The 72,089-nt window shown below is 35.6% G+C and overlaps 4 protein-coding genes and 1 non-coding gene across 6 annotated transcripts in view; 2 read left to right on the top strand and 3 right to left on the bottom strand.

Annotated features, from left to right (window-relative positions):
• LOC142634160 (uncharacterized) overlaps positions 1 to 3,845 on the bottom strand; it is a 6,500-nt gene extending 2,655 nt beyond the window's left edge. The window contains exons 1-3 of the mRNA XM_075808446.1: positions 3,553 to 3,845; positions 1,650 to 1,738; positions 1,369 to 1,466 (exon numbers count right to left, since the gene is read on the bottom strand). Coding sequence (XP_075664561.1) covers positions 1,369 to 1,466; positions 1,650 to 1,738; positions 3,553 to 3,562 — 197 coding nt within the window. The 5' untranslated portion in view covers positions 3,563 to 3,845. The remainder of the gene's footprint in view (positions 1 to 1,368; positions 1,467 to 1,649; positions 1,739 to 3,552) is intronic.
• A 13,818-nt stretch (positions 3,846 to 17,663) lies between these two features.
• LOC142633972 (uncharacterized) lies at positions 17,664 to 21,944 on the bottom strand. 2 transcript variants are annotated; one of them, XM_075808239.1, is made up of 9 exons: positions 21,626 to 21,944; positions 20,819 to 20,895; positions 19,874 to 20,102; positions 19,590 to 19,744; positions 19,404 to 19,449; positions 19,228 to 19,319; positions 18,990 to 19,086; positions 18,390 to 18,446; positions 17,664 to 18,176 (listed from the first exon to the last, which is right to left on the bottom strand). In XM_075808239.1, the coding sequence occupies exons 1-9, from the start codon at positions 21,773 to 21,775 to the stop codon at positions 18,111 to 18,113; spliced, it is 969 nt and encodes a 322-aa protein (XP_075664354.1). In that variant the 5' UTR covers positions 21,776 to 21,944; the 3' UTR covers positions 17,664 to 18,110. The 2 variants fall into 2 exon arrangements, with proteins under 2 accessions (XP_075664354.1, XP_075664353.1); XM_075808238.1 differs by lacking the exon at positions 17,664 to 18,176 and having other exon boundaries at positions 18,208 to 18,446; positions 21,626 to 21,909.
• Positions 21,945 to 38,028: 16,084 nt separating this feature from the next.
• Positions 38,029 to 38,780, bottom strand: LOC142634835 (uncharacterized). The gene is made up of 2 exons (XM_075809089.1): positions 38,453 to 38,780; positions 38,029 to 38,270 (listed from the first exon to the last, which is right to left on the bottom strand). The coding sequence occupies exons 1-2, from the start codon at positions 38,778 to 38,780 to the stop codon at positions 38,029 to 38,031; spliced, it is 570 nt and encodes a 189-aa protein (XP_075665204.1).
• An 11,545-nt stretch (positions 38,781 to 50,325) lies between these two features.
• LOC142634228 (dehydration-responsive element-binding protein 3) lies at positions 50,326 to 51,744 on the top strand. Its single transcript, XM_075808518.1, has one exon. It carries the CDS (start codon positions 50,612 to 50,614, stop codon positions 51,485 to 51,487), a length of 876 nt encoding a protein of 291 aa, XP_075664633.1. The 5' UTR covers positions 50,326 to 50,611; the 3' UTR covers positions 51,488 to 51,744.
• Positions 51,745 to 66,719: 14,975 nt separating this feature from the next.
• Positions 66,720 to 66,792, top strand: TRNAR-UCU (transfer RNA arginine (anticodon UCU)). Its single transcript has one exon. It is a non-coding gene; the product is annotated as a tRNA-Arg (tRNA).
• Positions 66,793 to 72,089: the final 5,297 nt, after the last annotated feature.

The following is a 72,089-nucleotide window of genomic DNA, read 5'->3' as shown; positions in this document are numbered from 1 at the left end:
GTGTTAATGATTATAACAAGGCTTTTGAGGAAAAGGGGTGACAGCAGCTTCCCATGGAGATAAAATTGGTGCGACGGAGCTCCACCATAAGGCCTTCTTTTCTTGGACAGCTGTGAATGGATGAATTCTCACTTTCTCACTTCTCAGTACAAACCAACTGAGGAAATGGGTCATTATTATTTCTGATTGGTGAATCTAATGGGGCATCAAATTACCATTTTTTCTTCATTGTGAGATGACCCCAAATTTTGGGACTAAGGCTTTGTTGATGTTGTTTTAAGCCTGCTAGAGACTTATGGTTGTTCAGTGTAAGTTGGTCAGCCAAAGTATGTGATGGAATTTTTAACTCGTTGGAAATAACATTAAATATGGAATATGGAAGGTTATCCCATTATGCTTAATATGGATTATCGAGGGAGAGGAACATGCCCACATTTGAAGGAATTGAGCTCTCGGTAGTACGTTTGAAGTACTCGTTTTACAGACTCTATGCACATGGGACCAGGCTGCCAGTCCTCTTATTCCAGCTGATTTTTTGTAATTTTTTAAAGCTATTTTTTTTTTCTGGGTTTGCCTTTGTATACTTCCCGTGCATTAGGTTGTGACGCTTTTTGTGCTTTTCTAATATATTTCATTCAGTTATAAAAAAGAACCCCTAACAGATACTGGAACTGTAATTGGCTACTGGAAGCTGAAGTATGTAAAATCACTAGTCCACTCAGGAGTCAGGACTACTTTCTAGAAAATAAGCACAAACACAGCAACATATTAACTATAACAATACTACAGCACACAGTTTTCATTATTCTTTTCCAAAATAAGAATTAATTTTTAACTATTACAAATTGCCAATGAGAAGCTCCTTAAAGGCAGCATCTAAGTGAGTAGTCTGTTAGTCTGTTAACAGCTTTGATAACCCTTACAAAGATGCCAAATGAATTGTAAGCAATTGGCAAGCAGGTAATAGAGTGTTTTTGATTGATTGAACCAAGACATGCAGTTCACAATATTACCCTAATGCAGCTAATGCTAGGCTAAGCAGCAACAGCTGAGCCTTGGGAGGGGAAATCTTTGCCTTCAATAACCTATGAACCATAAACCATTTATGCTCTATATCTATTGATAAATCTTGAACCACATTTCCTTTATGTATTAACCTTGGTAAACAAAAATTAAAGCGAGAGTGTATATTCTAATACAGCACTATATGATCTTTCATTAAATTGTATCATAAATTTGGAACCTCCATATTTCTACCTCTGGAAGAATTGTACTGATTTTCAGAAGGCATGCAAACTATAATAAAACTGGACTGCCATTTGGACAAAAACAAGTTTGATCTATAATAAAGAAAATAAAAAAACTCACTTTTCCATACGACATTGCAGATACTTCTTTGACAAGTGCCTACATTTTTCAGAAGTATGGCCAGAAGATTTTAGACAGCTGAGGTATTCTTTCTTTTCCTGAAATAAAAGCCCATCTATAAAATAAGAAAATTATTCAAATGAAAATTAAAATTAAAAACCAAGTGAGGAGAAGCTCAGAATTATCACATGGACATTCTCAAACATGTAAACCTTATAAGAGCTTAATTCTTCAACACAAAAACAGATCAAGAGTCAGTTTGGTAATGGAAACTACACTACCAGGTCACATAAATGCATGTGGTCCAAAGGGAAGATTCCTTTTTCTGGAGGTACTGGTCTCAGTCCCCTATTGCCGCCAAATGCTCCACCTGCAAAAAAATCTCAAACTTTTAAAGAAAAAGTAAAGGAACACATATCCTACAGCAGTAACTGGGAGGCTTTTCACAGGTTAGGCCTCACCAAGCGTCAGTAATTGCTAGAAATAAAAATCCTTTGTACTTCAATCCAGAATGTAATAGTATATTACATTGAAATCAATTATAATCTTCTAATTTTTAACCAAACTATCAATCAGATTCAAAAGGAAGAAGTTGAGTAATGCATAATGAAAATAAATGTACTTCAGTATACACACAGTATCTACTTTATCAGTTATCAGTTAGGATGGAAGAAGTTTAACTGCTTTAATTATAGTTATTATAAGTTTGGAAATCCCCATCAGATCAAACTTGTCATCAATAGAGCATTCTCACTGCCATGATAACCATGCCGGTAAGAAGTCAAGTTTGATATTAACCATATCCCAGCTAGAAATAATCACTGATGAAAGATGTGGCATGGCTACAATCACAACGATACTCAATGTGTTTATGACTGTTTAGAATTATTTATCTGCTTTTTTATTTTCACACACACCACACATATGTATAATGTGATTTATTTTCATATTTTGGCAAACTGATGTAACCAACACAACATTTCGTGTTTTTTGAACACATAAACAAAATTGTTTTGCATAACAGCCAATCAGTGATTGTTTTTATGAAGAGTCAAGAGATGTGCAAGAAGTGCTACCAAATTGGATAAATTCAAAACCTTTTCTAGGAACTCTAACAAACAAGGAAAAGATGGATTATCATAGCATTCATCTCAAGGACTTCAAATGCTCCCATAAGTTAACATTCAAAGAAATTGAAACTTCTTTTGTCCAGATTGGTAACAAAGGTGCATGTTTTCTAACACTATGAAACTTTATTCTCCGAAATACAAAAAGAATTAGAGACAAATATGAAGATAAGAAAGAGTAATTTTCCATTCCGATAAATTAATGGTTAGAGCACCTTTGCCAGGTCCACTAATTACTAGAACAAACCTACCACATTGAAACCAAAAAGCTCATATAAGTAGGAAATGCAATGGCCAAAACCTCCTGCAACCATCCAACCATGAAGAGTAGCAGAACCGCCCACAATAATCATAGCAAAAACCTCAATCTTATCCTCCATCACATTATTATTATTATTATTATTATTATTATTATTATTATTATTATTATTATTATTAATTTGATAAGTACCGAGTTTCTACTAAAAATCAAATATACATTGTGTTCACGATTATGAAAACAAAATGTCAAAAATAAAGTACAAAATCTCAAAAGGAAAATCCAAGAGAAACTTGAAATTCTAAAATAGAAGAACAATGAGTGAAACCCCAAAATACCCTTTTCCAGCCATGAAAGCCCGAAAAAAAATTCCAATCCAAATGAGGATCAACACCACAATCTCTAGGCAAACACTGGCTCACAAAGGCACATAATAAATCTTAAAATATCCAAAAGCTTCGTTCTTTTTCCCATCAAAATCCCACAATACCAGCCAATATAAGCAATATCTCAGAGAACCCATTTTTCCTTTCACCTCCAAATCTCATTAGAAACACACAAATCATTGAAATTTTGCTTTTCTTTTTTTTGTATTTTTTTCCCACTCAACTGAACTTATTACGAGTGTTTAGAATATACTATAATGAGCTCTTAATTTTATTTTTCTTTAATCTGAGAATTAAGAAACAAAGGTGTACACTGTAGAGTTGAATATTTCATGTTCTTTTGTTTTTCCTTAACCTTCATTTTGCTAAGCAACCAAAGTGCAATACAGAGAGAGAGAGAGAGAGAGATTACCTGCACTCATTTGTAAAAGCTTTTTTGCTTTAACAATTATAATTGTTGCTGGGTCGGGTCGCGGGTTTTTGGGTTGCTGTCCTGAATACGTGATGGCGACGGTGGCTCTGCGGGGGATGACCTGGGGGTGCTCTCTCTCTCTCTCTCTCTCTCTCAATTCTCTTTCCTTTTGTTTTTGTTTTTTTTTTTTGATGAACTTTTGTTTTTGTTTAGTTTTTTTTTTTTTTTTTGGGGTTAAATTACATAAACTTTCATGTTAAAAAAGACCGAAACATTTCGGAACTAATCAATTTGATCTTTAAAAATGACTTAATTTATAAATACTAGTATGTCAGATAATCATTTTCTCTTCTCTAAACTCAAAAAAAAAAAAAATTTGAGGGCCAAGTTAACCTCAAGATAAGTTAAAAGAATTTACCCTGATTTTTTGTTTTTTTGTCAATAATATATTGTTATATTTATTTTAAAATGAGGTGCTGCTTTTAATATCTTGTGATATTGGACTTATTGCGATCATGACACGTGTTTAAAAATTGACATATATTATGATTGTAGTAAATCCAATGCACTGAAAGTACTAAACAAAAACTGTACCCTTTAAAGTGAGATGGAGGTTTTTTTTTTTAATCATTTTTTATTTGTTGACATTGTTGTTCAACTTGCACATTCTAGGATTTTCGAGTTTAATATTCAAATCTTCCTTCCTAATTATCATTTTTTTTAAATCAACTATAAAAATCATTGAAGAATTTACTTAAGTAATATTTTCAATAAATTAATAATTTTCTATTCACGATTACCAGTAATTAAAGTGAACTGACACTATAAGTAAGGAATATAAAAATATACTGATTTACGGATAAATAAGAAAATATTATAAGTGAATGTATGATAGCACAGCGATAATGGGATTATTTGTTGTGCTTGCATAGTTGCATTGTGCGATCTATTTTGAAATTGTAAGTGCACAATTGCACTTGGACCCAAAGACAATCACGGGTTCAGGCCCAATAAGCCTTAAACAATAAGATTTGTAGAGTGTGGACTTTAAATCTAGGTTAGAAATGCTGGGAGCTTGATAACAGGCTTTTATAAGCAAACACAAGTAAATAAAGAACGATAATGACAAATGGATCTCCTCGGACTCGAGCCGAGGACTATTTCTTTATTATTTCTCTTTCTTCCTTCAAAATTACAAGTTCTTAATTTCTTTCTTAGTTTCCCGATCCCCATTTTCTTTGGCCTTTATCCCCCTTTTATACTTCCTTCCCTGATACTTTTTGAACAGTGACTAGAAGTTTTCACCTCACTGTTCAGGGGTCACCTCCCCATTAATGCGGCCAGGGAGGTAGGTGCAGAGCCTTTAATGCGGAGGTGGCAGCCTTTATTCTTGATATTTTCTTTAATACTGGTGCATCTAGAAGATTCAGGATATCCCCTTTTAACCACTGGTCTCTCCAGAGTTGTGCTTTGACCTTCATAATGAAACTTTGAATTCTCTAGGGCTCTTCCGAGGAGAATCTCGTCCTCGGCTGTATCCTCGGACCCTCGGCATACGGGCCAACTCATAGAGTTTAATCCTGGAGCAGGTCGGCCCTCCATATTACAGCTCAAAGGCTCATATGCCCACTTGGGTCCTTTTACTCCCCACAATAGCCCCTCAAAACTCTAATTTTCAATATCCGAGGAGAAAATTAGGGTTTTGATCCGATGAGAACTAACTCTGCTTACTATGTGAATGATTGCACGTGTGGAAACCGTTTCGCGTTCTAGAAAACGCCACTTGACGGTTTTATTTTCAGAAATGCGCGCATTTATTACTATGAATTACACCTTGTCCCCCACGTTCAACGGTGAGATGTGCATCCAACAGTCCTCGTTATTTCACGAAAAATTGGGCGGGACAAATATAATTTCGAGGCCGCTTTCCGCACACCATGACGCTTCGGGAACCTGCGCCTTCATTTAATTCATCAGGGACTAATCCCATCAAAACATCAGTAAACATACTTTACCCGCAGAAAACCGTGGAACTCTGCACAACTTGAGATTCGTAAGTTTTTGATTCTCCTTTTCTTAACCTTTTCTTCTCGGATCTTGTCCTCGGCTATACTTGTAGACATTTTCCCTTTTAGAGTTTAGTCTTTCGCCCCTCTCTGATGGGAAGATTTAAATGTCTAGTTGATACCGCCACTGGAATGGAAGGCTTCAGAGCCAAGTATCACATTCCCGGCGGAAGCCGTGGCCGGCTCTAGAAAGGAGGGAGAGGTTATCATCCCAATGATAGCCTTTGTAGAGGGTGGGATGACCCTCCCAATGAAGCCTGTAACTAGGGAGTACCTTCGCAACCACCGGTTGTGTCCCGATCAGTGCCTCCCAAACGTTTTTAGAGTTTTGGGTAGCGTCGATGCTCTAAACGAGCAAATGGGTCTAAACCTCACTTGGCACGATGTCGTCTTTCTGTACGAGTCCCATAAACTCTCCAACGTAGGTTACTACATTAAATCCCGCTCCAGCGTCGTTAGGCTAATCTCCTGTCTGCCCAAATCCAACAAAGGCATGAAGGATGACTACCTGATCGTCTCTGGGAACTGGCACGACGGCCTCCACTGCCCAGTTGAGTGGGGAGATCCAGGTGCAACACCTTAGGATTAGCCTCCCCTCCCCCCCACACAAACTCCTCTAATACTCACAAAAATGCGCATTCACATGTATTCACGTTTATTTAGGTTTATTATATGTTGTGTGAATCTGACCATGTTCGTTTGATTTGGTGTCTTCCTTCGCAAATAAGCAACACGTGCGCCCACGCTTAAGCCACTGCAACGTTGCAGATCTCAACCGAGTACTGCGCTCCGAGGTGTTTGTCAGCGAGGACCTACAACTCAGAGCTGCTCATCTGATTCTAGGGTACACTCCCATTTCTTCGGACTTCCAGGAGATAGAAAACGCCATAGTCGCCGGTGACCGAAGGCGAAGGAAGATAAACGTAGCCCGACCCCACTTTTTGGACGACCACGATCTCCATGATGCCCCTCACACCGTTTTATACACACAGCCCATAGCGGCAATCCCCCTCGCCGTGCACTCTCAGGCAACCGTTGTTCCAGAAGAGCAGGTGTCTTCTTCACACACGCTAGACGAGGAGATAGAACAGTTCCAACTTGAAGACACCGAGAGACCTCGAGGGAACCAGTTCGTCGTACTCTCTGACGAGGAAGAAGAAGCCACTGAGGCTTCTGAAATTGCAGGGTTAGTCGTTGCCCAACCAGAGGACGAATCCGAAGAGGATATGGACAGGATGAAGGGTCTCCTAACCAATAGAGCTGCGAAGGTTGTTGAGAGAAAGACGGGGGGGTCCCAAGCTCTTCCATCTTTGCCACCTCCCCCTCCTCCAGCTGAGCCAAAACTTCCAGCCGAGGATCCCAAAAAGAAAAGAAAGGGGGAGGCCGAGGGGACGAGCAGCAAGGACCCCAAGAAACCACGACAACAACCCCCACCGGTTCAGCAGCAGAAGCTGGATAAAGGCAAGGGTAGGGCCTGCTCAGTTGAAAGCGGGGAGATTAGGAACGAGGCCGAAATGCGCCAAGCACCGACCACCTGGTCCCCTAACTTAAGATTGGACGGTGCACCTATCTCCTGCCAATCCAGTATAAGGGCGGTTCAACAAGGCCATGCCCACCACTTGGCCGAAGTGTTGGAGCGCCCTCTTCTGCTGCCCAAGGACATGGAAACCTTGGAAAAAATGAGCCAGCCACAACTATTCCTCTCTTTAAAAAGGGATTTAGCGCTGGTAAGTTTAACCCTTTTAGGAAGATTTCACTTTTAACAATATCAGATTATTCATAAGTGTCTTGCTATATCTGACTTCCTCGCCCTTTATTGCAGGCCATTCAGGAAGTCTTCGTAGCCGAGAAATTTATAGAAGACACTCGGAAGAAGGCCAGAACTGAGCTTGAAATCAGGCTGGAGACTGAGAAGTCCTTGGGCACAGCCCTTGCTAAAAATGAGAAGCTTACCTCAGAGGTGGTTGAGCTAAAGAGAGAGAAAAATGGGGCCGAGGCGAACCTGAAGACCATGAAGACCCAGATAGAAGGGCAGCGCAAGCTTCTTCGTGAAAAAGATGACGAGCTCTCCCAAGCCCAAAGGGAGCGCTCGGATTTGGAAAAGGAACTTGCGCGAATGAAGGAGAAAGCCGGCGCATTCCATCGTTCTTTAGAAGCCGCCAAGCAGGCGAGTTATGAGGAAAGGGTAGCGGTCACCGAGGAGCAACTGACAGAAGCCTTTGCGGCCTTGTGCCGGGAGTACTGTCAAAAGGTCTGGGGGGAAGCTCTGAATGTAGCAGGAGTTCCTCTATCCTCGGATCTGAGGAAGTCCGAGAATGTTCGGCTTCCCCTGGAGATACAGGAGATTGAAGAGGCTCCTGCTGCTACTCCTACCCCTGAAACAACTCTTCCTGCTCTTCCTCCCATGGTCCCAAAGCTAATTCCAGATCCTACAGAACCTTCGGGTTCCAATAAAGAAAAGGAAGGAGACGGGGATGCCGAGAAGGACCTGAGCCAGAATGTGGAGTCCAACGTCCCTCCAACAAAGGCAGCAGACAAAGGAAAGAAAGTGCTGTCTCCCTTTGAGCTGGAGTTGAGAAAGACCGAGGCCACCAGCACCTCTCAGCAAGACCCCCCTCCAAAAGCTTAGGACCTAGCTTAGGACTTCTCTTTTTCCATATTTGAACTAAATATGTAATGTATATTTGAATGATTAATGAAGAACAATTTCATTTGATTCTCACCTATGTTGCATCCGTTTTACTTTATTCTTTTTGTATTTGTCATAAAGATTGCCATTAGTACATAGTCAAAAAGGGACAGAACAAACAAATCTAACTCCAAGTATTACACAATCATAACCTCCACGCGGTCATTCGCATGTTTTAGTATTAAAAACTTAACAGCAGATGACAGGGTTGAGATATTTTAAACAATGCCTTGGTAAAAAAAAAGAGACCTCGGTTAAACCCTTATAATGTGTGGTTTTGTTTTTAGTAGGATGTAAGATCCAAGGACCATTCCTTACATAAATTTGCTTAACACTTAAAGATATAGAGCTTTAAGATCCGATCTAACAAACAGTAAGGCACAAATTTCCAGACGCAATAAGAAATTAACTTTAATCAAGTTTGCAGTCCGAGAACAAGACTTAACCAAGTTGTTGTTTGATTATTTAGATCAGTAACTTCAAATGTTAATTTTCCCAAAGTAGGAGGTCCGAGGACCCGGCATAACTAAGGTTCTGTTTAACAAACGACAAGACATCAATTTTCACAAGGTTTGTGGTCCGAGGACGACACTTAACCAAGTTTCTGTTTGATTCTTAAGAATAGTAACTTCAAATGTTAATTTTCCCAAAGTAGGAGGTCCGAGGACCCGGCATAACTAAGGTTCTGTTTAACAAACGACAAGACATCAATTTCCACAAGGTTTGTGGTCCGAGGACGACACTTAACCAAGTTTCTGTTTGATTCTTAAGAATAGTAATTTCAAATGTTAATTTACCCAAAGTAGGAGGTCCGAGGACCTGGCATAACTAATGTTCTGTTTAACAAGTGACAAGATATCAATTTCCACAAGGTTTGTGGTCCGAGGACGACACTTAACCAAGTTTCTGTTTGATTCTTAAGAATCGTAACTTCAAATGTTAATTTTCCCAAAGTAGGAGGTCCGAGGACCCGGCATAACTAAGGTTCTGTTTAACAAGTGACAAGATATCAATTTCCACAAGGTTTGTGGTCCGAGGACGACACTTAACCAAGTTTCTGTTTGATTCTTAAAAGTAGTAACTGCATGCGTCAGAGGTACTCATAACTTTGAAATGTTAACTGACAAAAGCACATTTTATTAATAATAATACCTTCTAAGATTATTTACATTCCATGGGCGTGGTACAATTCTTTCATCTAGGTCAGCTAGCCGATATGACCCTATGCCTGCTACTGAAACAATGCGATAGGGGTCTTCCCAGTTGGGTCCTAGTTTACCCCAAGCTGGGTTCTTAGAGGTGCCCACAACTTTTCTTAGCACAAGATCACCAGGTGCAAGTGGCCTTAGCTTCATGTGGGCATCATATCCTCGTTTTAGCTTCTGTTGATAATAAGCCATTTGGACCATAACTGCCTCGCGTCGTTCCTCAAGTAAATCAAGACCTTTCTCCAAGAGTCCCTTGTTATTCTCTGGGCTAAAAGAGCTCGTTTTTAGGGTAGGAAAACCAGATTCCAGAGGTATCACCGCCTCGGCTCCATAAGTCATAGAGAATGGCGTTTCCCCAGTGGACCTGCGCGGTGTGGTCCGATACGTCCACAGAACATGAGGGAGCTCTTCTACCCATCTGCCTTTCGCATCATCCAACCTCTTCTTGAGCCCGTTGACTATGACCTTGTTAATGGCCTCGGCTTGTCCATTTCCCTGAGGATAAGCTTGGGTGGAGTACCTATTTATGATACCCATGTCACCGCAATACTTCCTGAAAACTTTGCTGTCAAATTGGACACCATTATCTGATATAAGTGTATGTGGTATTCCAAATCTAGTGACGATGTTCTTCCACACAAACTTCTTGGAATCAACATCTCTAATGTTTGCCAAGGGCTCTGCCTCGACCCATTTAGTAAAGTAATCCGTTCCTACAAGCAGCCATCTTTTGTTACCTGCTGCCCTCGGAAATGGCCCCACTATGTCCAATCCTCACTGTGCGAAGGGCCAAGGACTGGAAAGGGGGTTAAGAACTCCTTCAGGTTGATGGATGTTAGGGGCGAACCTCTGGCATTGATCACATTTCCTGGCGTAGTCTTGAGCCTCCCTTTGCATATTGGGCCACCAATAACCCTAAGTCAGAGTTCTGTGGGCCAAGGACCTTCCCCCAGTGTGGCTACCACAAATCCCTTCATGCAGTTCTTCCAGAAGTGCTTCCGTTGAGTCAGGGTGCACACACAGCAAGTACGGTCCTAAAAAGGATCGTTTATACAGTTTCTGATCCTCGGACAACCAGAAGCGTGGCGCCTTTCGACGTATCTTATCTGCTTCCAATTTGTCCTCGGGAAGGATGTCATTCTTAAGAAAAGACACGACCGGGTCAATCCAACTAGGTCCAGGCCTTACTAGATGGACGCGAGCCACATTGATGGGGGTAAGAGTTGGCTTTAGCAAATCCTCCACAAGGATAATCCTGGGCAAACTCTGAGCCGAAGATGTTGCCAATGTGGCTAAAGAGTCTGCATGGGTGTTTCCACTCCTAGGAATGTGAGCTAAGGCAAAAGAGTCAAATTCAGGTTGCTGACGTTTGACCTAGGCCAAATATTCCTGCATTCTGGGGTCTCTAGCCTCCATGGTCCCCATGACTTGGCCGACCACTAACTGAGAGTCCGAGAACACATGGATTTCCCTTCCGCCCATCCTACGTACCATCTGCATGCCTACCAAGACGGCTTCATACTCGGCCTCATTGTTAGTAGCCGAGAAGGCCAATCTTAAAGATTTTTCGAAGACAATTCCTTCAGGGGACATTAGAACAAGTCCAACACCAGACCCTCTCTGATTAGCAGCCCCATCCACATACACTTTCCAAGCCGAGGGCACTGCGGCCGTGACCACTCCAACTGATTTTCCATCCATGTGTGCTTCTTTTAGAGTTTCTTCTAGCAATGGTTCAGTAAACTCTGCCACCAAGTCAGCGAGGACCTGACCCTTCACCGAGGTGCGAGGCTTGTATTTAACGTCAAAAGCCCCCAGGATGGTCCCCCACTTTGCTATCCTGCCTGAGTAGTTGGCACTACGTAGCACTGCCTTGAGGGGCAATTGGGTCAGGACAACCACGGTGTGGGACTGGAAATAATGAGGAAGCTTTCGCGTGGCATGAACTACGGCCAGAAGTGCTTTCTCCAAGGGTAGATAACGCACCTCGGCATCGTTTAAAGATTTGCTAACGTAGTATACCGGCCTTTGCACCCCGTCATCATTCCTTATAAGGACCAGGCTGACCGCATGGACAGCCACTGCTAGATAAGCAAATAAGACCTCGTCCGCCTCGGGACGAGACAAAATGGGCGGCCGAGAAAGATATTGCTTGAGTTGTTGGAAAGCTAACGCGCAGTCCTCGGTCCATTGGAACCCTTTCCATTTGTTCAACAACTGAAAGAAAGGACGACATCGGTCAGCCGACCGAGATATAAATCTGTTCAAGGCGGTAATCATTCCGGTTAATTTCTGGACTTCTTTTGGGTTCCGAGGAGGCTGCAAGTCCTGAATAGCCTTAACCTGTGTTGGGTTTACCTCTATGCCTCTATGAGTGATCATGTACCCCAAAAATTTTCCAGACCCAACGCCGAAAGAGCATTTTGAGGCGTTAAGGCGCAGCTTACACTTTCTTAACACCTGAAAGGTGTCAGCCAGGTCTCTCACGTGCGAGGGTATTGTTTTGCTCTTCACCACCATATCATCCACATATACTTCAACAGTCTTCCCTAGTTGATGTTCAAACATTCTAGTCATCATCCTTTGGTAGGTAGCCCCAGCATTCTTCAAACCAAATGGCATGACCTTATAATGATAATTCCCCGTTGGAGTAATGAAAGCAGTCTTCTCTTGATCCTCCAATGCCAAGGGAATCTGGTGATACCCCTGGAAGGCGTCCAGAAAACTCATCCTGGGATGTCCAACAGTAGCATCCACCAGTTGATCAATACGAGGGATTGGGAACGAATCCTTGGGGCAGGCCTTGTTCAGATCAGTAAAGTCCACACATACCCTCCATGTCCCATTCTTCTTTTTAACAACAACAGTATGGGCCAACCACTCGGGGTAGAAAACTTCTTTGATAGCCCCAGCCCTCTTGAGTTTAAGAACCTCTTCCTTCACAGCCTCGGAATGTTCTCTAGAAGATCGCCGAGGTGGCTGCCTTCTTGGAACAATAGCTGGGTTGACATTTAAATGATGACAAATGAAGCTCGGATCAACGCCTGGAGCTTCGTAAGGATCCCACGCAAAAACATCAATATTGTCCTTCAGAAATTCTAACAATTCGATCTTCTCTTGGTGTGGCAAAAGTATGCCGACTTGGAAGAACCTCTCTAAGCCATCAGCTACTGGAAATTTCTCCAACTCCTCACAATGTGTCTCCTTTCCTGTCACCATTCCAGATGAATCAGGAGCTGTTAACTGCTATAAGTCTTTGGTGATTAAAGCCGAAGACTCGGCTTCTGTCTGATCCAGCACCGCAGCCGATATGCACTGCCTGGCTACCGATTGGCTGCCGAGGATTTCCTCAACACATTCCCCCGAGGGGAATTTAACTTTAACATGTAAGGTAGAGGAGACAGCTCCAAGCGCGTGCAGCCAAGGCCTGGCGAGGATGGCTGTATATGGAGAGTACGCGTCAACCACAATGAAGTCCACCTCAACCGTTTCTGAGCCGGATTGAACGGGCAAACGGATCTGTCCCTTCGGCACAACGGCTCTCCCTTCAAAGCTTATAAGCGGCGAATCATAAGGAGTAAGATCTTCCAACTTCAACCTTAACCCCTTAAATAGATCAGGGTACATGATATCTGCACCGCTGCCCTGATCTATCATCACCCTCTTCACATCATAATTCCCTATCCTAAGGGTAACTACAAGGGCATCGTCATGGGGCTGGATAGTCCCTACCTTATCCTCGTCGGAGAATCCTAAGACGGGCAAAGTGCCCTTCAACCTCTTCGGCCTGCTGCCCGCATCCTTGGCCTGAGAATGGGAAACCGCCATTACCCTAGTGGGACCTGAGCCGGTCCTACTAGGTGCAGCGAAGATAACATTGATTGTTCCCAATGCCGGCCGAGACGAATTGTTCCTCTGATTGTTTGAGCCGGACTAGCTGCCCTGACCAGTAGGTTGACACAAGTGCTGCTTCAGTTTTCCTTCACTGACAAGCTGCTCCAAATGGTTCCAAAGGGTCCGACAGTTCTCGATAGTGTGGCCCACATCCTGATGGTACTGACAAAAGAGGTTCGGATTCCTCTTCGCAGGGTCCCCTGACATCTTACCAGGCCACTTGAAAAAGGGCTCCTTACGAACTTTCTCCAACAATTGATGCACTGGTTCTCGAAACACAGTGCTCACGGCCTGAGGTGTTGCCGAGCCGGACTGCCCAACGTAATCTCTCTTCGGCCTATTGTTGTGGTACCTGTCCGACTTGAAATCCCTTCTCTCCTGCGGGATAACCTTCTCCTTACCCTTTCCTTGCTGTTGGTCTTCCTCCACTCTCTTATACTCGTCAATACGGTCCATGAGGCGACGTACACTGCGGACGGGCTTTTTAGTCAGAGACTTTCTCAGGTCGTGATCAGTAGGAAGGCCTACCTTAAAGGTATTAAGCGCCACCTCATCAAAGTCACCATCTATTTCATTAAACATCTCCCAATAACGGTCGGAGTATGCTTTCAACGTCTCCCCCTCCCTCATGGTCATGGATAACAACGAGTCTAATGGCCGATGGACTCTGCTACACGTAATGAACCGCGAAGCGAATGCTCTAATAAGCTCCCCAAACGAACCTATAGACCCCGATTTAAGGCCGTTAAACCACCTCATAGCAATAGGTCCCAGGCTAGAGGGGAAAACTTTACACATCAGGGTCTCGTTGTGAGAGTGCACCGCCATCCTCTAGTTAAAGTGACTCACGTGCTCCACCGGATCAGTCCGGCCATTGTAGATGGTAAAAGTGGGCTGGGTAAACCTTCTGGGAAGCCTTCCTTTCTCAATCCTCCGTGTAAGCGGAGATTTGGAGAGTTGGTGCAACGCCCTACTCATAGCATCGTTGCCTAAGCCCTTAGAACGAAGCTTCTTACACCTGCGAGTTGGCTGGTCGTCCTCCTCACCGGAGGATGTTGCACTGGTGGGAGAGCGCGACCTTGAGCTGTAACCACCTCCCCTATCCTTCTCTGAGGAAGGATTAGACGAGGACGGTGAAAACCCGCGCTTAGCACGGCGTAACTTCCTCTTCAAACGATTAATTTCCCTCTGCATGGACCTAGAACCCTCCTCGTGGGTAGTGCTACCCCCACCATGAGTATGGCTAACGCCTGGGTATTCTGTATGGACACTTCCCTCACGATCCCTTCGACGTTCAAGACGCTCGAAATGATCCTCCGGTTGTGATCCCTGTGACTCTGCGTGGTGAGCACCTAAGCCTGCCATAGTATCCCTACCTCTTCTAGACTAGATTTCCCACAGACGGCGCCAATTGTAAGTGCACAATTGCACCTGGACCCAAAGACAATCACGGGCTCAGGCCCAATGAGCCTTAAACAATAAGATTTGTAGAGTGTGGGCTTTAAATCTAGGTTAGAAATGCTGGGAGCTTGATAACAGGTTTTTATAAGCAAACACAAGTAAATAAAGAACGATAATGACAAATGGATCTCCTCGGACTCGAGCCGAGGACTATTTCTTTATTATTTCTCTTTCTTCCTTCAAAATTACAAGTTCTTAATTTCTTTCTTAGTTTCCCGATCCCCCTTTTCTTTGGCCTTTACCCCCGTTTTATACTTCCTTCCCTGATACTTTTTGAACAGTGACTAGAAGTTTCCACCTCACTGTTCAGGGGTCACCTCCCCATTAATGCGGCCAGGGAGGTAGGTGCAGAGCCTTTAATGCGGAGGTGGCAGCCTTTATTCTTGATATTTTCTTTAATACTGGTGCATCTATAAGATTCAGGATGTCCCCTTTTAACCACTGGTCTCTCCAGAGTTGTGCTTTGACCTTCATAATGAAACTTTGAATTCTCTAGGGCTCTTCCGAGGAGAATCTCGTCCTCGGCTGTATCCTCGGACCCTCGGCATACGGGCCAACTCATAGAGTTTAATCCTGGAGCAGGTCGGCCCTCCATATTACAGCTCAAAGGCCCATATGCCCACTTGGGTCCTTTTACTCCCCACAGAAATATTATGAAAAAATTATCTTGTGATCCATGTTTAATCTATACTATTTATAAGAGAATTTTCTTCTTTAGACTGGACTTTTATGTAGTTCAAAAATACTCTTAATGTATCAAAAAAAATACTCTTAAATTATAAACTTAATAGGAAAAAAACTTGAGAACAACTCGGTAAAAATATATCTCCAACCCACTTAAAATGCCTATAAAATAGAATATGTTTAATAGGGAAAAAACGTGAGGACAATTTAGTAAAAATATATCTCTAACCCCATTTAAAATGCTTAAAAAATAAAACACTCTCCTATTAATCCATGAAATCTGTAATTTAATCCCCACTTACACCAAAGATTGATTGGTGTCTTGGTTTGATAATAAAATTTATCACTGGGAGTGGACTCCATAAGTTGAAACTCTCTAAAAAAAAAATTAATTATGACACTAGACAGAAAAAAAAAATCATTTTCACTAATTTAAGCACACTTAAAATAAAATATTCATTGCATATTATTAAATTTGCTTTGTTGAATGATATATTCCAAAATAAAATGTTTATTGTAAAAAATTAGTAAACCATCTATAAATAATTAATACAAGAATATACCACTACATATAAGGACAGGGGCCCTCCTAGGTCTGTCCTTGGTTATTTACCTTGTTAATACTTTTTTTCAATTGAATAAGTTACTACAATGTTGGCTTCAAATTTTAAATTTTGGCTACCACAATTTTAGTTTCATTAAAAGGAATTCAGAAATGTAAATTATTAGGATTTTTTTTTTTGCTGAATAAAAATGGGTAGGGGTGAGACCTATGTAAATTAAGTTTGCTTGTCTTGATTGGAAGTGTAATTAAGTTTGCTTGTCTTTTAATGATTTTTGTTTTCATAGTCGGTAACGAAATGAAACATGAGAATAAATGTCATATTCCAAATCACTTCCTTTTATAATAAGTAGGCGTAAATGCACTTTTAGTTCCTACATTTTGACCCAATTTCTATTTTGATCCCTACATTTTTTTTTTACCAATTTAGTCCCCAAACCAATTAACGCGTCACATTTAAGTCTTTACCGTCACCAAACTAACAGAAAATGCTGACGTGGCTGACGGCACAGTAAAATAATAATTAAAAAATCTATTTTGGCATTAAAAAATTGCCACATCAGCATCTAAATTAAAAAAAATAATTTATTAATTTTAACTAAATGAAAAATTAAAAAAAAAAATTCAAGAACATGAAGAAAACAAGAACTCCAACCCAGATCAAAGCACTCAAGAACACAACCACAAATCTATCGGAATCTACCACAAAACCATCAACTATCCACCACAAATCCAAAATAATAAACACATCCACTATCCACACAAACCCATCGGAGCAAACTACCCCACCCAAATTTGATTAAAAAAAAAAACAAAAACAAAACTCAGCTAGTCCAAGCACCATTCCTCTTCGATTTGAGAATGAAACCCATCACCAAACTCCAATCTGTGAATGAATCCCACCACCAAACTCCGATCTATGCCATCACCGAAAGCCACCACCAAACTCCAATCTCAGCCACTAAAACCCACTCCACCATAGACACCGATCAACCAAACCCACTCCACCACAGACGCCGATCAACCAAACCCACACCCACCACCACGCCAATCCACAAACCCACACCCTCCACCATGTCGATCCACAAACTCAGACCTCCACCTCACCACGGCAAGTCGGCAACACCATATACACAGAAACCCACCAAAAAAAAAAAAATTCAAAGGAAAATCCACAAACCCACAAGCATCGAGCAAGTAGAGAGTTGAGACAGGAGAGTTTCAGAGACTGGGATTGTGTTGTTTTGATCGGGTGGGCTTGATTTTTTGTTTTTAATTTTTTTCATTTAGTTAAAATTAATAAATTAATTTTTTTTTAATTTAGACGCTGACGTGGCAATTTTTTATTGCTAAAATAAATTTTTTAATTATTATTTTACTGTGCCTTCAGCCATGTTAACATTTTCTATTAGTTGGGTGACGGTAATAACTTAAATGTCACGCATTAATTGGTTTAGGACTAAAAGTGGTAAAAATAAAATGTAAGGACTAAAATAAAAATCGGGTTAAAATGTAGAGACTAAAAGTGCATTTACGCTTAATAAGTATTTCGAACAATTGTATCATTCAAATACCTAGTTTAGTACAATAATCTCAAATTGCTCAAAATTACATCTCAAAGAGAGCTGCAAACAAATGGTAAAGTAGTCAACAACACCAAGGACGAAGAATATACAATTGAGATTGATGGACACTATTTAGAAACATATATAACAGTTGGATCTAACCTAGTTAATGAACTATAATTTCGTCAACTATAGCCCTTGTTTTTGGATTTTGGTAAAAAGGAAGTGTGTATAGCTTGAAAAAAGAATCTGCCACTGGACATGTCACAAATTCAACTTCAACGAATAGCCATCGCCTGGTATGCTGCTATGATCTATGCTATAAATCATTTTGTTCATCATATCTTGCATGGAATTGATTCTGAATCTGTTGGAAAAGTTGCAACTCCAGCTGAGTTTGGGGAAGAAATGCCAGGCATTCTTGGCCTCTTATGCATGGGGGTGTTGAATTATCACTAGAACCGCGTCTTGAGAGCTATCGCGAGAAGGAGTTGGCTATATGAGCACAAGAAAGGTTTTCAGCACACATGCCAGAGTTTTTAAAGGCTAAATATACATATATGCCAGCCAAAAATGAAACTTTTAAAATGGAAGTATAGATATGAAAATTTAAACCACTTATGCAAGGAGCTAGCATTTGAAAAGAATAAGATTCCTCTGTTGGAAATAAGGTTCTAGAAATGATATGTCTGAATATACAACACTTACCACACCAATGTGCCACGGATGACTCCTAAAATCTCTGAATGTTGCTGCATCCATTTCCTGCAGAACATGACTCAGCATTCGTAGAAAATGCAAAGCTATTTCTAAAAGGAACATGGTTGCTCCATTTATTGGTGGGCCCTGATTTATTGACTCTACCCTCTCTTAGTGCCTAGTGGGTATGGTATTTAGAGGATTAGGACATGGTCCCAGCATCTAAAAGCACAAAAATAAGCTATTGTTTTTCTCCATAGCTTTAAAGCCACAAATTTAAACTCTTGAATGAAGAGCTTCAAATGGAAAAAGGGTGGTATTCTTATTACTTTTGTTATCTTCAAATGAGAGTACCAAGTAGCGAGCATTCAGCAGTCTTTTATATTTTATTTTATTTTGGGATGGTTTATGACCAATGTTAATACTTGAAATCCTAATATTTGTTTTACACAGAATTAAGTGACATGCATCAATTGGCTTCAAAGATTGTATTAATTGATTTATGGTGTGAGATTGCTATAAAATGATCTTAATGGGGAAACCACTTGCCTCCAACTCTATGAAGGGAACCTAAGCTTCTTACAGTATTTAAATCCAAAATTGACTTACAATACTAAAGATGGGAGGCACCACAGTCTCCCCTTTAGACTTCAAGTTTGGCATAACAGAGAATCCTGGTGTCAAGTCCTGTGATCTGAAAGTCCACCTGTAAGAAATAAGTAACAGTTACAACATTGACATGGCTGGAGGACAAACAATGTGGTAGGATCTCTGAGTTCAGAAATCACCAAGAATTGGCATGTTTCTAGAGAGGCCATATTTGCAGAATCAAGCAATTCATACATACCCAATGTACAGAAAGATGCAGAATTGTGCCCATTCACGAACTAGCAAGCGAAGCCAGTAAGTTTCTGATGAGTTATCCGTGTTCATGTATATCTGAAGAATAAAATACTTCTCAAGGAATGTTCCCAAATATTCATAATGGTATATAAATTGGAATGAAAATCAATATATTCATACCACAGTTTCTGCCAAAGCTACTATCTGCATTGTAGCCTGAAATTTCCTGTATAACACAAAAGAAAATAGAACACAAAGTTCAAAAATATTATTCTCATTGAAGCTGGCAATTTACAACCTTGGAACATAAAACAGTTACAAACTTTCTTTCTTTCTTTATTCTTTAAGTTCTTATTCAATGCTTACTTGAACATCATGTACTTTGTATACACTGCATCATGCATTGTATGAACATCCTCATCCTCTATGAAGCTCAACTGCTCCCGTAATACCGACAGGTTTTGAGATATATGGTGGAAAATCACATAGAATGATATAAAATAATTGAGCAGCAGAAGCACCTGAGCCACAGTGAGTTACAACAGAATTAGTATCGTGGCCAGAAAAATTAGATACTGGCTTAAAATTTGCATTAGTTAGCAGATTATGACAATTTAAGAACACAATGGATTAACCAGCTAAGAACTCACAGAGAAGTAAGGTACAGAAGCTCTGTAACCAACAAGAGTCAAGTAAAAGACACACCCAAGTGCAGCTGTAGTGCGACGCTCAGTTACAGAAAGGCGCTCACACATGATGCAGTAACCATGAGAAATAAGCAAAAAGGACACGAAACAAGCTGTCTGGAAGAGCACTCCAGTTACGTAGACCCCAAATGACATCCACAGTGAACATACCTGAAGATTAAAGCATGAATACCTGAAAGAACAGTGCTTGAAATGTTAGGATAATTTGAAGTGATTAAACCACACAAACGTCAAATACACATTAACTTGCCCCAGATACTAATAACAGTTCGTGTTATCATTTTGCAGACTAAAATGAGCTATAGAGGCAACCTAAACTATGTGCCTTATAAGTTACAACATAATTTACATAACCACCTTAAGAAATTGTCACATCATCTTCCACATAGCAGCCACAGACAACAACTTCATTTGTTTTATCAATGATTTGATTTTACAACACCTCTCTCTCCTTCTGCATGTATTGTGAAAAGAACTGAATGCACAGTCATGCAAAACTAATTAGAATAGGTTTTAGAGAAGGTTTTGCTCTCATGAATTAGGTCCTGAAAGTTTAGGTTCTTTATACCCCCCCTACCCTTTATCATGCTAAAAAAGAACCAAAAAAATCATAAAAATTATGAAAGGTAGTTCAATCATATATTTTCTCATGTATGTGATGCTGCATAAGCTCCATTTCAGATATCTTAGCAGCTACCTCCTAATTATTGAAATATCTTCTTTGACATAATATAGCTTCTAGTAGCCACATAGCACCATTAATGAGGTGGAAATTAATGATACACAGATGCAATAAACTGGAAGACCAAAAATTAAACGCATCTTTATTTTGATTTTTTTATTCTCTCAATAAATTTAAGATAAAATTCACAATTTGACAGAACTTACCAAAAGAGGAAAGATAAGGCAAGTTGTAATGCTTTAATCAATGGAACAGACGCCAGTGTCCACTGCAAATTATTCGTCTGCTCTAGTATAACAATATCAAAAAAATAATAAATAAATAAATAAAAAATCCAATAAAAGCATACATTTCCTAGAGATTAAAAGTAAAATGAGACAAACGAGAAATCATGAAATTTACTAATTTGTTGCTCAATTTGGTTGAAAAGCTATAAAGTAAATATCTATGAAACATAGAATTCATTGACTGGCGCCAAGGAAAACAGAATTCCACGCTTAACGTTATTTATTATCCTTAAGGAGAAATTTTCATTAATAGAAACAAAAGATAAAAGAACCATGAAAGTAGAGGATCAAAATGTAATTTTCTTTCATAGCACTTAGTTTTCCCAAAAGGCAAACAGAGAACAATATTGTGGTGTTATCTCCCTAACAAATATATAGATAAAAAAGACTCCTAAAAAAAGGAAAAAAAAAATCAAGTTAAGGATTATTGTATTCACGCTGGCACAGGCCCGAAATCCTGCAAAAAGAAAATAGTAATTCTCTCTGTCTTCCTAACATTTCTCTCAGCATCCAAACAGAGCATAAAGGCAACAGAAACCAATAGAAAATGGGAAAAAAAAAAAAAAAAACCCCATGAACTGAAAAGATTAAAAACGAAAACTTGTAACGAAATGAAACATACCCATCAAACCAAAACGCTCAAATTCCATATCCAATCATACAATTTGAATAAAACTAGGAAAAAAATTTTCACAAAAAAAAAATTAAAAGAAGAAGAAAAAGGACCTGAAAGTGGCGGTTTTTATAGGTATTGATGGTCCAAGAACAAGCGGAGAAGACCCAGATGGAGAAGAAGGCAAGGTACACAGAAGGCAGTGGCCGATACGACTCGTTGAGTCCGATACGATACGACACGGTACTTGCTGGTACTTCCATTTTTGAATGAAACAGAGCAAGCAAGAAAGCCTTTTTTAAAAGGTACTTTAAAAGTTTCAAAACAGAGTTTTTTTGTAAAGACTAAAGATAAGCAGCTTTTTAATTCTGCTTTTCAGTTTCAAGTTATGTTTCTTTCTCGTTTCAAGTATAGCTTTGTGCTTGTGCTTCTGCTTTGGGTTTTATTCTGTGTGCTTAATTTATATACATAGGATTTACACGTGTTCCTTTTGCCATGTACTTTTAGTTTTTTTTTTTTTCATTGAATTAATTATGATGTAGGGTATTTTTTTTTATAATTAATAAAAAGTGACATATACTAAATACCACTACATAGGATTAAATTATGATTAAAAGTTCGTTCATCAAAAAAATTATGATTAAGTTCATGAATTCTTTAACAATTGAGTTATGTTGTTTATGTTGAGTTACAAATGTGCCCTGTAAGAGTTACTTTATTTTGGGAATACATTATTGCATAAAGTACATTTAAGATGTATTTAGCATGGGTCGAAAAAGTTTTTTTTTTTTTACTATTCAACTTATTTTTAGTACTATTTATAGGTTCCATTACATTTTTTGGTTTTATTCATGAGTTTTACCATTACTTTTTAGTTTTATCTACAATACTTTTAGCAAAAAGTTTTTAATTTCAGCTAAATCCACTGTTCTCAAACGGACTCTTAGTGACCTTGTGGATCTTCTCAATTCTGACAGAGTCATCCCTCTAGAAGACATTAATTTTATTTGTAAAAGTTTACATTTTTTTTTTCTTTTGGTAGTGTGCCTTTGAAATGTAATAGGGCTGCTCTAGCTTTTGCTAGTGTTGCCCGAGAGAAAGAGAAAACTTATTTTTAGTTTGAAAAATGCTCATATTTTCTCTTCCCAATTATCCACTGTGATATTAAACTAATAAAGTCTACTATCGATTTCCTAAAAAAAAAAAAAGTTAAAATGTCTTAGTATTTGATTATTTATTTATTTTTTAAATGTGGAATAAGGGACTCATGAATAAATCTTATCTACATGAGAGAAAGTTTAGTTTTATAATCAAAACATTACCAACATATTTATATAGGTAAAATAACAATGGATTACTTACCAATATATTTCATATTCCCCCTTCTTATTATTCGTGTAATTCTTAAGTTTTTCCTTTACCTAAAAAGAAAAACACATGGAATGATGAATGACAATGATCTGTGTAGTTTCATGGACAAAGGATCGTGTCTACGCATTGACGATATTTAGGATTTAAAAAAAAAAAAATTCTAGTATAGTGAGGAGTTTTAGAACCATTTAAATTCAAGGAGAAAAAAAAATCAATAATCATCATTAGAAAGAGCTTCTTTTTTTTTTTCTTATTCTTTTCAATCTGTACCAGGAAAGCAAAGAGGGTTAGGGTAGTAAATTAAATCATATTTCTCCAAGTTAATTTAGTTTTTTATTTGATCAAAATGAGGTTAGTGGTTATCAAAAAACAAAAACAAAAACAAAAACAATGTTAGTGGTGCAAGTGCATGAACAAAACCACACCCTCATGCACTCCTTTTTTCCAGGCCAAATTATGGAGGATCAACTCAACCATCAAAAGATTATTTTCATAAAAATTATCATTTAGTTTTTTCCTTGGACAGTTAGACCTGTTCAATATATGCATAAGTTTTAAATAAATAAAAAAAATCCAAAGGTAGCATTCTTTGCATGGGCTTGGGAATCATTTATTTTTTAATACGAATGTAATTATTCTTTTCAACAAGGACGTGAAGAGCACTTCAACACTGCCAATAATTAGGTGTGCAGAATACACATGGCTTGTTGATAGCATGATATAAACAATTATGATTATTTTTTCTCCTTTTCAACAACAAGTGGAGGGAAAACGAATTCTAATCCAAATTCTCCTCCATATATAAGAGAATTGATTGGATAATAATGCTATTAAGTCATAAGTCTCTTTTTGATGATTTTCATTTATCATGTTATTAAAACCACAAACTTTGCATAAAAACTATAAATAGTCAAAACTTTCATGAAAGGATTGTTTCTAACTTTCTATTTCATTTATATTGGCCAATCATTATTTGGTAACATAATTGTGATAGTTAATGAAATGCAAGCCAATATTTAAATTTCTAAATTGATATATTTGCATTTTTAGAGGAATTTTTTTTTAAGGTAGATAGTGAGGAAGGAAAGATAGGATTTGAACCATAAACATGAGGCATCATAAATGACACTATTACTATTGAGTTATCACGAACATTAAGCAATTATATTGTTAGTAAGGCTCTATATTTGTCAATGTTGAAAGATATTCTTAAAATAAATAGTTTAAAATTAAATTATATTACTCTAGAGTTTCTAAGGTAATTTTGTCTTGAGTTCTTCAAATTTTATTCATTTATTTTGAAATGATTAGACTGAATTTTGCTATATAATAAATAATTTACATAAATACCAACATAATGTTAGTCAATATTTTTTTAAAAAAAATGTTGATGATGTGGTAAAATATAATCTATTCATTCAAATAATCACAAATATCACTTTACTATCTATCATTAACAAATAATCACTTCAACAGTTGTGAAATTATTGTGAGAAAGATAATTATTTTTAAAACAAACAACTGAATTGAACAAAGCACTATGAAAAGTGTAATTTTTATGAAAAATAGGAGAGAAGCAATAAACAAATGTTTCCAATAGTTTATAATTCAGTGTCACCATATAAGTATCATTACTGGGGTAATAAGCTTCATTTTCATTTCTTATTGTCTTTTGAGTGATTTGCAGGGCACAAAAGGTCCAACCCTATTATATTAAATGACATAAAAAAAAAAAAAAACCCTTCGTTTGGAATTTACTAGTCACCAAATCAACCTAGGGAAGCAGGTTCCTTACATGGGTGCATGACCAGACCAACCACTGTACAAGGTTTTAGGCAACTGCCATTGACCTTTCCTGAAGGCAAAGAGCTTTTAATAAATGCCTCAATAAAATCAGGCAGCTGGGTTTTAGATATAATAGTTGTAGCTAGTCATCCATAGAAATGTAACATTAGGTGAACAAACTCACTAGCATAACTAGTTTCGTTCAATCCTACTCCATTCAGGGGGCAAATTTTCTCACTTATATTAATTAAAATGGAGTCATCATTCAAAAACTTTAAAAACAAAACGTCATCAATCACAGTCATGTGAAAGCAATTACCAATTTTAAGAAATTTATTTGGGCAAAAATTGGCTGAAAAAATAGCATGCTTTGTTTGTTTCTTTCCTCCAAGTTTGGCACTATAAAAGTATAAGTTCTTCAAAGTTTGCTAATGGGTAGGACTTTACTTGTTTCAACTTCAAAGTTTGTCCTGCACAAAACAAATCTAACCCCTTAATGATAATATCACCGCGCACCCTTGGTGCGGTGATCACTCCACAAATATAAATGCTTGTAAGATGTTGGGGGCAATGACCAGAGTTTAAGTCTCTAAAAGGGAGTTTCACACGCATATATACTTAGATTAGGCTAGGGTAGAAATTCTATCTTGTACCAAAAAAAAAAAAAAAAAAACCCCTCAATGATAATGATATATTTGTAGCTTTTGACATGAATTTCTTTTTTTGTTGTCTTAGTCTGGCAAGCAAAATACTGCACTTAAGAGAAGTCATAAGTGGACAAATTAGAAAGACTAACATTAATGCATTAGGGCCCATTTTTTCCTTCCAGAATTGCGTAATTTTTGGTTGAATGGTGTAAGTTTTGTAGAAAAAAACAAGGTCCCAAATTGAAGTTGAATGGTAAACGATATTGATTAAAGTCCTTACAAGTGGAATTATAGGATTGTTGGACCAAATCTAGACCTAAAAGACTTGCATTAATATGTATGAATAATTATCTTTTATTTCTCTGGCTCTGTTAATGATTCAACTTCCCATTGAATAAATTCCAGAAATTTGAGAATCAAAATTAGTTGTTGTTACTTCAAAGCATATATCAATGGCAAGCACCCAGAGTGCTTGAGAAATTAACTTTATTACTTATGCATCTATTTATAACAATTTCACTATTTTTTTTTTTTTGGTTAACATGGTCCTTTCAATTTTATTTAAAATGAAGATAATCCATTTTTTAGATTTGAATATTTTTCCCCCCTCAAAAAAGAAAAGAAAAAGATTTGAATATTTTAAACAGAGAGGTTCTTTTATACAGAATATTATAACAATTATACATTGAAATATAGATATTTCAACTTGGGCTCTTTTTCATATAGGTCCAATTTAATTTGATTTCTGCTTTTCTCATTTGGGCATTGATTGAAGAATATGGGGGAAAACAAAAGACTCATGTCCATTTGTGTGGGCAAATGGGCGTGATTTTCGACAGAAAATTTTTCTGGGTCCATTGAACCCTTACGGCCCAATTAGTTATCTTGTTGGATCATATAGATGATGAGCTACAATAATTTTTTGTAACTACCTAACGAGTAGAGAATCAAATGTGGGCTAAAATCACTGTTGATCTCGAATATTGGAATGGGTTCAGCTGATTTTTTCCTGCCCCAGCCCAAGCTTAATAATGCCTTTTACTCCTTTTCTTAAGTTGTACTAAGATCCGAATTCGGCCCAACATACCCAATGTGCCAAACTACAAATGTCTTCACTGTTTCCATTTAAAAGAACTTTTACAATAAAATTGCAAAAGGGAAAAGAACAATTACATGAGAAAATTTATGAGAAAATATAAAAGCAGTTTATTTTTTTTATTTACAGCCTCTATAAAAGTGCTATTAAAACTTTCTTAAAATTATCCATTTAAAAATGTCTTGAGAGTATTTGTTAACTAAACCCTATATATATATATATATATATATATATATATATATATATATATATAGAGGAATAGTTCTAGGACTACAAAATTCCCCGAGAGTCTATAGTTTATACTCTATGTACCTATTAACCAAACTCTACAGTCTATACTCTATACTTACACTTCCCTTATTAAAAAAATGCTCTATACTCTATACTCTATACTTACACTTCCCTTATTAAAAAAAAAATGCTTTGAGAGTACTTGTTAACCAAACCCTACATATATTTTAGGAGTAGTTTTAGGATCACAAATTATGCCATAACTTTTTTGCCGCAACTTTAACGTGGCAGACTATGAGTAGTTAACCATCACTTACGCATAGACTTATCATTTTTTTTACCAATCATATTCTGCCACGTCACAGTTGTGACAAGAAGTTGTGAAAAAATTTAAGGTCCTAGACTTTTTCATGTTTCAGAAGAATACTAAACACTCTATAGTCTATAGTCTATACCTACACTTCTCTTATTAAAAAATGACATGAGAGTAGCTATTAACCAAACCCTATATATATTTTAGGAGTAATTCTACAACCACAAATTATTCCAAACCTTTTTTGCCACAACTTTGACATGGTAGACTGTGATTAGTTAACCATTATTTATTTTTTCTTCGCTAATCACATTTTTTTCAAGTCACAATTGTAACAAGAAGTTGTGAAAAAATTTATGGACCTAAACTTTTCCATATTTAAAAGAATACGATACACTCTTAGTATATTATAGTCTTTTTTTTTTTTTGTTGAGAAACTAGTATATTATAGTCTATAGTCTATACTTCTCTTATTTTGGACAAAAGACCTATGCCTTTGAAAAAAAACGACAAATATTAGGCTATTAAATTACTTTTGGTCCTAAAAGTAATCATTTCCTAAGAAACAATTTTGAATGTAAAACGTCATTGTCTATGACTCTTAAGATTAAGAAGAATCTTGGAGAAGATTAAGAAGTTAATATGGTAAGTGGTAACGGGGACCCTAACTTTGTAGTCGTTAAAGTAGCTTTAAACATTACCTTAATTAGTGCTCAATCATTCTAACCATTTTTATTTCTGCAATGACAATGAGAATATATATGAGCCCATTCAGCCGCCGGTATTAGGTGATGGACAATTGGTTTTTTTATAATGTAATGGGTTTGGATTCTTTTGGGCTAGTACTAGACTAGTAGATTGTAGATAGAAAAAATTCAATCAGACCCACAATTGGATTTTTAATGTTATGTGTTTGGACTTTGGACTTTTTTTAATGAAAGATTAAGATATCCTTTTGGTATTTCTGATTTAGATTATGTTTGTTTTAAGGGAAGAGGGTGGAATGGAAAGAAGATAAGGGAAAAGAAAACAATTTCTTTATTTTGTTGATGGGAATTTGAGATGGGAGAAAGCCAAGAAGGAAGGAAAGAGAAAGTTTTGAAGTGGTGGTACTCATAGTCATAACGAGTATATTTATTTTCTTTTTTAGTTCCTCTTTAGTTTTATAAACCAAACACTTCGAATCTTCTTTTAAAAAAAAAAAAAAAAAACCTAACACTTCGAAAAGAAAATTTCTTTCCTTTCTTCTCCCATCTTTTCTTTCCTTCTTTGTGGCCAACATAACAGCTCCACTAACTAGTTAAACCCAGATCTATATCACTCCAAGCATGATGAAAACCAAAGAGAAAACCCTATTTGTTGCGTTTGGTATGGCTATATTGTAGCCATCATTTCAATGCACTAACTTGATTGAGCACACAATTACGCAACTGAAACGGTCAAACCCAATATCCTAGTCTATTTCATTTTACACAAGTAGATTGTAGAGACTTTCTCACTCCCCTATGTGTGTATTCAGTCCATGTCTTTTTCAAAAAAAGCAATCAAGTGGGTTTGTCCCACATCGCCCAAGTGTGTCTCCCTATGAGTTTAAAGCCTTCACACAGCATTCAAAAGTTACATGTTTTTGTATGTTGTGAGTTGTGTGATATTAAACTCAAGTTTCCACTCCCGTGTTCAGTCTGTGTCTTTCTCAAAAAAAATGTAGAGACTATCTCTATAAGACATCATATTTTATAATTATATATGTGTATATATATGAAATTCCATTCATACTAAACCCTTTTATCTCATGGGCACGTTTGTATGGGCATAGGAATTGGTCTTTGGCATTAATAAGGCTATAGCATAACTCCATAAGTTCGTTGTCAAAGGCTTCATGGGTTAGTGATTCCTTCAATGACAATAATTATTTTATTATGTACTCTTTTTTTTTATATAATTATTTTATTATGTACTCGTAGCACAAAACCAATGCACAAGATATCTTCTCTCAAAGGAATAAGCTTGACTTTCCATAAGAAATTACAACAAGGCCATAGCTAGGTTGGGACAAAAACTCTGGCTGCCTATTATTTGGCGAACCTAACCTCTATTACCACTGCACAATGTAGGGCCTAGGGTATGAGTTAGCAGCTTCTAGTGTGGTCAAGGAAGCATAAGCATCCAAGTCAGGGTTATTCTTTAAGTAGTTTACATAAGAAGCATCCAAATTCTAGGTTATTATGAATGGATTAACATAAGAAGCATGCGGGTGATTTTAAATTGGTAATTAAGAGAAAAACACCAAAGTTCAATGTAATGATGGAGAAGTTGGTTGCAGGGTAAGTAGCTGGCATATTTTGAAGAAGTCCAAATTAATAGTCTTCATAAAAAATATGTATTCCATTCACAATGCAGGGCCTGAGTGTATGAGTTAGCTCTAGTGTGGTCACAGGGCATAAGCAACCAAATCCAGAGTCATTCTTAAGTAATTAGCATAAGATGCATCCAAATTCTAAGTCATTGTAAAGTAATTAACATAAGAAGCATGTTGACGATTTTGAATTGGTAATTAAGAGAAAAGCACCAAAGTTCCATGGACTGATGGGGACGTTGCTGGTCAATGGTGCATGACGTGTAGCTGGCGTATTTTGAAGAAGCCAAGATTAATAATTATATTAAAAATAGATATTACATACTGAGAAATTACCTAATCCAACCTAGGTAGATATTTAGATCATAAATTTTAAATTACAGTTGAATCAATTAAGGCTAATATGTCAATTAACAAAAAGTTTTAACTGTTCAAGTGATTAACCTATTGATTATGGATGCTAACGTAAAGCATGGATAAAAAACATTTGAGTGCTAGAAATGTAAAACCACAGAAATTTGAAGACACATATACCACAAGATAACATTGGATGAATTATATAAGAGGAAATCTGAAAATCGGGCAAAACAACCTTTCCGTAGTTTGTTGCCCAAAGTGATCCACTATGAATAGATAGTTGAAATATAAGTTGACCTTACAAAACCCTCCAAGTAGTGCGGCAAACTTGTACTCACGCCCACCGAGCTCCTGTTAGCAACTAACTTCACACGTCATTTCTCTATTCAAAGCTACTAGATCCACAATCAACCACCGATTGCATCTTTAACAACATGGCTGGATATGGGTTGCTCCAATGACTCCCAAGTGCCAATCGACACCAACAACTCTGAGATTTGAATTGGATGTGATGGTTCTAGTCACCTCTTAATAAATTGTGAGAGGGATAAGGTAAGGAGATTGCTCTACGTTTTTCTCTACGGTTTGAAGGCTCTCTCTTTCTCTTCATATAGCAATTGGGTGTATTGTTCAGTCTTCCGCACTACCCTACTCCAACCTACTAATACAAATACCTATATATCCACACAATATACAAGATACATTAAAATCGAACAAATTAAATACAAAAAAAAAAAATACACGAAATTTTCTAACAAAACTAATTAAGATCCTAACACATACGATTGATGAATATCAGTCTTGGCCCTCTTGGGAGAAATCATTATCATTGCAAATAACCGAATATTTTGGTGAAGAATATAAGAGCATTAACATCCGGTGTCTAAAAAAATCTCATTTTACCATTTTAAAAGCTACTTTTTCTATTATCCTATACCATTTTACAATACATTCAACATCTTAACTTTTATTTAATCATACAACACATTGAAATAATATATCTACACAATAAAATAATATAACCCAAAACCATCTCTATTCTCTCCCATCTCCTTCCTCTCTCTAATTTTTGTCTCTCTTTCTTTCTCTCGACCACTTATCACCGCCAAGCAACCCAATAGCACCACCCACTGGCACAGTTGCCGATTCAAACCCAAACATAATACCCAAGCAAAATCCAATTACCCAAACAAAAACTCAAAGCCAATACCCGAATAAATCCCAAAACCCAAATAAAACCCAAAATCCAAACCACCTGCAACTGCCACTGCCACTGCAACCACTTGCTACTGCCACCACCACCACGAACAAACCCAAAAAAAATCACCCAAAACCCAAACCACCATTACCTCACTTCCTATCACCCACCACTACCAACATAAAACCCACAAAAGACCAACAATACCCAAGCTACTACCACCAATCCAACAACATCACCGAAATCGGAACCACCAAAATCAAACAAAATCGGACCTATGCCACTTCACCTCTATCACAAGACCCACGCCACCGTACCTCCATCATAGGACCACACCATTGCACCTCCATCACAGGACCACACCATAGCCTAGCAACAACCACGCTGCCGCAACAAGACCCATGTTGCCACCAGATCCACACCGAACCCACGACCCACGCTAGAAAAAAACCACCACCAAGAGAGAGAGAGAGAGAGAGAGAGAGAGCGAGAGAGAGATGAGAGAATGAAGAGAGAGAAAGAGGTAGATATTTTAAGTAGGTAATAAAAAATATTATTTTAGGTTTGGAATGTTGCTACAGTACTGCAAGGGTGCGATTTTGTACTGTTACTTAAAGGGAAAAGGATCTTGGCCCAAAGAGCCCAATAAAAGGAATTTCTACAGCACTATAAGGGCACAATTTTGTACCGTTGCCTAAAGGGTAAAAGGATCTTGGCCCAAAGAGCTCAATACAATGAATTTCTAGAGAGTGAGTTGGAAAACTAGGCTTTAATGGATCAGATGATAGTGGTAATGAGCCTAGATGACAAGTAAACAAGAATAAAACGGTTATGCTCAAAATAAATCGTCCTCGGGTTAATCCGAGGAGATTGAATCTTTTATATATTTTCTTACTGAAGTTCATTACAAGTCTAGTTCTTGTTTCTACATTGTTTTTTTTTTCTCCCCCTTTTTTCCCGAAGGGTTTTTTTACATTATATATCTCCCCTTAGATGATCTTAACCCTCCATTTGTTGATCATCTAGGCCGCTACCTGAGCGCTTGTCCCATTAGACACCTTCCCAGACCCCTTGTGAGTCGTAGCAGCCAAGGTAGCACTATTCAAGGGTCTTCTCCACATAAATGCAGCTAGGAGGTTTGGTGGGATGAATTAAATGTGGTGGCAGCCACCACCCCTTCAGTCATGTCAGTGTTAGCCCCTTCCCTGAAGCTGTTTCTCTACAGTGTGGCCTCATCTGATGACGTGCCATTGATGTGGCCTAACTGTCTGAGGGCGTGGCCTCCTTGGCAGGATAATGGCCTTTCTTGGCTATGGGTATAACACGTGGCACAATTACCTTATTTGGAATTCCTATACTCCACAATAGCCCCTCAAAACCCTAGTTCGTTTCCTCCCATCCGAGGAGAGAAATGGGGTTTTTGACTTCAAGTAATTAATTCAACACACTTCTTCGACTTTCATATGTGAGAATGTCACTTTGCGTGTCTTATAACTGTTCCTGACACTTCAGAGTCTGCAATGTCTCATTAAATGCTCTAGGCGGCGCTTCGTTCCCCACAACTTACGGTGAGATGGAGATCTTACGACTGACATTTCCCCTCGAATTTTGGGCGGAATAACTCCCGCCTAATTTCGCCTCCTATATAAGTCGCCTGGAGAGTTCATTTTTCCTATTTTACAAATCTTTGAACTCCCAAGGCTTCCCATACTCCCAAGCTTCCAAAATTTCCCAAATCTTCCAATTCTCGAGAAGCTCCTGAGGTATCCCTTGTCCTTATTTTTGTAAGTTTTTGGATTTTAGGCTATTTTCTCCTCGGTCAGTCTCCTCGGCCTTCTACTTTTTACTTCTTCTTCACAAATATCTCATTCGCCTCTTTTTATTCTGCTCAAATGGGTAGATTCTCCCATTAGCATGGAGGGATTTAGGGCTAAATACCACATTCCCCCAGGAGTTTCCCTACGGTACTACGCTCTAGGGTGGTGGCTCACCCATAGGAATGAGAGGGAGGTCGTCATTCCTATGATCGTCTTCATAGAAGGGGGAATGACACTCCCCATGGGCAGTGTAACTAAGGATTACTTAATCGCCCATAGGTTGTGCCCCCACCAATGGGCACCTAACCTATTTAGGGTCCTAGGTAGTGTTAACGCTTTCAATGAGCACATGGGTTTGAACCTTACCTGGCATGATGTCGTTTGGATGTATAAGTGCTATTTGCTCACTGACTTGGGGTATTACCTTAAATCTAGATTCTCAGTTGTTAGGCTCGTCTCGTGTCTTCCAAAGTCCAACAAGGGCATGAAAGATGACTATCTAATCGCCTCTAGGGAATGGCACAACGATCTTCATTGCCCAACCCGGGAGGGGGAGTCAGGTGGGGTTCCCTAGGTTTAGGCCCTTTGAAACGAGACTTAGTTTTATGGTTCTTTCTTTGCTTTTCCTTTTTTTTTTTTTCTTTTCTTTTCCCTTTTCTGACTAAGCGTTCATCTTTCTAATTGTGACCTTGCTTCTCAGCTGTTTCTGTAGATAAAAGGCACGTAACTCCCAACATCAATTTTGTCAATGTCGCGGACCTCAACAAGGTGCTAAGAGCAGAGATGTTCATGAGTGAAGATAGACAACTCAGAGCCATCCACCTCATCCTCAACTTCGAGCCCTTATTTGACAATTTTCAAGAGATAGGCCACGCGATCAGAGCAGGCGATCCTCGGCTAGCCCGTATAGACGTCTCGGTGCTTGATTTTCTAGCCCAGGAAGACATCGTGCAGATTGACCGGCTTTCCCAACGTGCCCCTCCTGAAACAGTGACTTCGAGAGAAGAAATTGCTTCCTCGAGTCTGTTGCTCGAGGAAGATATAGACCAATTCCAACTCGCGGAAGAGGGGGAGGAGTAGAGAGATCTTGTCATTCATATCTCGGACGCGAAGGACGGGTTTGACAGAACTTCAGGTGTTCGCACCCCCAGCCTCGTAGTTGCCTGTATAGATAGCTGCTCAGAGGAAGAAGAAGAGGAGATGGCTCTGAATAGGAAGAGGGGTCTGAGAGATCTCATTGCAGATAAGGATAAGGGATTCACGCCCAAGGATGCTTTGGGGTCCCAGCCTCTTCCTGCTCTCCCCCCTCTTCCTTCCACAGTTATTATGCTCCCCATCCCCAACTTGAAGAAGAAAAGGAAAGAGAAGGATAGAGTCGAGGAGGGGGAGGTAGTCCGCCAAAAGGAGCTAAAATAGCAAAAGACGGCTAAGGGCTAGGTGCGGGCCTCCTCAGTTAAGAGCAAAGAGGACTAGGATATGGCCGAGGTGTGCCACCAAAACCCCGCTTAGGATCCTCGACTGGAGTTGGATGGGGGCAGCCATTCCTCGAAACTCCACCATCAGGGAGTTCCAAAAAGGGCACGCCCACTATTTGGTCGACGCCCTAGAGCAGCCCTTCCTTTTGCTTAAGGACATGGCTGCGTTAAAGAAAATGAGGCAGTCAGACCTTTTACTATCCCTGAAGAGGGATCTAGCCTTGGTAAGTTCTTCGGCATGTCTTATTGACATCTTGTTGAGTTATCTCTTCCTTTTTTTTTTTTTAAATAACGTGCTTGTTTGTCGCTTTTGTGCAGGCCATCCAAAAGGTGTTTATTGTCAACGAATGGGTGAAGGATGCCTGAAATGAGGCTAAAGTTGAGGCCAACCTTCGCGTTGAGGCTAATAAAGCCTTGAGCCCAGCTGAACAGAAAAACAAGGAGCTCACTGCGAAGCTGAAGGTGGAGGAGAGGAAGAGAAGGAGCACTGAGGCTGGGCTTAAGAATGCTGAAGACCAGGTTGAGGAGCAATGTAAGAAGCTCCATTATGCTAAAACAGAGCTGGCCACAGCCAAACAGCAAGTCCTGGAGTTGAAGGTAGAGCTGGGCAAGGCCAAGGAAGCCGCTCGAAAGATTAAGGAAGCCGCGGAGGCCTCGGCGCAGGCATCCAATAACCTTGGGGTGGAGGAGGATGAGGTCCACCTAGCGAAGGAGCTGGCTGAGGTTTGCAGGGACTATTGCCAGATGGTGTGGATAGAAGCTTTCAATGTGGCAAGAGTCCCTACTACCTCAAAGTGGAGGAAGGCTGAGAATGTCTACTACCCTCTAGATATTCGTGAAGTTCCAGCTACACTTCTACCTCCCGTTGTCCTTGCACATACCTCCTTTGAGCAGTCCCTTATCACCCAGGCCTCTCTTCCCCCTCTTGGGGTCTCCAAAGGGCTTGGACAAGCTGGTGACCAAGGCTAGGGGGTTGAGGTAGGCAAGAAAAAAGGGGCTAGCCAGGGTAGTCCTTGGCCAGAGGAGAAAGGCAAGGGCAAGGATGTCAAGCCCCTGTTAGAGGCCAAGGGTCCAAAAGCTACCCTTAAGCTCAAGGATGTCGCTCTTGAGGCCAAAGATGCTGCTCCCACGGCAAAGGAGGTTGAGACCAAATCAATGGGGGCTGATCCAAAGGCCGCTGACCCACATGTCTCCTAACTAGGTAGCAAGAAAGACCCTCCTCCCAAGGCCAAGGCGTAGCTTAGGATCTTTTTCTTTTCTACTCTTATTATTGTAATAGTTTTATCTTATTTTATTTTATTTTTTTGTAATTTTCCTTTGTCATGGCAGTTTGCCATGTTTAAGATGTATCTCTTTTCTCAATTCATGAAAGGACATAGATTTTGGCCTATGTGGGATTTGACTTTTCTTGCGATATATATCTCTGGTTGGCTATAGCTGTTGTTTTGCCCCCTGCTGAGACCTTAAATTGATGATGCTTCTAAGGGTGTACACCCCTACTTTAACAAAAGCTAAAGGTGATGGTTTGTTGTTAACTCAAATAAAGCAAAACCATGTAAACAATGAGAAAGGATGACTATGTGTTAGTCCTGAAAACTGTGTAATTAATCAGGGAGGCCTAAGTCCATAAAGGTAAACAAGGCACTTAGAAGGAAAAAAGTACCTTATTTTAAGAGCACCTTAATGTACCCTCAGAATCCTTTAGCCCAAGCCTAAGGTAAGTCCTCGTTTTCATGTGATGATGCATGTGGTGGCCCCATCCCTGGTGGGTTCACCAGGTGTTAATTTCTCCAAGGCATATGATCCGAGGGGTTACATAAGTAGGGGAGAGTGTTAATTTACCCAAGGTATGTGGTTTGAGGGACCAGATATAACCCAAGTTCTGTTTAACACTTAAACAAACAACCTAAAATATTAATTAACCCAAGGCATGTGGTCCAAGGAGTCAAGCATGACTAAGGTTCTGTTTAATACTTAGATAAATAATGAGAAGTATTAATTTACCCAACATATGTGGTCCGAGGAGCCAAGCATGATCAAGATTCTGTTTAATACTTAGATAAATAATGAGAAGTATTAATTGACCTAAGGTATGTGGTCCGAGGAGTCAGGCATGACCAAGATTCTGTTTAATACTTAGATAAATAATGAGAAGTATTAATTTGCCCAAAGTATGTGGTCCAAGGAGCCAGACATGACCAATGTCCTGTTTAATACTTAGATAAATAATGAGAAGTATTAATTTACTCAAGGTATGTGGTTTGAGGAGCCAAACATGACAAATGTTCTGTTTAATACTTAGATAAATAATGAGAAGTATTAATTTACCCAAGGTATGTGGTATGAGGAGCCAGACATGACCAATATTCTGTTTAATACTCGGACAAATAATGAATACAACAAATCTTGTCATAAGTAAAACATGGCAGAAATGCCTTTATTAATAGTAATACCTTTGCAGGTTATTTACATTCTAGGGCGTGGTACAATTTTTTTATTTAAATCTTCTTGGGAAATATGCTCCTATACCAGTTACCGAGGTGATGTGGTATGACCCTTCCCAATTGGACCCTAACTTCCTCCATGCTAGGTTCTTTACAGTACCCAATACCAAGTCTCCAGGAGTTAATGGTCTTAACTTTACATTTGAGTCGTACCCCTGCTTGAGCCTATGCTGATAATACGCCAATTTCACCATAGCATTTTCTCTTCGCTCTTCAATTAAATCCAAGTACTTCTCTAATAACCCGTCATTGCTATCCGGGGTAAACAAGCTTGTTTTCAGCATTGGGAATCCAGTTTCCAGAGGAATTACAGCCTTGGCCCCATAAGTCAAAGAAAAAAGAGTCTCGCTTGTGGACCTACGAGGGGTAGTTCTGTATGTCTAAAGAACATGTGACAGCTTTTCCACCCATCTACCCTTGGCATCGTCCAACCTCTTTTTAAGCCCATTTACTATGACTTTATTCACAGCCTTGACCTGCCTATTGCCCTGGGGATAGGCCGGAGTTGAATATTTGTTCTTAATACCCAATTCGGAACAATACCTCTTGAAAGCCTTAATAACAAATTAAAGCCCATTGTCCGAGATGAGAGTGTGAGGAATCCCAAATCGAGTGACAATATTTCTCTGCACAAATCTCTTAGCATCCATGTCTTTGATATTTGCTAGGGACTTAGCTTTAACCCATTTAGTGACGTAGTCAGTGTTGACCAAAAGCCACCTCTTATTCCCCGCTGCTTTGGGGAAGGGCCCTACTATATCCAATCCCTATTTGGTAAAAGGCCAAGGACTGGACAGAGGATTGAGGACACCCCCAGGCTAATGAATGTTTGGAGCGAATTTTTGACATTGATCACACTTCTTCATGTACTTTTGTGATTCCTTTTGCATGCCTGACCACCAGTACCCTTGAGTGAGAGCCTTGTGAGATAGAGATCTGCCACTTGTATGACTCCTACAAATCTCTTCATGTATTTCTTCTAGGAAGGGTTCTATTGTCTTAGGATGTATACACAGTAAGTACGGTCCAGAGAAATAGCGATTGTACAACTTTTGGTCCTTGGATAACAAAAAACAAGGAGCTTTTCTTTGCACTTTATCAGCCTCTCCTTCTCCTCAGGCAAGATATAATTCTTGAGGAACATAACAATGGGATCCATCCAACTAGGTCCCACTCTAATCTGATGAACCTACACCACGTCTTTCGTTATCTCGGCGGGCTTACGCAAATCTTCAACCAAGATGACCCGAGGTAAACTCTTAGCCGAGGAGGTTGTGAGCGTAGCAGGAGAGTTTGTATGAGTATTTCTGCTTCTAGGAATTTGCTGTAAGGTGAAAGACTTGAACCCTAATCGTAAATGTCTGACTTAACTCAAGAACTCTTGCATTCTCAGATCCCTAGCTTCTAATTCACCCTCTACCTGTCCAACAACCAGCCTAGAATCTGAAAACACCTCCAACACCTTTCCTTCCATCTTTGGAACTATAGTCATTCCTACCAACAACGCCTCGTACTCTGCCTCGTTATTTGTGGCCGAGAAACTCAATCTCAAGGATTTCTCAATAACGATCCCCTTGGGAGATATCATAACCAGCCCCACTTCGGATCCTCTTTAATTAGCAGCACCATCAACATATACCCTCTAGGATAGAGGTTCTAGTAAAGAGACCACTCCAACTGATTTTCCATCCATGTTCTGTTTTTCTCCTTCTTCTTCTATAGAAGGTTTAGCAAATTCAGCCACCAAATCCGCAAGGACTTGGCCTTTAACAGAGGTGTGAGGCATATACTTGATATTGAAGGCCCCAGAATTATACTCCATTTAGCAATCCTCCCCGTGTAATCAGCTTTATGAATTAGGGATTGAAGATGAAGTTGAGTCAACACCACCACTGTGTGAGCTTGAAAGTAATGGGGGAGTTTACGTGTTACATGCACTACTGCTAATATGACATTCTCTAATGGTAGGTACCGAACCTTTACTTTCGGTAAGGATTTGCTCACGTAGTAGACTGGCCTCTGCACCCCATCATTAAGTCGTATCAACACCAAGCTAACTGCATGGGGAGCCACAACAATGTAGGCGAAGAAGACCTCATCCTCCTCAGGCTTGGACATGATGGGTGGTCGAGAAAGGTACTCCTTCAACTACTGGAAGGCTAAGGCGCACTCCTCGGTCCACTTAAACCCTTTCCACTTGTTCAACAACTGAAAAAAAGGTCTGCACTTGTCTGCTAATCGAGAGATAAATTGGTTCAAGGTAGCAGTCATCCCCGTTAATCTCTGGACCTCCTTAGGGTTCCAAGGAGGCTACAAACTGTTAATTTCCCTAATCTGATCAGGATTGACTTCAATTCCACAATGAGTGACCATGTAACCCAAAAACTTTCCTAAACCAATACCAAATGAGCATTTAGAAGCATTAAGGTACAGTTTGTGCTTCCTCAATATTCCAAAGATGTTTCCGAGGTCACTAATGTGCTCGGATTCCAACTTGCTCTTCACCACCATATTGTCTATATGGATTTCAATATTTTTTCCTAGTTATGGCTCAAACATCCTGGTCATCATCCTTTGATAGGTGGATTTTGCGTTCTTTAAATCAAAGGCATCACCTTGTAGTGGTAATTTCCAATAGGAGTAACAAAATCTGTCTTTTCTTGATCATCTAAAGCTAAGGGTATTTGATGGTACCCTTGGAAGGCATCTAAAAAGCTCATCCAAGGATGACCCATAATGGTGTCAACCAATTGGTCTATATGAAGCATGAGAAAGGGGTCCTTGGTGCAAGCCTTGTTCAAATCTGTGAAATCTAAAATTGTAGGGCGCAATTTTGTACCGTTACATAAAGGGAAAATGATCTTGGCCCTAAGAGCCCAATACAATGAATTTCTAGAGAGTGGGTTGAAAAACTAGGCTTTAATGGATCAAATGATTGTGGTAATGAGCCCAGATGACAAGTAAACAAGAATAAAATGGTTATGCTTAAAATAAATCGTCCTCGAGTCAATCTAAGGAGATTGAATCTTTTATATATTTCCTTACTGAAGTTGATTACAAGTCTAGTTCTTGTTTCTACAGTGTTTTTTTTCTCCCCATCATCACCTATAACAACCTTTTCTAATTCCTCACACTTTGCCCCTTCTACCATATCTGTAAACAAAATTAACTTATTTGATTGCTATAAGCCCTGCTTAATAGAGGCTGAGAGTTCACCTTCAGCCTGGCGTCTGATAGCAGAAACTAAACACTGCCTGACCATAGATTGGCTCTTGACCAATTCTTCAACTTGGTCGCCGGATGGATACTTCACCTTCAAGTGCAAGGTGGAGCAGACGGCTCCCATGGCATGTAGTCAGGGTCTTGCCACGATGGCGGTATAGGGAGAGTAAGCATCCACTACAATGAAATTCACCTCTACTACCTTTGACCTTGCCTGTACTGGTAGTTTGATCTGACCCTTTGGTATAACCACCTTCCAATCAAAACCCACCAAGGGTGAATCATAACCGGTTAAATCTTCTAGTTTCAGCTTTAGCCCCTTATACAAATCAGGGTACATAATCTCTGCCTCACTGCCTTGGTCAACTAACACTCGATTCCTGTCATATCCCCTTATCTTGAGGGTAACCACTAATGCATCATCATGTGGTTGAAAGGTACCAATCTTGTCCTCGTCTGAGAAACTTAGCACTAGTCAGACTTCCATCCTACTTCTCTTTAGTTCAGAGGAGAAGTCCTTTGCGTGTGGCTGAGCTATGGATAGTACCCTTGAGGGGTGAGAACCAGTCCTTAATGGGGCGGTGAGAATAACACTGATTGTACTCAGAGATGGCTTTGAAGAAGCATCTTTCTGAGATCCTACCTTGGCTGGCCTCCCTACCCATTGGAGTGATATAAAAATTGCTTTAACTTACCACCTCAGACTAACTGCTCTAGGTGATTCCATAAAGTTCTACAGTCCTCCGTAGTATGCCCTCGCTCCTGGTGGTACTGGTAATGAAGGCTTTGGTTGCGCCTTGTAAGATCTCCTCCGATCTTGTTAGGCCACTGAAAATATGGTTCATTCTTAATTTTTTCTAAGATTTAATGCACTGGTTCTCGGAACACCGTGTTGACCGCTTGAGCAGTAGCAGTAGCGGCAGCCCCAGATTGCTCAGAAAAATCCTGTCGAGGACAACTATTATTGTACTTGTTCGACCTGAAGTTCCTCTTATCCTGAGGGACCACCTTAGCCTTGCCTTTACCTAGTTATTGGTCCTTTTCGACCTACTTATACTTATCAATGCATTCCATGAGTTGATGCACATTACTAACTGGCTTCCTTGTTATTGATTTCCTCAAACCGTGCTCGGCAAGCAAGCCGACCTTAAACGTTCTTACAGCTACGTTATCAAAATCTCCATCAATTTCATTAAACATCTCCTAGTATCGATCAAAGTACATCTTTGAGGTTTCTCCCTCTCGCATAACCATAGACAACAAGGAATCCAAAGACCCTTGTAAGCTCCTTAAAAGAGTTAATAGAACCCTCCTTCTGGCCATTAAACCACCTTATTGCCATAGGCCCTAAGCTAGATGGAAACACCTTACACATCAAGGCCTCGTTCTTAGAGTGAACAACCATTCTCTGGTTAAAATGGCTCACGTGCTCCATAGGGTCCGTCCTACCATTGTAGATGGTAAACGTTGGCTGGGCAAACCGTTGGGGAAGCCTTCCTTCCTCAATTCTCCAGGTAAAAGGTGATTTGGAGATCTGGTTCAGAGCCTTACTCATGACATTGTTGCCCACACCTTTACGTGATGGACTTCTCCTCATCCGCCCATCATGACGCTCCTTATCGCACGAAAAAGACTCGCTAGAAGGAGTCCTTGACCTCCGCCAGTAGCTATGATCATTATCACCATCAAAAGAATGGTTAGAACTTGAAGGAGTTCCTCTACGTCGCTCTTGGCGCAACTTTCTTCTTAAACGATCAATTTCTAATTGCGTGCTTCTGGTAGTTGCTTCATGAGAGACATGGCTCCCCCTCCTAGACTGGCTCCTACTGGTGTGCGCAGTATGCACACTCACTTCCTGGTCCCTCCTTCGCTCAAGGTTGAGAGACTATTCTTGACGCTAGGACCCAACAGATTCCTCCCGATTTGGCCCTGAGCCCACCATGATTATATGTTGTTTTCACTAAAGCTCAAGTATTTCCCATAGACAGCGCCAATTGTAAAGGCACAATTTTGTACAGTTACCTAAAAGGAAAAGGATCTTGGCCCAAAGAGCCCAATAAAATAAATTTCTAGAGAGTGGGTCGGAAAACTAGGCTTTAATGGATCAGATGATAGTGGTAATGAGCCTAGATGACAAGTAAACAAGAATAAAATGGTCAAAATAAATCGTCCTCGGGTCAATCTAAGGAGACTGAATCTTTAATATATTTTCTTACTGAAGTTGATTACAAGTCTAGTTCTTGTTTCTATAGTGTTTTTTTTTCTCCCCCTTTTCTCCCGAAGGGTTCCTTACATTATATATCTCCCCTTAGATGATCTTGACCCTTTATTTGTTGATCATCCAGGTCATTACTGTTCCATCAGACACCTTCCCAGACCCCTTGTGAGTCGCGGTAGCTAAGGCAGCATTGTTCAAAGGTCTTCTCCACATAAATGCAGCCAAGAGGTTTGGTGGGATGCATTAAATGTGGTGGCAGCCACTATCCCTTCAGTCATGTCAGTACTAGCCCCTTCCCCAAAGCTATTTCTCTACAGTGTGACCTTCTTTGATGACGTGGCCTGACTGTTCGAGAGTGTAGCCTCCTCAACAGGATAATGGTCCTTCTCGACTATGGGTAGGACTGTTTAACCTGCTCGTGAACCCGCTCAACTCGGCCAACCCGCTTGCGTCCGACCCGCCGCCACTTGATCCGATGACTCCGGCGGTCAGATGTGGGTTCCAAGCTTTCTAACCCGACCTTACGCGGGTCGGTTGTCGGTTTTCCGTTTCAAAACCCGTGACACTTAACCCGAATCGAGCCTTTATCCTTTCTGGCAAGTTTTTACGAATTTCGGACCAACTTCTGTGAGATCTCGTCGAGATCCGTCAAGATTTGGTCCAGATACTTCGAGATTTGGTCCAGATTTTTCGAGATCAGGCGAGATCTCGCCGTTATCCGATGAAATCCGGTTCCTATCTTGATGGATTCGATCCCTACCTCAACGGATCCGGCAAGATCTCGACGGATTCGACCAGATTTCGTCCTCGGTGATAAACCCGATACCGACCTAACGAGACCCGAAACTGACGAGACCCGAACCGAAAAATCTGACCAGATCTCCGAGTCGGTTTTGGGCCACATTTTCCTCCACCCGAATAATTCGGGTCAGGTCCGGGTTGAGCACAAACCCGGCCTGGCTCGACCCGTGAACACCCCTAGCTATGGGTATGACACGTGGCGCGATTACCTTATTTGAAATTCCTATACCCCACAAGTACTATCCTAAATTTAGGATGGTGTAGCTAAGTTGTAATTTTTTTTTTTTTTTTACAATTACGACTCTGAGTAATGCATCTTTTTATCGGTTTGATTCTAAAATTTAGCATATCTGAAGTTTCACAACTTCGAACACTGATGCTCAAGGGTATACTATACCCAAAAAAATTTACTTTTACATGAAGCTAATGGTAACAACCACTAAAAGAGCTTATCTGCTGATGCAAACACTATGATGTGTGATCGTTATTATTATTAATTCTTTTAATCCTTATTTATTGTCATTATTAGTTGATGTAAACAACCTCTGGCCGTTGTTGCGTTTATTCAAGCTGATGTAAACATTATCATTATTGTTATTTATTATTAGTTACTGCTATCATCATCAGCATAATCATTAAAATCACATATTCAAATGAATTTAACAACATTATATATAAACTGATATTTCAAAGCATTTTATGATTTAATGGAAAAATACGTATGCTTCTGGTAAAGCTCTTCTAATTTTCTTGATATTAACGTACTTTTGATTTTGAATGAATTTTCTATATCATAGCTTAATGTTTGTCTTCGCATATCATTTGATAAATTATAAATAGTCCTAAAAGTTTAAGTTGAAAATAAATAATAAAATTTAATCATTTAACTATTATTTTAGCACCTCTATGAGTCCAAATTTTTTATTATTAAACAAAACCCAACACTTAAGATTTTTTTAAATGAGAAATAGAGTATTGAAATGATTTAGATTCAAGACCATACTAATACCATGATAAATTATTAATTGTCTTAATGACTTAAACTAATAGGAAATTGTAAGTTTAAGCATTCAACCATTGTTAAACTTCATTCATGTCAATATTGATTTGAAAATTGGGTGCCAGTTTGATGTCCAAATAAAGTAGCCAAAACAATAGGGGGAAAAATAGAAGGAAAAAAGTACCCCACACACACACACATATATATATATATACACATTATTGTTTTGAATAGTAAATCGAAATTTCTAGGATCTTGAACCCATTATTAATTTAATAGATTAGAGTATTTTTTTTATATAAAATTATTCATATAGTATATGCCAGTAACTCTAAACGTGCAGAGAGAAGCAACTTTGGGAAAGTCTGGCTTCAAAGTGTATTAGAAAACCAGAAATAATGAGTCAATGACCTTTAGCCGACCAAGGACAGAAGTCTTTTTTAAATTTGATTTTCTCATTTTCAATCGAAGCTGAATAGTTCTTTTCCAATGTGATTTCTTGTGGGCGAGCCTAAAGCAACCACCAAACCTATATTGAATTCCTTAATAATTAAAAAAAAAAATTTTGGTCTCAATGAGTGATTATAAATTAAAGGTTGGACTTTTGGGCACAAATTGCCCAAATGATACGAATTCTAGATTAAAATTTAATGTATTGTTTAAAAAAAAAATTATATATGCAAGGTAGGGAATGATCTATTTCCGTATAAAAGGAAAAGGAGCCAAAAAAAAAAGTGGGAGAAAAAGAAAAAAAAAAAAAAAAAGCAGGCATGTGAAATTGTTCCAAAACGGCTACAAAAAGCAGTCCTAGTTTTGAGAACAATATATGTCCAAAAAAGTAGAAAAAAAATTAAAGAAAAGTAGCACAATCCCTATAATAATAATAGACACGTGAAAGAAAAATTGTAAGGCAGATTTTCTTTTTAATTTCCATGGCATAAATAGTTAGATTTAGACACTTGCATTAAGTAAAAGGTGTAAAGTTATTTAAATGTGGATTTGGTAAGATGTGATTTAGGCTGAGTCACATTTGCAATACGGTAAAAAAAAATTAACTCATGCATCATTTATGGGGAAAGTAAAAAGATTTCTAGATTGTCAGTTTTTTTTTGTTACTACAATTTTTTTATTTTCTGAAATGCATAAAACGTTAACCAACGGAGTCCAAATCTCCTATCTTTTTTTTCTTATCCCACTTTATGCCCCACAAATAAATTTTTATCAAGTGTTTACCTATTTAATTCAATGCTAATTTTCTACCTTCTCTTATTTCAGTTTCCTAAAATTAAAAAAAAAACCCCCACTGATCACTGCAACTGCCACTAGTCCACCAACACCAACAAGCGCTAGTGCCATTAAGGCTGTAAACAAGCCGGGCTTTGTTGAGTAGTGCATGTTCAAGTTTGGCTCGTCAGGAAAAATAAAAAATTTGAGCTTGGCTTGAGCTTGTGACAAGCCTAAAAATAGTGTTTGAGCTTGGGCTCGTGGAAAAGCCAAAAAGCTTGAGCTTGGCTTGCCTTGACTTGATTAATTAGTCAAGCCAAACTCAAGCTTAATATCAAGTTCAAACTCGAGCTTAGGTCAAGTTTTTGAACTTGAGATCTAAAAAAATTACATTATTAAATGCTTAAATCTTTAAAATTAAGAAAAAAGAAAAAGAAAATAATATTATCATTTTATCATGCATCTAGTCTTACTTATAATTAGCCATTATTCAAATTAATAATTTACATAATTAAATTCATTCATCATTCCTTGTCTACAGTTCAACAGTTGTTCAAAATACAATTTTTACATTCATGTTAGATGATGAAGGACTAGAAAAATACCTGTTTGTAACTATTATGAATGAGAAAATACTAACATGTTTTATAACTTTACTTTAGATGATTAATAGGAAAGGTTCATATGTGGTCTACTTAATTATTTATTTATTTTTAAATGTACTATATTCTAAAGTAGTTCTTGATCACTTTAAAGGGAAGAAAATAATTAAGGTAATATATGTAGTAGTCTCATGTTGGCCATGTCATTATTAAGATATGTGTAATGAGTATATTTAGCTAACATATATAAACTTATAAATGAGTTTATGATTAAATTGTTGTGTATCAAGCCTAATAACTCACGAGTTTTTTTTGCTTGGGCTCGGCTTGTTTATTAAACAAACCTGAAACTAAGGTTCAAGCTTGGTTTATTTATAAACAAACAAACATGAACAAGCTTTTTATCGAGCCGAGCCCAAGTTGTTCATGATTGGCTTGGTTCATTTACAGTCCTATGTGCCACTACGACGGCCATCTATCAACGCCTCGTTGTTTTCAAATCCATGACTAAGTACAGGTATAGAGAAATTGCGTTGTCCTTTCATCAACTAGCATCTATTCATCGAATCCACCAACCGATAGTCTATTTTGGTAAATTGATAAAGCATATTAGAAAACAAAAATCTAGTATCAAGTGGCTTTGTGGTTGTGATTTTCCTTTGGTATATAACATAAACTGTATTGGGTATATACTTTGATATTATTGTCTTAGGAATTGAGGATCCTACATTTGCTTTTGAAATAAAAGGGGACTATTTCATGGTATGGGAGTACGCACGGGGTCCATTGGTTCGATTTTAAGAAGAATTTCACAATAAAGCAAACATTGACCACTTGAGAATACTTTGGTTGAAAAAACATCCAATACATTCGAAAAATTGTACAGTATATCGGAACACAAGCATAATTGGTGGTGGATGGTTGTTGATGAAGTGGCACCGACACTAGTTGGTGGTGGTGGACCGATGGTGGTGGCTGGGGGGATGTGTTGGTTTTTATTTTATTTATAATTAGGAAATTGAGATAAACAAAGCATAAAATTAGTATTTAATTAAGTTGGTGTACATTTGGCAAACTTTTATTTGTGGAGCATATAATGGAATAGGAAAAGTGGGATAGAAGATTTGAACTCTATCCATTGGTTTTATAAACACCAACTCAAAAAAGAAAAAAGAAAAATTGATATTAAAATTTTGGCTTGGAAATGACCTAAACTAATTTCAAATTCAACTAATTTATATGGGAAAAGAGGGGAATGACCAAATAAAAAATAAAAAAAAGACAGAGAAAAAGAAAGAAAGAAAAGAATAAATTTGACTCGGAAGCACACCATGTCAAGGGCCTGAATGTTTAGGGTAATGTTAAGTAGGAAGATAATTATTTTTATAATATTTTTTGGAATCTATTAATTAAGGATAAATTATAATTCAACCAATATTACTTTTAAATATATACATCATTTTTATCACATTTTGTATTTTACTTTATGTTCTACTTTATATTTCACCAATCACAATCTGTCATGTATTTTTTTTTTCATTTTAAAATTTTGGTTATTTTATAAGAAAAATTAAACAAATACATGACAAGTTGTGATTAATAGAATAAAAAAATGGTACAGAAGATTTGTATTCCATTTTTAATCATGAAATAATCACAACATATTGCAGCAACAATTATGAAAAAAATGTGAAATATTTTGTATTTTTATACTCTAATGACATTTTTATTTTTTGTGGTGACTTATATATTTGTAGTTAGAACCTCATTTCTCTTTCTCGTTATCTACCAGTAAACTAATTTAAAATTTCTAAAAAATATTGTTTTTCCATCTAGACAATGATGATTGGATATGAATTAAACAAATATATATATATATATATATATATGTATGCTTTTTTATTTTTTAAAGGCTGTATTTTTGCAAATAATGTTTTCCTCGTTTGTATAATTGTATGCGTATCTAGTGTATACTTTTGGCTGATTCTCTAAAAGAAAAAAAGAAAAAAAGTTTACAGTTTTGGCTCCAAATAATGAGTCGTATGATTTGTCATTTGTGTGAAAAAAATCTAAATCTTCTGTTCCAAACGTGGCCCATGAATGAAACCTCTTTAGTTGTTTTTTAGTGATCCTGCTGTGTATTGTGCTGAAATCGATGCAATCTCGTGTTCTGAGCCAATAATTAATGAAGCATGTGAAACTTAAGCTTATTATTAGTGTTTATATTTGTTTTTTTTTTTTTTGAGAAACATTATTAGTATTCTTTTTTTTTTTTTTTTGCTAACCATTAGTATTCTTCTTTATATATATATATAGTATTATTTTGGCTAATCATTCTTTGATTATATGATTCATCTCTTTTTCTTTTTATACACTGTAGTGCCACCAAATAGAACAGGAAAAGGAAATATATACATATATATAGTATTATTTTGGCTAATCATTCTTTGATTCTATGATTCATCTCTTTTTCTTTTTAAACACTGTAGTGCCACCAAATAGAACAGGAAAAGGAAAGCCCAACATACAGGATCTTCATTTTGTGGGTACCTACTACCTAATCTTCTTGAGATTATTGTGTTGGATACATAGGTGTAGTCTTAAATTTACCAAATCAAAACCAATTGTTCTAAATAATGCATTGGGTTGGTACATGCTCTTCTCTATGCATTTATGTACGAAAAAGAAAACAAAATCCCAACATGGTAGCTATATATGACTATCACAGAATCGGAATAGATCAGCAGATTGAATGAATGAGAGTGATTTAAATTCAATTTTAATAATCAAATGAGACAATATTTTCAACATAAGATTGCTTGTATACACCTACCATTATTATTAACATTGTTTTGTAATTGTATATACAACAACCGTATATTTATATACGTGGACCTGTTTAGTACATTGAGTATTGAATGGTATAGTACTTTATACAAAAATATGATTATTAATCTTTGAATATTATTGGACTAGTAGCTTCTGCTGACGAGTTGTGGGGTGTACAGTGCAGACTCACTTTCAAGAAATAAAATGTCGCATTAGTTTTGTGATCCACTAGTAATATTAAACCCATACAATAAGCCATTTTGCCGAGTTTCTGATAAAAGCGTGCCAGTGATGTAATGGATAGCCATGCTAGAATTTCAACATGACAATAATGTTGCATTTTTTTTTTAATTTTTTTTTAACCTCTATTGTTGCTTATAGAAACACATGCAATGTATTATTATGAAAAGTATATATCATGCACCTTGTTTGAAACTTTACAATGCTAGAAAGCATCCACTACTATTACACACATTGATGCTTTCTTTGTATGCATTATCCCAATCAAAACTTTATTCTTCTATTTACTCATTAAAAAATAATTGACACTACGAAAAGATAAAGAGAGACACACCATCTTTGAGTGATGGCCTAGTGATTAGGATCTTGGTGTGTGGGGTGCGGTAGATTTTGAATTTTGAACCCTTGAAAATAACAGGTTAACTTGGTTTTGTTCTAGACTTCTAGTACTAGCAGAAATGTACAAATTTACGGAAAATAAATTTTCTCAATAATTACATATACATAAAGACAAATAATATTCAATTGATATTGAATCAGAGTATCAGACAAAGGATATAAATAATAGCGGCACGGAAACAACTTTTTTTGGCAACAAATTTCATAATTATTGAGCGGTTGGCTGTCAATGATAAATTTATGAGTGTTATTTATGTGTACTATTTATAATTACCTACTTAAACAATTGTGAAATTTATTATCCAAAAAAGAGTATCGGAAAATTATTAGGTACTACCGAAATATCATAAATGCGTATTTTACTCTCTCACATGAATAGTGGGTCTCACCATGAATTTAATTAGTGAGATTCACCATTTATGTGAGAGAATGTAGTACGCATTTATGGTACTCCGAAAGTATACAATAATTTCCCCTATATCAATATGGTTTATGCTACAATATTCAAACCCAGTTTTTTTTTTTTCTTCTGGAATTAAAATTTTTCTATTAAACATTCAAACATCAAATAAAATGGAGGAATGAATAAATCTAGTTACTGTTGATTGTGTGAGAAATCTATCAGGTTTTCTCTCTAGCTAGACAAAAATAGAAAAAGAAAGAAACAGAGAAGACAACATTAATGCCCGTTAGTAGAGTTACAAAACCAAAAAGATAGCTGTAATTTAGAAAATGTACCCGAAAGAGTGATATCTAAAATACAGTATCTAAGTTTTGCCCCGAGTAAAATATGAATAAGATAGTTTTGAACATTTTTGAATAAAATAAAGAAGAAAGAGCAAACTGATCCTCAACGGACATATGAAGATTGGAGAGGGAGACGTGGACTAATGAGGTGAAAGAGAAGAAGAAGAAGAAAAAAAAAAAAGAAGAATTGAACGTTGCTGGCACAACAGTGAATAAGACACACACACACGTATACAGTAAACCCAGATGACCAATTCTTCTGTGGACCCCACAATGCCTCAACCCCTCAATGAAAAAAAAAATTCCCTCAAGCCCTTTGTAAATTTTTTTAGTATTAGTACAAGTATGTTTTTGTCATTGAGAGAAATCTCAAAATAATGGTTGGTTAAAGGTCGCTTTGTGTAGGAGCGTCTTAAACTCTAATTCTACCTATAATCTCTTCTCTTCTCTTCTCATTCCCTTCCTCTACAAAACCCTCTTCTCTCTCTCCCTAAATTTCTGCATTGTGATTTGTGAGTTTGTGACATACCTTTACCTTTACCTAGCTTAGCCTATATCTAAGCCTATCTACATAAAAAGCATATCATATTTTTCTCAAGAATAAGTATATACTCTCTTTACTTATATCCTCAACTGGGCCTTTTGTGTATTATACTCTTTGATAACAATGACAGAATCAAACAATTCAGAAGCTACAAGTTCAAGAACAAATTCATCCACTTCTTCTTCTTCTTCTTCATCATCATCATCACCATCCTCACCTTCTACCTCATCCAATTCATCATCTAAAAAAAGATCCAATTCCCAATCTTTACCAAATATTACTACTACTACTGCTGCTACTGCTGCTGCTACTGCTACACCCAATAAAAAAGCCCAAAAGGCAGATTGTAGTAGCGACGACAACAATGACAACAACAATAGCAATAACAATAACAATAAGCACGCTGTGTACCGCGGGGTACGAATGCGCAATTGGGGCAAATGGGTGTCTGAAATTCGCGAGCCGCGCAAGAAATCACGCATCTGGCTTGGTACATTCTCGACTCCAGAAATGGCCGCACGTGCACACGATGTTGCAGCTTTGAGCATTAAAGGTAACTCTGCTGTGCTGAACTTTCCTGACCTCGCTCAAGTGCTACCTCGTCCTGTTTCACTTTCTCCGCGTGACATTCAAGCCGCTGCAGCTAAAGCAGCAGCCATGGTGGACCTTGACAACAACAACAACAACAACAATAATAATTCAGAATCATCATCTTCAGCATCATTGTCATCATCTTCATTAACAACTACTACAACTACAACTACAACAACATGTACAGCTTCTGAGTCCGAGGAGCTGGGTGAGATTGTGGAGTTGCCAAATATAGAAGGGAGCTTTGAGTTGGGCTCGGCCGAGTCACGGACCGAGTTCATGCTGCTTGACTCGGTTGATGGTTCTTCATGGGTGTATGAGAATGAACAACCCTTTGGTTTTTGTGATCAGATATTGGCTTTGGAGAGTTTGATTCCTTGCAACTTTGAAGGTTTAGTGTGGGATTAATCACTAATTAGATTGGTGTGTATTTTTATTTTCACTACATTTCTTCTCTCTCTTTTTTCTTATTTAGTAGTGCTAATTACTACTACTTTTTCTAACTGGGTCTCTCTATTGTAATATAATTAATTCTCACACAATTGAAGAGTCCTGTTTTTCTTTTTCTTTTCTTGTTTTATTTTTCATGTAGCTGTCATATACCATATACGTTTGAAATTTGATGATAAATAATTGAAATGACGCAGCAATGCATTTGTCATTTTTTTTTTTTTCTCTTTCTTATTTTTCTTCTCAAATGGTCCCATATCTTACCCCTTGTAATTAGATTGGTAAACTTTGTTAAAGATTTCTTTGAAAAAATTGCATTTCCTTTCTCTTCTTTTACCTTTTATGCAATTCCAAGATATTGGGCAAAAGATTATTGTTAACCTTTCTTGTGCCTTTGAATGTGACTAATAGTGTTATATATGCGTGGATGCTTTACCTAAATGATAGTGTTAAGAGCTGTCTATCATGTTGGGATTAATTAAGAGACACAAATGGTACATGATCAGGACAATACTTTATGATTAAACTACCTTTTGTTGTACAAAAACAGTGTTTTTTGCATATTTTTTTCTAAAGGTTCCAATAGCTCACTTGCTATGGCACATGTTCTCTTGCTACCACTTTTTTTTCCTTGGTGGGGATATATGGTAGACCCTATGGCCTATGCTATTTGGCCAATGCAACCCAATTATTGTAGCCATCCTATCTTTTTTTTTTTTTTTGGTGACAAAGGAAGGATACTTAGATTAGATGTTAATTAATCTGTTACAACAAAATCCAACCGCATCAGAGGCTAGCAAATTGACCACCACAGGCAGCGGTACAACAAAAATAACAAAAGAAGAAACTACAATTAAACCCAATCTAGCTAAAGCATCAGCATACTGATTAGCTTTTCGGTATACGTGTTATATCCGTCTGTTAGGAATTTCTTTGTAAAGGCTCCTGCAATCAGACAATAGAGGCTCCATTAACAGATTTGGAGTATCACTATTAATCATTTGTACTACACTTAATGCATCTAGTTCAACAATCAGGTTGTTAAGTCTCAGTTCCTTAGCAATAATTAAACCATCTCTAAGCGCAGTTCCTTAGCCATCCTATCACTTCTAATATCTAGTTGCTATATTAGTGTAATCATCAACACCTTCTTTATCACAATTAATCACCACCACCATCATCATCTCATAAGCATATCTCTCTCTCTCTCTCTCTCTCTCTCTCTCTCTCTCTCTCTCATAATTTTCAATTTATCTCCACCTTCATTTTTCTTTTCTTGAATAGAAAATACTTCGTGTTTGAACTTGTCTTGGGTAGGCTTAGAAGTCATCACTTAGCTATTTCTTTTGACTTAAGATTTTTCTTTTTTCTTGCTTTGGCTATTCTTTTCTGCCTCATTATTAGACTGTTAATTGGATTTGAATTTGAGAAACCAAAGGCAAAATGTGCCGTTGGAATGTTCAAAACTTCTTTTTGGAGGGTTCAAAGTTTCATTGTCATCGCAAATGCAAGACGTATACCGTTGCAATGTTTTCAAATGTTGTGGTTTCTTATGACAACATCACGTGCAAAGACAAACTTGAATGAGATGCAACGTGTAACTGAATGCCAAATGGGAGTGAATTTCCGGGAGAAAAAACAACACTGACCTTTCTTAATTAACAAAAATTGCGGAATTTGGGATTTTCATATATGTTTTAAAAAAAAGAACAGAGTTGAAAGGTCTTCAAATGTGGAGACGACTTGTGATTCCATTATATGTTCTGTCAAATGAATGATCCATACATCATATTCCTGAATTCTAATTAGGTATAAATTCCCAGGAGAAAAGAATAAGAATAAGAAGAAGAAAAAAAGAAAAAAGAAAAAGAAAAAAAGGGACATAAATATATCATAGGTACGCGAGCTCAAAGATGATAACTTTAAATGGGGCAATTTTTATATTATATTACATTATATTATATCATATGTTATATAATAAAAATTGGCTTAGAAGTCGTGGTTGCGCGTAGTTGTTTCACTAAATTATAACAATATTTTTCCCAAGAGAAAAGAATAAGCATAAGAAGAAAAAAGAAAAAGAAAAAAAAAGGGACATAAATATGTCATAAGTACGCGAGATCAAAGATGATAACTTTAAAATGGGGCACTTTTTTATATTATATTATATTATATTATATTATATCATATCCTATATAATAAAAGTTGGCTTAGAAGTCATGATTGCGTCTAGTGGTTTTACCAAATTACAGCAATATTTTGGACACAAATCATTTTTTAGAAAGAGACAACAATTTATTTGTTTTTATCAATTTCTTTAGGTCAAAAATAATTTTTTCAACTAATTTGTTTATATTAATTTCTTTAGGTAAATAACAGTAAGTTTTTTAACAAAACATGTAACATGTTTCTAAGTTTCAATTGACAGAGATAACAACTTATTTGTTTTTATTAATTTCTTTTCAGATAAAATAACAATTAGTGTTTTAATAAAACATGCAACATGGATTTTAGATAAAATAACAATTAGTGTTTTAATAAAACATACAGCATGCATCTAAGTTTTAATTGATAGAGTCAAAAACCTATTTGTTCTTATCAAATTATTTTTTTAAAAATAATAATAAAGCAACAATAAGTGTTTTAACAAAATATGCAACATGTATTTAAGTTTCAGTTGATAGAATCAAAAACTTATTTGTTCTAATCAATTTTTAAAAAATTAATAAACGAACAATAAGTGTTGTAACAAAAAATGTAACATATATCTACGTTTCAATTGATAGAGACAACTACTTATTTGTTCTTATCAATGTCTTTTGATAAAGTAACAACAAGTGTTTTAACAGAATATGCAACATGCATATAAATTTTAGAAATTTAAATCATACTCCAAATAAAACTATTATCAAAGTTTCAAAACTTATATATATTCACTAATGGTTTTTCCATAAAGTCTCTCTTGCACCCCACGATTTTGTTTATTTTATTTTATTTTTTGAGTTGCAACTTACGCATACGTATTTGTATTGGAATGATATACATGCTGTAAAGATTCATAGAAGTTGATAAATTTTTATGATTCTCTCTCTCTCTCTAACAATATTTTTCCTATTAAACAACTACTCTCATTAATTATTAAATTAATTTTTTATTAATTCTTAGGATATATTTCCTCAAATTAAGGGATAAAATTAACAATAGTTTAATTTATGTACAAATTTATCATTTTAATTCTATTCAAAATAATAGTATATTATAATTTTTTAAAACTTCATTCCCTAAAAAAATAAAAAATAAAAAATAAAAAATAAAAAATAAATGTTGCAACTTATTTATTTATTTCGAGTTGCAACTTACACATATGTATTTGTATTGGAATGATATACATGTTGCATAGATTCATAGGAGTTAAAATTTTTTATATGATACTCTCTCTCTCTAACTATGTATTTCCTAACAAACAACTACTCTCATTAATTATTAAGCTAATGTTTTTTTATTAATTGTTAGGATATATATTTTCTCAATTTAAGGGATAAATTTAACAATAGTTTAATTTATGTAAAATTATTTCATTTAAATTTTATTCAAACTAATAGTATATTATAATTTTGTTAACTTCCTTCCTTAGAAAAAAAAAATTAACTGAAATCTAGAATCTCACACAACACCCCACGCTTTTTTCTCCTCAAGTAGCATCTTACGTTTTATTAATTATTTTTTTTAAATATTTTATTAATTGTTAGGATATTTTTCATTGAATCAAGGGATAAGATTTAATTATAATTTAATTTATGTAAAACTTTATCATCTAAGTTTCAATAATTTAATCACATTTCAATGTCATTACAATTATTTTCATTATTAAATTTTTGTTGTATTATTTCATTATATTCTAACTCTCTTTGATTAAATTTTTACTTATTTGTGATTAATTTATATTGCTAGTATCAAATTTATAATGAGACCCTGTTTAATATTTAATTAATTTTTATATTATTCTTATTTCTTTTTCTAATTTAAACTTCACGTCCAAAATGATACTTTCTAGTAGACATTCAAAACTAAAAAATATTTATATGTAAAATAAATACTATCTACTATATGAAATTATAAAGTAGAACAATAGAATCTAATTTCTTAAATGTGTCGTTGCAATTTCACTTAAGAATATAACCAATCAAATAGCTTCAATCTACTTGAATAAAGATAGATTCTCCATATCTCGATGAAGTAATACTAACCAAAGCAAGATAAAGTTTATGCAGAGAAAACATTTTAACAAAAAAAGATGACAATTTATTATCTTTTAAAAATAAATGAGTTTTATTAAGCAAAATGATACATGGGGGGAGTGTGGTGGGATAAACGGGTTATGGCAAGTAAAACTTGTCCCAACCATGTCACCTCTTAATTAAAACGACATATATGATGATATTGAAAAATTTAAATCCAATAAAATCAGCGCATTTTGAATCTTTGATTCATAGTTTGTCATCAAAATCAACTGTACACTTGGACATTGTGTTATACGTTCACCTTAAAATTTGGCTCTGCACTGCTCTCAATAGGATGTTTATACATATACTCGGATACCCTTGTCCATTCTTGAAGAATTTGATGTCTATCTTGAATATGAGAATTAAACTTTATAACAAGTTGAAATCTTTTTCTTCGGTGGGAAATTAGTTCAATTTGTCAAGATATTAAAAATAAAAACCTTTGAATATTAGTAAAGCAATCATCATGAATATAAATCCTTTTAGGGTCACAACAAAAATTCACGACATATACACTGTCATTTTGACTTACATCCCGCACTTTAGATCATTAAAGTAGGCAAATTGCAGTGTATTTTAAAATTGTTGCAAGCCTAGCTTTATTGGGAGGTCATAGATTCAAATCTTATAGTATCTAATAAAAACAAAAACCCAAGACACTTCGCATGGTCTTTTGCTACATATGATTTTTTTTTTTTTTCTTTTTGAGAAGAGCATAGGATGGTTAGTAGTTGGGTTCTCTTGACTTTATTATATCTTATGAAAAAAAAAAACACAAAAAAATTGATTGCACGATGACTTCATTGACACTAGGATGGTACTCAATATTTTAGACCATTTCAAGGATGGATTGTTGTTAAACTGTTTTTAGACCATTTCAAGGATGGATTGTTGTTAAACTGTTACAATAGCTTCTATGACCCTCCTAATTTTATGTTATCTATAATTCATATTGCTGTGAAGTAGTATTCCAGAAGTTTTAAACTCTTGAGTTGTGCAGTTGTAACATGGTTTTGGTCTTTCGACACTTATCTTATATATTTTACCTAATAATCAAGTATTGAATTTTCTATTTTATTTAGCTAGTTGGGTAATTGTTTAATTTTCATCCAAGCCTTTCTGTCAATTAATAAATTAACAAAGAATTAGTTTACTTGTTTCAGTCAAATAAGTTATGATGTTCTATAACATTTCCACACTACTAGTTATTTGTTTTTACCAGCCGATTTCAATTCCCATGTGTTTCTTGTCAATGAAATGGTTTAAAAATATATATGCGTAATGATTAAGTATGATTAACATAGAGAGTTTCAAGTAAATGTTTTTTCCTAGCAATAAAAAAAAAAGGACAAGTTAAAATCACTAGAAGTTAAGATAATTAAAGTCAAGGGATTTAAAAACAGTATTGATTTGTGTGAAGCAAATAAGGCCTCGTCACCAAGCTGAGCTGACATACATAGGCTACTTCAAGCTTACGTTTCTACCCAAGATGCGTGTATATCATTTTTGTAATTCAACGGCTATTTTTTTATACTTTTCCTTTTTCCTTACAAATTTTTGTTTTAAAATGACATCACATTCTCCACTAAGAATTATATTAATCATATTGTATAAAGTTAATCTGTGAACCAGGAAAACTCAACTTTTGTGGGACTATAAATAATTGATGAAGCTTAAAAAGGTTTGGAATTAATTACCTATACAGCAATAAGTTTAATGGCATAAAAAAAAATTCTACAATTACCGGAAGGAATATTGTTTTGATGTTTAATATATTAAAGTATTGTTACTAATGAGTTTATGTGAAAGTGACGTTATTCTAATCACAATTTATTATTTTTAAAATATTTTGAGAAAAAGTTGTGTGATTAATGTTAGTTGGTTTGAATCCAAGATACTATTACTTAGATTAGGGAAAACCATAAAAGAAAAAGAAGGAAGATATTATTTAGGGTGTGTTTGTTTGGAGGTGAATTATGGTGGATGAAAAACTTTGAAAAGAAAATGGGAAGAAAAACTTTGAAAAGAAAATGGGAAGAAAAACTTTTTTGAATGTGTTTAGTTTGATGAGGAGGAAGAAAAATAAATGGTGGAGTCCATGTATTTTCTCTTTGGACCCACCAAAAAGTTTTTTTCTCCAAAATGGATAGAAAACTAAAAAAAAAAAATGAGACTGCTTAATGGACAAAAATACCCATGTCTAATTCTTTTTTTTTTTTTTCATTGTTTTATTTTTGCTGGCATGTTGCCTCACTATTTTTTTTCCCTGGATGACTGGACGTACTTTTTTTTTGTTTTATTAATTTTTTGATTTCCTGGGGCTGTGGTTGTGGTTGGGCACGTTAACCATTTTTATTTCTTTTCTTTTTGGGATGTTGCAATTTTTTTTTCTTTTTTTCTTTTTTTTCTTGTGTGATAGTTGTTTTGTGTTTTTTTTTTCCTTTTTTTTTGTTTAACTAGATATGATTTTTTTTAATAAATTGGGTGATTGTTTTTTTTTTTTTAATAGTTTTTTGTTACTTTTTTGTTTTAATTGGTCATTTTTTTTAACAAGGTTGTATGAGTAAATTCATACAAACTCACTTTTTTCACTCCCAATTAAACAAAAAGGAGAGAAATTAATTAATTAATTTTTTTATTTTTCTACTTTTCCACCTCTTCAACCAAACAAACCCTTAAATTAGGTCATTGTTTAATTCAGTGGTCTCAGTGCTTGGTCCAATTTACCGTATTTCAAAACCAAGAAAAGAAAACAATTGACCTACCTACTCTCACCAGCCACAAGCTTCATGCTATTTGCTACCATAAAAGAAAGATAAATTCTCCAAACTGATGAAGTTTTGGGCACATTCCTAACCACATATGGGCAGGGCTTGGCTCATCATCCATCAATATCAAGAACCCTTTTGCCCTAAATTGGGGTTTACCTATGGGAGACATTGGCATCAATATTAATTTATGATGGAAACTATTTATGAAAATGACATTTGCTAAAGACTTTAGTTTAATGAAAATGACTTCTGCTACAGGGTCAATTTACAGACTTACAGTACCTCTCTTTAGCTTTAATTTGCAGCAAAAAGATTGTACCCAAAAAAAAATTGCAGCAAAAACGAATAACTAAACGAGTAAAGTATATCTGTCCTATTTGTGGTTTGATACTACTGTTTCATTTCATTCATACCCATGAGTTTTAATTTTTCTAATCTTACTTACTGTAGAATCTGTTTGTTCTAATCAACTAATTTTATCTATTTACTGCTAAAAGCATCAATGAAAATCAGTCACACCAAAATATTTGAATTATATACCAGGGAGCGACGTGGAGAGAAAGAGAGAGTGCAGTTGAGGGAGTAATGAGAATGTAAGATTAGGTGAATATCCTGTGACTTTAACACATACACTTGTCAATCTAATCCAATTTAAAAAATTTGATGTAACACAATCTCTCCCACTTAATTTTTTTTTGAAGTTTTCTATTTTATAATACAAAAAGATTAGTTAAGTCACAATTAAGACTACTCGTAATTACTTATATAGCGGAAATAAACTTAAATCCACACATAAATCTAAACAATTCAAAGTATCACAAAGTATTTAATAAAAATAATTAGATACTACAAGAGATACAATTAGAAAAATTGAAAATTTGCTAAGAATCTTATAATTTAGTGTCTTAACATGCTCTTTTTAATCAGAAGAACTATAGTTCAAATCTTAATTCCCCTATTATAATAACTATTGAATTATAAAACAAAATTAAAAAGTTAAAAAGCATATCTACTAAACCATAGAGGGTGTAGGTGTATTCTTACGCTAATTAAACAATAATATGCTCTAAAAAGCTCGACGGTGAATTTTCCTTTTTCTTCACTTTGTTGGATTCCATTTACTCATTCCAAATATCCTTAAATGCTTAATTCCAACTAATATGAGTTAATGTCCGGTTAGATAAAGTTTTTTATTACTGAAAGCTCTTTTTTGAGAAGTTTTTAACTGAAATATTTTTTGCTTTCAATAGAAACTTAACTTAATCCTTAGTTCTTAGTTCCAATTAATATGAGTTAGTGTCTGTTTGCGTACAAGTTTTTACAAAAAATTCATTTCATTATTTGCTGAAAAATGATTAAAACATAATTGTATGTAGAAAAAAAAATGAAAATTGACATAAGCAAAAGCTAAAAGAATCAATTATTCTTTTTACTTATTCGAGCCATATTTTAAATCATATCTTTAGCAATCACTTAAGCTAAGAAGCTTGTAGAATTAATCTTTAATTATTGTATTTAAATTTCAACTATTGACTATTTGAATAACGTGGATGTAGAAGACCAAATTAAGCAAAATAAAAAACACAAAGTGGTCTATTTTTTTTGGGGGGGGGGGTGGGGGGATAAAAAAATAGTAGAAGGATAATGTGGATGTTTTGATAGTTCGATATTTGATGAGGTGGGATTTGAATTCAGAATTTCTTTGTAAAAATTACTTAGAGTTAATAAATGAGTTATAAGATTCTTGGTATAATATTAATGTTGTTCCTTAAGATATTATATTACCTCTAAGCTGTAATGGTTTTTTTTTTACCATACTTACTGTTATAAATTTCCATCTTCGTGGCTATCATATCGTTTACTAAAATTTGTTAGGTATATATATATATATATATAAGATTGGCAAAACAATGGAGTCCACAAAAAACTGAAAAAGGGATGGCAAATACTGCCTTAAAATCATTGCATCGACATCATCATGATACAAACTGTCTTTTTGTTCTTTTTTAGAAGCTTAGCTACCATTGCCAATGATGCCATGGCCAACTACCAATGCTGCACGCAATTTTGTGTGTATGATTTTGATTTGAACAGTGTGGATGTAGGACCAAAAAATCGGTATAGACAAAAGAAAAAAAAAGTCTGCATGTTTATCATAAAAGAATATATATATTACCATTACATTTACATGTACACGCAGTTACTTTTTATGTAATTTTACCATTCTAATAATTTTTCTCCATCTTCGTGATTATACATCATCTGCAACATTGGATTCCTAAGAAAGAAAGAAGGGATGGCAAACATGTATTGCATTCACTACAATGGCACCAACACCTCGTCCTTTAGCCTCGTATTCTTCGTTGTCAATGGTATCATCACCATGTGATGATGATGATGGCATGATGCACGTTGCTTTGTACGTGTATCATTCACAAAATTACCATCTTGGTGGTAAAGTTTAAACCAAGCAAATTACATTCTCAAGCGAATTGCACACTCATTTGTTGTTTATTACGCACTCATTATTGCATACTCATTTGTTGTTTTAAAGGGAGTGCGTACGGAGTGTATAATAACAAGTATGTAACAAGATTTTCCCATATATCATGCCAAGTTAAGTAAACTTAGAGGAGAACTTAATTTTGAATTGCCCTAGCTATCACACTTATTAGGAAAAAATGGCGAACTTGTAACATTCATGCTAAGCGTGCATTTGTATTAGGTGTTTTGCCCAATCCTTGCGTTCTGTGTTTTGTCTATGGGTTCTATGAGTATTGTTCACGGATCCACAAAAGTCATCCAAACACAGATTTTAATATAAATTTGGGTTCCACAGCACTATTCACACATTTAAAAATTATTTTGCTATAGTGTTTTTAGCAATAAATTTTCAATTTTCAATAAGCCGTAACTAAACATATCCTAAATTTAGAAAGAAATGAAAAAGAAAAAGAAAAATTAGTGTTCTTCGCGCGCGCGTTTATATATATATATATATATATATATATATATATATATATATATATATATATATCAAAGTTGCCTCGCCAATATATGTGACAATATCTTTGTTTTTTATTTTAATAACTAAGTCTTTTTTTCATCATTAACTATCATCATCATGCATTAGGCAAACTATATAAAGAATAACTTATCTGTCTTTTTTTATAAAAAACTTAACTATCTTGACTTTGTAGAGTCAATAGATAATTAAGTTTCTAAAAAGTAAAAAGTAGCTAGATCCTAGAATAGTGGAACTGTATGAAAGTTCAGTTGGGAGTTAAATACTTATATTTGCCTAGAACTTGAAAAAGTTAATTGATTAGAGATAATTAAGTTTCTAAAAAGTAGCTAGATCTTAGAATAGTGAAACTGTATGAAAGTTCAATTGGGAGTTATATACTTATATTTTCCTAGAACTTGAAAAAGTTAATTGATTAGATATGCTTATTCATTAATAATTCACGCAAGCTCCAATTAATTAATGGAGGTCAATAACTTGGGTTCAGATTATTAAAAAAAAAAAAAATTTTGGGTTCAAGCTTCAAAGTAAGAAAGAACCTTCAACCTAGAACATAAAATTTTAAAAAGGAAATATTTTATATTGTTTTTGAAAATGAAAGGAGAATCGTTGGAGATGTATCATAGAATTTTATATAATTGTATTATTCTCTGGTTCAAAAAGAAAAGAAAAGAAAAAAAAAAAAAGACTTGAGCTGGTTAATATCCCACACTTTGCAAGTGATATGCTCTCCACTCCAGTGATTCAATTTGTACAAATTTAATTTTTGTATAAATCTGCTATATATAGCTGGACGTTCTTTCCACTAATTTGGATGAACAATAGAAAAATATATTCATCAAAGTTGAAATTGAATTTTTGATTTCTAATTACCATATATATATATATATGATATCATACATGTTGAGTTTTTTCCTATATAATTAATTAATTATCAATAGAAGCTAACTATATTGAGGAAATGTCAACTCTCAAGTTTCAAACAAAGCCAACGAGGGTGATATTTCTAACTCAAAAGATTTTTTTTTTTTTTTGAGGGAAACTCAAAAGATTTTGATATAATTAAAAAGATTTTCAACTTGACTTTTTAGTTTTTAGTAAGTTAATTAGTATAAAAATCAATTAATTAGTACTATAAGACAATTTCTTCTTTTTTATTTTTTTTATGTCACTCTCGAGGCCTCGACTCTGAAGAAACAAGAGCCGCAATTTAAATAGCACTGTCACACGTACATATCAAATGAAAATATCCCTGTGGTGATGTCCCAATGACTTTAAGTTGATAAAACAAAAAAAAAAAAAAAAAATATATATATATATATATATATATATATTAATAAAAAAAGGAAAGCATTAAGGAGGAATGACACGATGTAAGTTATGTAACCAATAACCAAATACCGTACGAAGAAATAAATAACACCCATGTGCTTTTTTATAAGGGCATGGTCCTAGCTAGGAGGGTCACATGAGAAGTAATGCTGTGCTTTTAATGGCGCGGTTGACATTGAAGGAGGTAATGAGTTGGCTTTATAGTTTGAGTTTGAAGTACAAGGTGTACTACTTCTGACTGATTTACATAAAGTTTTGCTCAATTTTGTGGAAGTAGTACAATTTTTAGTCAGTTCTCAATCTTACCGAGAAAATGATGATTCACACTTTGGTATATGATTTTTTGTGTTTTTAAAATCAAATCAAATATATGTTTCGATGATGTAAATATCTGCACAACCAATTCGGATTTGCATACCTGCAAAAAGAAGTTAAAAAGAAAAAAAAAGAGTTGAAGGACTCACAAGAGAGAAGCCTTGCTAGAGATTTTTTGATGTCTAAGTCAGGAGAGAGAGAGAGAGAGAGAGAGAGAGAGAGAGAGAGAGAGAGAGAGAGAGAGAGAGAGAGAGAGAGAGAGAGAGACTTTTATGTGTACCTTTTGTTTGATGTAGAGCTTTGTCTTTGTAGGACATACATGAGATCCCTAATGCGAGAGCTTTGTAACTCACATTTTCAACAAAGGGTTCAAATCTTCTATCTACCAATAATTGAAAAGAGAATAAAGCATCTTGTTAGCATCTTAGAGATCCTCAAGGGATTCCTTCTTATAATAACTTGGTGTGTGAAAAACGAGAGAACTGCACATGTCAAAATGAATAGTCAGATATTTGAAAATGTTTGAATACCTTTGTTTTAATTATCAAATTTGATAATTCTGCATTTTTTATCACATAGGTTCTAAACTTAATTTTTTCCCATTGTATCTTATTGATTCTTCTTGTTTCCAATTTGTAGTTCATGGTCATCTTCAAGCTAAAAAGATAAATGAAAATTTTCATTAGGTCTACTCCCTAGAAACAAATCTTCACACATCTTATTTTTTATTCTCAAGTTCCATATTATATACTAAGAGTCTTGTAGTTCAACTAGTTAATACCTCTTGATATTTTCAAAACATTCAAAATTCAAATCTTGTTTCTCCATTATAACTGTCGAGTTATAAATAAATAATAAAAAAGCTCTGTATTATATGTGTTATGATAGTTCATGCGCTCTAACTTTTAATGAGTACTATGGAGTCTATTTTGAAAGGATTTCTCCACATAATTAGTTTTTTTTTTTTTAGAATACTAAGTATTTTTAACACACACACACACGGAGAGAGGAGATAAGATTTTTTAAAGAAATTTACAGTGGTGTATATCCAAAAGGGTCTAATACAAACACCAAATTAATCATATTAAAAATGGGCAACGTGACAACTTAGTGCATGAGTAGTATTTCATATATAAAATCATTCTTACTAATAGATCCTACAATGCAATCATTCATGGCAATGCGAAACCCCACAGAAAAAATCCCAATAATTATCCTATTTTAATTTTGAATGATTCATATTCTAATAATCAAATTTGCTTTTATTGAATACTCAGATGGGTATATAATCAACTAATTATCCGTCTCATCATGGCAGATCACCCCATTTGTTGTTTGCTGTTGATTGGCTGAGGTCAATCTCAATAAATTCTACTAATTGAGGTCCAACAGAATTGGCTGATATGGTAGTTAAGATGGTTTATCAACTTTAAAGTTGGAACCAGCTCATTGTAGGCCTCTGCCATTTGGACAAGATTGTTTCCTTCCAAATTGCATTATGAATTGCTTGGTACCTGTTATCATTGCCATTTTGCTGTTTTGAATTCATTACAGAACCTGAAAATTTGTACACCTTCAAATGATAATTGATAAAAGAGAAACAATATGGACACGTTTCTCCCCCCGTTTTTTTTTTTTTTTTTTTTTTTTTGTAGTGGGCTACACTTATAAAAATACATTTCGATCGTATAATTATGGTCTGCACATTTATAGTAATGTACAAATTGGAGATGGGACCATTCCAGAGATTATTTTTTTTCCTCATGCTACCTGCTCTAGTTCAGCTACCTATATTGATACCAATTGCCAAAGCTTAACTTCAAAAATTTGTCCATTATTAACAGAGTAAAGTTCTAAAAGCATAATAATAAAAAATAAAAATAAAAAAGGAAAAAAGAAAAAATTTCTTAAAGCATAGATGTGCATTGAGACTATCTTCTTTAAGTTTAGAGATGGAAGGTCCTCCCTAGCTAGAAAGTGTTCTCTGTAGAAACTAGAAACTTAACATATTCTAAAATCATTTGAAACACTATTTTTTTTTTATTTCAAAAGGTTGACTAGAACCAATATCATATATTGGGACTAGTTTTTGCAAATACTAAGAGAGAGATTGGAATCATCTAGAGTTTATACTTTGTAGGAAAATCCTATGATATAAAATTCTTAAAATCTTAATCATCATTGTTAATTGATAATGTGACATAATCTAAATCACTCGTTTAACACAAAACCTTTACCCTCAAAAAACAACCAAGAAGACCTTAAGATATATCGATGGTTTTTTTTTTTTGATGGGAAAAGCTTTCAAATTTCAAATGTCATTGTATCACAAATTCTTTCCATGGGTTTGAACTTTGAAAACTTTATTTATCTCGCCAACCATATATCCATGGTAGAATGGGCCCCTTCAATTTTAAGTCTTTGACACAACTCACAAGGGTAAGAGGTTTGCTGAAATCAATTTCAAATTAATAAATGTGAACAAAGCAATAGGCATCACATCCACGTGTAATTGACCCACATCTCTCTCTCTCTCTCTCTCTCTCTCACAGCTTTGAATAGGAGGATTGAACCCTGAAACTATAGGTGGGGCGGATGCTATTTGCTCGATCATAAGGCTTTGAATATTTAGTTTGGGTACACACTTGTATTATAATTTACTATGCAATTATTGCTGGGGAATCTGCATTGAAAATTTGGAAGAAGAAATGTTTGATATCGTACAAATTTTATTACATGTAATTTCTTTTTTTTATGAACAGAAAATTTTATTAAAGTGGAAGATAAAACTACAACACTCTACTTGACTCTTCCAAAATAACAGAAGAGAAATAGTCTGGGCTAAAACCACAGCCAAAAGAGCCAAAAAAAATTACAAGATAAGCATCACTTAGCTAAGGAGTGTGCTGCCTGATTACACAACCTAAGAACCCAAGAAACAGAAATATTATCAGAGAGAGATAGAAGGGACTTCAAATCAGCACATAGAGACTTGATCTCCAAGGAGGAGGCACTGCCAAAGAAGTTGGACAACAACTTGAGAATTAGACTCTACAAGGACAGATTCGCCACCCAGAGCAGGGGCAAAGGAAATTCCCCATCCGATTGCTTCTGCTTCAGCTTGGAAAGGGAGGCTGGTCTTGTATTCATGTAATTTATAAGTAATTACCAAAATCTACATTTATATGTGATTACCAAAATCAAATAATTCAGACGATTCATTTATCACATGGTTGAAGTTTATTAATCACATCTATTGCAATTTTATAAGAAACATGTACGCAGTAATTTTAGTATTTACTAAAGAAAAATATGAAAACTACTACAAATTTTAGTATAGAATACTTATAAACTGTTGTAACAAGAATTGGATTGGTGTTACATTGTCAACAGAATAAAGTAATATTTTAATCACTATTTTCTATACTTTAAATATAATATATGAGAGAAGTCAAATGTAACAAGCGCCTATGGCCTAATGGATAAGGCGCCTGACTTCTAATCAGGCGATTGTGGGTTCGAGTCCCACTGGGCGTGCGAATCTGATCTTTTATTGAACCAAATGTACACACTTCTTAGCTTACGGTTTTTGTTCTTCAACTGCTACATTTACTATGCTAGATAGACAAATTCCTACTTGCTTCTCTGCCTTTTCTTCAACATTTATTTTACAAGGAACCTCTGAAATTTTGCCTTGCTTTTTTCCCTTTCTTTATAATGGAGCTTTCCTTGACTCTTTTAGATTTCGTGTTGGTGTGGGAAGAACAGTGTGGGTTTGGTAAGAACATAACTAAAACATCTATATAGGGAATTTTCCAAGCAAGAAGATATATTAATGTACGAAAACCCACATTAAATTGACCATATTCAAGCTTCAAATTCAGGCTAGTATCACAAAGTAGAAAGCGTAAATGATCTAAAGGCTAAACTAAAAGTCTGTGGCCGGCCTAGTCCCTAGAGTATCTATCATCATATTATTGTTTTACATGTTATATGGTGGAAGGACTATGGATATTGTTTGGTCCCTATCCAACATCATGTCCCTAAAATTGACACTAATTGACCTTTCGCCCTCGTCTGTATATGCTTTGTCATAGCAGAGGGTAATTTATGAAACCCACATTAAATTGACCATAGTAAAGCTACAAATATATACATATAGCCTAGCTAGTACTTATTATAAATATAGTATGCAAATTTGAGAGCATAATTGATCCACGGTTCTGGCCTCTGCTTAGTGATCTGGTGTATTGAACGTACTTAATTATTGTTCTACACGTTAAGGGGTGTTTGGTAAGCGATTTTAAACAATGTTTCTTAGTATTTAAACAACATTACACGTATTTTTATACACTTTTTCACCCACACATATTTTCAAAAAATATAAACAACTTTACTAAAATCATATTACCAAACTCCTCCTACGGTCAGTGACTATACTCTACAGGGATGTTGCTTGGTCCCTCTAACCTCATCTTTAAATTGACACGACTTAGTACGTTTTGGCTCTAACTCTTGGCTGTATATGCTTTAGCACAGCTGGCTCTGTGACTGTGACCCAGTTATAACTTAAGCCTAGATTGATTGAGCAAAAAGTTTTCAATAAAGAAAATTGGCTTTATTGTTCATGCATGCAAGAATTTAAAAAAGAAAAAAAAGAGAGTCCTTCAAATTTGATAAGTCACTTCACTGGCCATTTTACGTACGTCCTGAACTAGGAAAATGAAAAAACAAAATAAAAACAAGAACAAGAACAAGAACAAAAGCTGTTTATATAAATTATTTTTTAGTTCAAACCAGAGCAAAGCACTTTTGTTCGAGAAGCCAACGGAGAAACTTTGGTGTCCCCCGTTGAAAATGTAGGCAAATATTGTAGATGTCATTTTCCACATGGTTCTTGCTCTAATTAACTAAGGCTATTTTTTTAACTTCTTGAACTTTTTTTTTTTATTATTCGACACGTTGGGTAAGACATTTTCTACAACAATTTTGTACCATCTGCACATAAGACTCGTCGCTTTCTAGAAAAATGTCCTATATAGAGATAGAGAGTTTGCAGCTATGGCGCCATCACATCAAATGCAAAGTCCTTAGCTACTATGGTCGTTTTTTGGGATAGAAAATGTCTCAAGTGAAAAGAGAGGTCCTTATAATAATCTATCATAAGTTTTGAGATAACATTAGTATTATAAATACGTGAAGCAAATTAACTAGTAGGTGAGGTGTTCAATCAAAACTTGTCTCACATCAATTTTTCCATCTAGTTTTTTTTTTTTTTTTTTTTGGGATTGTGTAATTGGCTCAAGAATATGAATCTCGTGCACACCTAATAATATTGTTGTGTGTGTGTAATGGAGAGTGAGAGAGAAAGAGTATGAGTTTATCATGTCAACTTGTATCTGACTTTATGACACAGGGCCTATCTTGGACCATTATGATTGTCGTCAATATATATACTTCACAAAAAAAGAAAAAAGAAAAAAAAGAGATTTGTATATATAAGAACCATATTGTGCAACAACTCATCATGACATTGATAATACTCTCTTTTGCATCTTAAAATTGAGTTAACTACTCATCTGAATTGAGACCACTGATGATTAAGAGACAGATAGTGATTGATATGGAAGACCTAAATGGCCTAATGATTGTGATTATGTTTAAACAAATGAAGGAAAGCTAGCAAACAATCTTCAATTATTTATAAGTAGTTTTACACTTTTTACTCACGAAAAGAAGAAAATTACGGAGGACTACAGGAGCTTTTGAAAAATAAAGAATGAAAACAAATTCTGCGAACGTGTAATGTCCCTTCAGAAAGCAATTTTATATGACCCTTTTGATTGATTACTCTTATGATTCCCAAAAGATATATAGTGCTTTTAAAATACAAATTTCTAGTCATGTGGCTTTAAATTGAGTGGGTGACAAAATTTATTTGTTTCCTTATATAGAAAATAATAGTGAATGCTATGATGTCATGGTGAAGTGGAAAATGCGTGTGAAGAAAATTTTATATATTAACTCTTTTATTTATTTATTTATTATTATTTTTTTTATAAACAAGAAAACTATATGGCTATGACTAAAAAAAAATAAATAAAAATGAAAGAAATAAACTAGGAACCAAAAGATAGGTATGGATTTGTTTAAGAAACAAGTTATGATCTTATACGAACCCAATTTTGTTTTCATAGCTTTAGCTTGGACTGGTCTATCCCATCTATGTAGCCTAAGTTGCTAGCTATTATGATTAAGCTCCAAATCAGTGATACGAAAGTTCATAGTTGTCAAAATGTGAATCGTATAGTAAATCGATTTTTAAATTTTCAGTATCATGTATTATATCGTATCGTGTATCGTAAGATACATAAACACTTAATAAAACTTATATAAAAAATTATATATATACATATACATATACATATATAAATGGTATATTCATTATAAATTTTGAATATATTCAATTAATGACTAATTTATTCATCATTTTTGTAATAATATTTAACGAACTAACTAAATAAATCAAATTAACATTTGTTTATAACATATACATTCAAATTACTTTAATTCAAAAGTGATAATATATTACAAATGACCCAAAAATTAATTTATTTTCATCATATTGGCTAACCAATCCATCTAAGTCAATGCTATCATCATGTTTATTATTTTTGCAAATTTATTTCTTCATTAGAATTTTCTTCATCGTCATTAACATTTACTATCTCTTCTTGTTTTAATAATTAAAATAAATTTCTTCTTGGCATTCTAGTTTCTTGGACTTATAACAATAATGAAAAAAAAAAATTCAATCAATATCTTATTCACAGTATAGAAAATAAATTTGTAAATATTAAAGTAAAGTGTAAGTTTGTACTATGTATTTTAAATTTTGTAGAAGAAAGAGAAGGAAAAAAAACTTATGAATATGCTATTTTATTAAGTTAAATTAAGTAACCTAATAATTTTGTGTTTAAAACAAGTTTAACAAATTGCTAGATTCAAATAAAAGTACAAATTTTAACAAAAAATCTCATTTTTAAAACATTTGTCTATGTAGCGTATGATACGTATGATTTTATGATACGATACGATTCATATGATACGATACGATTCATATGATACATACACTGTATCGCACGATTCATGAGCACTTACGATATACCGATATAATACGAAACTTTTTACATACAATACAATCTGTATCTTATGGTACATATTGCGTATTGTACAATATTGACAACTATGCAAAAGTTCATTATTGAAGGAAGCATTGTATATGGAAAAACAATTCGTGCAAAGAGGAAGAGAATTAGGTTTTTTCCATTGTTTGGTAGGTTGGGAAAAACAAAGGAAGGAAAGGAGGTCCGTTGATATTATGCTCAAGGCCACCAACTCTCTCATCCAACCAAATATTGATAGAAAATTAGAAGGAAAATGAGTTACGGAAGAAAGGATGGTGTAACAAAAGTACCATTTGCCTCTCATGGTTTTCTCATTTTTTATACTTAATTATTTTTGTCGTTCTTTTCTTTTTTAAAAGTTTCTTTTGACAACATTAGCCATATAAAATTCATAGACTTATATTCAACAAGAACATCACTAGAATGATGTATGAATATTAAATTGAGATGTTCTGAATTAAATCTATAATTTAAAATAATTTTAGCAAAATGAAAATTTTGAATTTTTTTATAAAAATAAAAACAATTAATAAATAGGCCAAATAGGTTAGACATGAAAACTAATATCTCTACTTTTCTTTTCTCCTACCAATCAAGGGGACATGATATCATCTTTTATCTTTTAATTTCATTTTCGATAAATTTAGGTACAGGTCTTTAATTAAGTATTGTACATTAAGATCCAAAATTAAATTCAAACACATTATTTTATAAATCAATGAAGCACAAAAAATATTATCTTTTACAAAAACAATAAAATTCAATACAGTTATATATTTAAATTTAATAAGAAAATTTAAAGCATTGCACCTAAAGAACTATATTTAAGTTTTACCCTTTTATTTTTCTTTTGCTTCCATATCATATATCTATGATGCAAATAAGAATATTATCATTCCTTGCATAAGATACAGCAAGTAAAAAGATTAAAAAAAAAAAAAAAAAACCCTGTCATGTGTTTGGTTTTCCATTCTTCTAGTTCCTAACTATGTCATGTGTTGGGCTGTACGTAGGTATTAAATACTGACATGCAATTTATACATACTTTCATGATAGGGGAGATCTTGCCACATAAGTTCAAAAGGCTTGCTATTGACAATTACATTTTTTATTTTAGTTGTAAGCCTTCAATGGATTTGTGATTAAGTATAAGATAATACTAAATATAATTATTAAATATTCAGCATATAAGTTAAGCACAACACCGTCCAACAAATAAAACAAAATAAAAAAAGATTTTAAGAACAGAATTTGTGGGAAGACTCTTTAAGTATTAAATTCAGAAAATACATTATTATAATGTTCAAAAGTTCCAAGTCATGTAATAAGTTTGGTGTACATCCAAGAAGCTTTTCATTATGCTCAGGGATCGCGAAAAATTACATTAGTTTTATTGTTATTGATACATGTATTTTAGACAATTACCCCATAATTTAGAACAAGAGTTGTGCCTTGTCAATCTGATCTGATTGTGATTGCATGGTAGAGATATTTCAAATTGGCTTTGTTATATCTCATGAGAGTAATGCAACTTTGCTTTGAGTTGTTGTTCTATGGGTGTTCTTTTTTGCTTTGAGCTACTTTACTAAGGCTTGTTTTACTTTTGTGTGTGTAATTAAATTCTATCATCTGGAAAAAAAAAAAAAA

The sequence above is a fragment of the Castanea sativa genome, chromosome 5 (assembly GCF_040712315.1).
Source record: "Castanea sativa cultivar Marrone di Chiusa Pesio chromosome 5, ASM4071231v1".
Lineage (NCBI taxonomy): Eukaryota > Viridiplantae > Streptophyta > Magnoliopsida > Fagales > Fagaceae > Castanea > Castanea sativa.
This window is presented reverse-complemented; position numbering and strand designations above follow the sequence as displayed.

What these genes read in the sequence shown, in the direction of transcription:
- LOC142633972 (XM_075808238.1), bottom strand. Translation starts at nt 21,775, where the DNA reads ATGGAAGTACCAGCAAGTACCGTGTCGTATCGTATCGGACTCAACGAG. An exon ending in GCCTTATCTTTCCTCTTTTG is followed by an intron (nt 20,103 to 20,818) that starts GTAAGTTCTGTC and finishes CTGTTCTTTCAG; the next exon opens with GTATTCATGCTTTAATCTTC. An exon ending in TGCATCTTTCTGTACATTGG is followed by an intron (nt 19,087 to 19,227) that starts GTATGTATGAAT and finishes TATTTCTTACAG; the next exon opens with GTGGACTTTCAGATCACAGG.
- LOC142634835 (XM_075809089.1), bottom strand. Translation starts at nt 38,780, where the DNA reads ATGTCCAAGCCTGAGGAGGATGAGGTCTTCTTCGCCTACATTGTTGTG. An exon ending in TCTGGGGCCTTCAATATCAA is followed by an intron (nt 38,271 to 38,452) that starts GTATATGCCTCA and finishes CTAATTAAAGAG; the next exon opens with GATCCGAAGTGGGGCTGGTT.
- LOC142634228 (XM_075808518.1), top strand. Translation starts at nt 50,612, where the DNA reads ATGACAGAATCAAACAATTCAGAAGCTACAAGTTCAAGAACAAATTCA.